The sequence below is a fragment of the Electrophorus electricus genome, chromosome 24 (assembly GCF_013358815.1).
Source record: "Electrophorus electricus isolate fEleEle1 chromosome 24, fEleEle1.pri, whole genome shotgun sequence".
Lineage (NCBI taxonomy): Eukaryota > Metazoa > Chordata > Actinopteri > Gymnotiformes > Gymnotidae > Electrophorus > Electrophorus electricus.
Genome location: NC_049558.1, coordinates 9,606,782 through 9,678,870, shown reverse-complemented (window position 1 = coordinate 9,678,870; position 72,089 = coordinate 9,606,782). Strand labels below are relative to the sequence as shown.

General features: G+C 43.3%; 2 protein-coding genes across 2 annotated transcripts; both read left to right on the top strand.

Annotated features, from left to right (window-relative positions):
* Nucleotides 1-38,038: 38,038 nt before the first annotated feature.
* LOC113587809 (potassium voltage-gated channel subfamily A member 3) lies at nt 38,039-43,802 on the top strand. The gene is made up of 2 exons (XM_027026683.2): nt 38,039-40,966; nt 43,538-43,802. Exon 1 carries the CDS (start codon nt 38,117-38,119, stop codon nt 39,671-39,673), a length of 1,557 nt encoding a protein of 518 aa, XP_026882484.2. The 5' UTR covers nt 38,039-38,116; the 3' UTR covers nt 39,674-40,966; nt 43,538-43,802.
* Nucleotides 43,803-50,452: 6,650 nt separating this feature from the next.
* On the top strand, nt 50,453-55,785 carry kcna2b (potassium voltage-gated channel, shaker-related subfamily, member 2b). Its single transcript, XM_027026679.2, has 3 exons — nt 50,453-50,612; nt 51,295-51,732; nt 52,557-55,785. The coding sequence occupies exon 3, from the start codon at nt 52,674-52,676 to the stop codon at nt 54,159-54,161; it is 1,488 nt and encodes a 495-aa protein (XP_026882480.1). The 5' UTR covers nt 50,453-50,612; nt 51,295-51,732; nt 52,557-52,673; the 3' UTR covers nt 54,162-55,785.
* The last annotated feature ends 16,304 nt before the right edge of the window (nt 55,786-72,089 follow it).

Below are 72,089 nucleotides of genomic sequence, written 5' to 3'. Positions count from 1 at the left end.
AGCTGAATATATTACAAACTCAGAAAAGATCTTGTCCATTTGTACATAATGGCATTCCCCCCCACTTTCCGAGTTCAGCATCCATGTTCAGCATGAACGTTTTCATCTGCTGCCCCCTTCTGGTGATTCTGCGCAACAAGTTCAGTGAGTGCACCTCTTTGGACTCTGTTTCCACTCACCTGTCCTTGCTGGCTGTGCGTGTAGCGACAGCGGCCGCATGTTGGCCAGTTTCCTACCAGCTCGACCCCCAATAATGAAACCCAGAGCCCCCTCTCTTGAACTCTGAAAGCAGAGTCTCACACTATAATCGAAGACACGCCGCCGCTCCGTCTGCCTTTCCTCCCTCCCTCACATTTAGCCGCTAATATCACTCTGTCTCCTTCGGGAGCCGTGATCAGGCAGGGCTGCTATGGATCAGTCCCACACCCCCAGCGTGGTGCAGGTCAAAAGCCCAGTCAGAGTGCAGCGAGACAGGCTGGTGATCTGGCTAATGGGCCGCAGGTAGGGAAATCTGAGCCGGCATTAGCGCCGAGCAACAATGCCGTGTCTGTTCCTCTCGACCCTGCGTATCGGCCCCCAGCTCACAGATAGCTGGATAGAATGTCCCTGATGCTTTGTTGCACCTTTTGTGTGTCCAGACAATGAATTGCTTTTCTGTTTTTTTTTTCTTTTTGCGGGGGGGGGTCTTTTTCTTTGTGCATTGGGATGGAGAAAAAAAATGGCGGCGTCTTTATATCTAGAACTTTGAAAAATCAAGGTGCTTTTTTCATCGCACCGAGGATGGGGATAGACGTGTGTTTCAGATGTGTGTGTGCGTGTGTGTTTGTCTCCAATAGAGGGCAGTAAATGAACTTTGATATGAAACTATCATACACATGAAAACTACACCGAGGTCCCCTTTACTCAGTCTGTCAGGGATTAAGCAATATAGGTACAGCATTATGTAAACATGGAGAATCATTCAGAGTAAACAGCATTGATGTTGTCTGTATTGGTCCATTGTATTTATAGCCCAAGAATAGCTCATTTATTGTACAAGCCTCACCAAATTAGCATTACATTTGGCTGGAGCCTTCATTCTTCCCAGAAGGAACATGCAGACTGTACTACTGTAATGGGGATTTTCTCAGTAGTGAACATGATGACTGCTTAAATGTGATATATGAACTCTACAGTGTTTAAACTATTAAGTCACACCTGAACAGCATTTTATAGGCTTCGAATAGTCCTGTTTCTGGATGAAAATCCAAATGCTTGTCCTCAGAAACACTGATAAAACAGTAATGTTTAATGGTTCACAGTTAATCACAATGTTAGCATGAGCATGGTCATTATTGTAGTTTAAAATATATCCAGCCAAGTGTATCTTAAAGTATATTTAGTAAGCAGCAGCGTCACATTAAAAGGCACTGTTGATAGTGCATAGATAATAAACTTAAATGTTAAATGCCCTGTTTGAAGCAAAAGGTTTAAGTGGATAAGTACTGATGTCTTTATGTCTACTGGTACAACAGTTCTTTTTCACATATTTTGCACCTGGCATTTTTCTTAAAATGTTTTTTTTAAACTAAGATTAATTAATCCCACATGTGCTTCAAGTGGAAGCAACCTTGACACGTGGCATGAATTTATGACCCATTAATATAACCCAGCTATTGTTTTTTCCACTTTTTAAATTTTCTACATATTAACAATAATAGATCTGAATGCCTTCAAAAATATTTAATCCCCTAAACTATATTTTGTATGTGTGTGTGTGTGTGTGTGTGTGTGTGTGTGTGTGTGTGGGGGGGGGGGGGTTCCGTTTGAGTACTAAGCCGAGACATCAACACTAACCAACATTTTTCCCAGATATTCACATTTTTTAAGGTCAGTACTAGAAACTGTAGACAAAGTAAGAAGAAATGTGGAGAAGAAAGAGGAAGAGGAGTAAACGTGGGTTTAAGTGATGTAAGCTTTCTTTGAGGATACTGCTTCTGCATATTGAAGCTTGTTATATACACGCATGTACATGCACATGTGCGCACACACATACACACGTGCACACAGAGACATGTACATGTTCGCACACACATGCATGCGTGCACATGCAAACACACTGAGGATACTGCTTCTGCATATTGAAGCTTGTTATATACACGCATGTACATGCACATGTGCGCACACACATACACACGTGCACACAGAGACATGTACATGTTCGCACACACATGCATGCGTGCACATGCAAACACACTGAGGATACTGCTTCTGCATATTGAAGCTTGTTATATACACGCATGTACATGCACATGTGCGCACACACATACACACGTGCACACAGAGACATGTACATGTTCGCACACACATGCATGCGTGCACATGCACACACACTGCGGATACAAAGATAACCAGTGTCACAGGTCGTCTTTTTACAGTGCTCCAAACATGCTGTTAAAAAAAAAAAAAAATATATATATATATATATATATATATATATTTTTTTTTTTTGTGAATTAGACTTGCTTTCATTAAATCAATTTAGATTTGCACTATGTGTCAAAAGCAGAATTTCTGGAATTTGAATCAATAACAATAAAGCTATAGAATATAATAATATTGTGCCTAGAAAAAACATTATAGGTTGTGAGTGCTCTTTCACACATATGATGGAATACCGTATGATTTCCATACAGAACAGAAACTAATAACCCTTCATTGAGCCACATTACATTTAAAACTGATTACAATCACATGATAAACTAGTGTATGTCTCTCCAATACACACACACACACACACACACACACACACACACACACACACACACACACACACACACACACACCTGCATGCACTCTAAATGCAGCACAGAAGCAGCCGTTATTTAATAACTTTCTTTATGTTAACTTACAGGGTAATAATTACTCAGTGGTTTCCAGCTCTGGATTCTGCGGTCTTTCATTCGAATAGCTCTGAGGTGATCATAAAATCTATTTTTATACGGCCTCCACACATAAACGACTGTAATTACTTCCTAATTATTGCAGTTTTACCAGGAAATGCATCTTAAAAATGAAATTAATAGGAGAGAGGGGTAAGGTGAGTAGCGAAGATCAGAGGAGAGTAGAGGAGAGAGGAAATGAGAGGTGAGGAGAGCAGAGATGAGACGAGGGGAGAAGAGGAGAGGAGAGGTGAGCAGAGCAGAGGGGAGGAGAGGAGAGGAGAGAAGAAGAGAGATGAGGAGAGACAAACAGAGATAAAGTATAATCTGGAGAAGAGGAGAAAGAAGAGTTTAAGTAAACGTTTAAGTGAAGTAAGTAAAAAGCTTTCTTTGAGATTGATACTTCTGTGGACTGAAGTGTCGGTTGTACCTCTGTGTTTTACCCTGTGTTGTCTTAGTTGAGTCCTGATGGAAGTGTGTGTGTTATCTGCTGAAATTAGCCCACCCCACCACTGCACACACATCTCCAATAGGCCACCATCACAGGTACACCCAGGGCACAATTGTTGCCATGTTTAAAATGCTGGCATGTTAAAATCAGGGTGCACAACCTTTGACCTCCTACTCCTGCTGATCCCTTGCTGGTTATGAGAAAGATGATAAGATGATGCTACCAGCTAGTTAAAGCTATGCCTCATGGCATCACCCTGGAATGGAATGGATGCAATAATGCAAAGAAGAAGGTGGACAGATGACCCTGCTGGTGCTCTACTGCCCCCTGCTGGTTCTCAGGCAGTGATCAGGAAGCAGCACTGACAGCTCTGCCTCTGTCAGCTGCGTCTGAATAACTCAAATGTGTTAAACGTCAGGCACGTTTCACGATCTTCTCCCCCACGAATCCTCCTTTAAGCTTCCTGTAACCAATTCGTACCTGTAAACCTCCACAAAAGCGCATATCTAAATGTAAATCTAAGCGTAAATCTAATATGAATTTCCCCTCTGTAACCAGTCCCCTCAATAGCCTGATTGGCTTTTCTGTTCAATGTGGGGTACATACGTGGTTCCAGCCACCCACTATAATGAGAAACATACAGACATGCAAATGACATATAGTATTTGCAAACTGTCCTCAGAAGCCACACAGCAATAGTACATTTTAAACTATTTCAATTTAGTAAGGGATGCAGATGACTTGTTTCGACTGTTAAACTGTTCCAAAGTTTGTTGTTTGTTTGCGATTGAAAAAGCGAAATCCTATCTGAAGTTTCTATCTGAGACAGGATCGGGCATCAGGAGGTCAAGATGGAACAGTTAGGTGATTAAGGTGGGACAGTTTAAATAACAAAAGAAATAACGTGTAAGGGTCTGTGTAAACAGATACTGTTGTCTTGGCAATATTTGAAGTTTTACTGAAGCTTTATCTAATCCTTGTCTGCAGGTGATGGTGAGAGGTTTTGGGGTCCCAGTGGACACATCCGTGCATTATTAAGGTCCACGGTGTTGATAAGTTAGTGCAAACATCAAGCTTGTGTTTACCACATTGTTATGAATCACCTACATCTGTTTTCCAACATGAGTGGAGTGGCAGTGAGTCACACGTCCTGTTGTGTGAATCCTAGCTCCATGTGCAGTTCTTCACTGCACACTCCTTTCCTAATCTCTTCACCTGCACCCTATTTATTTTAGTCTAGGAATCAGACGATCGGCTAATGGCTTCACAAGGCCTCTACAATAATGATCCCTCCCTCACAGAGACAGTGTTATATAAAAAAGCCAGGCATTGTACACTCTCCCTCCCTCCCTCTCTCCGTCTCTCTCCCTCTCTCTCTCTCTCTCCCTCTCTCTTTCCTTTTCTCCCATGTTGGTCAGGTTTAATCAGAGCGGGGAGTAAATTATTCAGACCTGCTTGTGGAATAAAGGCCCCTGATTGTCACTTTTATTCTCCCCCTCGTTGAATTATTTAAGGTCAGCCATAAGTCTTTGTCAGCATGGCAGTGCGATGCACATGCCAGAAATATATGAAGGATACTCTACTTTCTTCTCCTCCTTCATCCCCTGCTTTCCCTCTCTCTCTCCCTCCCCTACATTAATGGGTCCTCTGCAGGTGACTCTAATGAAAGTCATCTGTTGACTGCGGACTTGAAGATTTTCTTTTCATTTCATTCTCTCCTTTTTTTTTACTGTGAGTCCTGCGTGTCCAAGCCACCATCTCCTCTCCTCTCTCAGCTGCCTACAGACCTTCAACACATTTGTATGTATCACAAATCTTAATAGCTATTCCACGACACTATAGACAAATCCAGAAATTTCTCTCACGTGAGCGGACACGTGTTCAGAACGCTCTGTGCTGAGATGAATCATTTCTGATGTAGGTGCGCACGTGCCGTGCTGGGAAGCAGATGTATGGAGCAGTCTAAAGAATGTGGATGATGAGGGGTGGAGCATCAGAAACCTGTATCAGAGACCTCCTCCCCCTCGAAGACGGCCAGGGGAATCGAGGCGAACCAGATACCTAGGACTCTTAGATGTGCAAGGTTGGAGGACAAGTCTTTCTTGCTCTCTCTTCATCCCTTTCTCTTCCCATCCCTGTTCCTCTTTTCTCTCTCTGTGCCCTCTCTACTTCTCTTTCTCTCTCCCTCTGCCCCTCTTTCTTCTTCTTTTCTCCATTATACCATTGCAGTATGATTGTTTTACAGATGACCTTCGCTAAGTAAAGGAGAGGGAATGAAAATTCTGTTCATTTCTCTTTACATCTAGTACCACAGTCTGTGTCCCAGAAAGCAAAATAAGGGTCCTCTTTAAGTGACTGTTATCTGAATGTCCAATAAAGCATGTTGACAATCCTCTTTAAGTGACGTACAATGTTTTGTCACATTCTAAAATCTGTTTCCAGTGTACCAGTCATAAGCATGTTAATGTCTGGCTCATAGCGAAGTAAGTACACTATTGTGATACAGTTGCTAGGTTAGTGGGCTTGTCTTAAATATGTCATTAGTTTAAAATGAAAGGAAATGCTTGTTCCACAATGTCTTCACATAACATCTGTAGCACACACAACATCTGACCAAAATCAGTACTCTGCCCTAAACTAAATACATAGTGTTAGGAGCTATAACAGGGCCTCCATTGTAGTGCTGATTGATTCAGGTTGGGACATGAGACAGGTTGGATTCCTGTGCTTACACTAAAGACATAAACCACCTGTACTTGGTGAGCAGGACTTGGGGGAAAGTGACCAAAGCTTCTTCCAGACACACAGAGGACATTCTTCAGACATAGGGAAGCTATGGGCACATGCAGTCATACACAGCAGTGGATGATGTATTCCACATCTTACGACTGTGCCTTCAGGAAGGAGAACTGAATAGTAACAGTTAGTCTAAACAGCCTGGGCGCACAAGCCGCAAGAAGGATGCGTGAGTGGCAAGGATACTCCATCTCCACAGCAGAGCGGTGACGGCCAAGCTCGGCACACGGATGCAGGAACACGAGTCTTAAGAGGAGGTGCGAATGAAGGCGGTTGGAGGATGAGGTGCGCACCACTTCACAGTGCTTCCGTCTTAACTCGTGATCGTGATTATCCGGTCGTAGGAATGACACAGTTCCGCGGGACCCAGCAGCAGTGAAATGTCAGCACAGACTTCGTGTTTCAGTCATTCAACCCCCACAGCGCATTACAAAAAGCCCTCCGCTTTCGGGGGGTTTGGATCGGGCTTGAGTTGGCGTTCGAGGCCGGTCTCCTCACCTCCTCCTACGCATGCTTTCGAGTCACGCCCCTCAGCAAATGCTCCGTTCTGCACTCATGGGGCACTGCTGCCCACAGGCCTGCACCTGGCTCGCGCATGGTGCTGTCGGAGAGAGACTCCCCTGCCGGCAGACCAGCTTGGTGTGAAGCTCTAGGCTGATTTATAATGCACTTCTACATCCTTATTTCACCGTTTCACCTGTTATTACAGCCTGTTGTTGTTATTGCCTGGCTATCCTGAATTCCCCTGTGTTCTCTCTGTGTGCTCTGTGTTCTCTGCTTTTTCAGTTTTTTTTGGGGGGGGGGGGGTGTTGTGGTTATAGGTTTGTCCGTGATGCCTGTGATGTGCTGTTGTGGATTCCCTGAAAAGCAACAGTACAAGTCGTGTGCACAGGCCTTCTTCCAGCTAAGGTTTGTGTCCTTTGGGCAAAAGCCTGAAACAAAGATCCAGTTTGTGAGTATACAAATGATAAGCCATGTATATGATTCATGTATTGCTGTAATTCACTGTGTGCAAAACACAAGGTTCACTTCCTTGTATTTCCTCTATAAATAGCAAAATCTCTCTTAAAGTACGAAAACTGAGGAGCCTTATCGGCAAATATCTACTACCCTCCTTTATTCTCTTCTGTCAAGACAACCCTCAAACCACAGAGCAATAACAGCCCCAAAACACAGAGTGGCATGCCTTCAGCATGTGACCAGCATGTGCCCAGCAGGTGAGATTCACATGTTCTTTTATGATGCTGCAGTCCCAGTGTGCCTCAGGAGTGACTGCATATCAGTTCAGATCAAAATCAGCACTCAGGTTATCAACCACTTCACAAGGTCCTGAAGATACACCTTCATATCATCTCATATTCATATTATAATCCTAGATATGTTCCCATCCAAGTTGTCCTATATGAAACCATTATATTTAAACCAAAAAAAAAAAAAAAAAAAGATGAAAATGGCAAATTTCAAATTACACTCACTGAACCCCCCTCCAAATAAAACTATTTTCACTTGAGGATATTTTTTTCTAATGGAAATGGAAAATGTCAGATTAACATAATTACACCACACAAGCTTGAGGTGTACTTGGTCAGTTTGAGGACAAGTATATACATCCAATAGTATTCCAATACCACCATTATTCCTCAGTCGACAAGTTGACAAGTGCTCCGTGTGTGTGTGTGTTTGTGCGTTTGTGTGTTTGTATGTGTGTGTGCGCGAGAGAGACAGAGACAGAGGGAGAGACATAGAGAGAGAGAGAGAGAGAGAGAGAGAGAGGGAGAGAGGAGTGAGAGAGCACAATTAACACTCTTCCTGGAAAGTGGTTGGCATCTACCTGAGGAACTGAGACTGAGAGTGAGATCATCTGTAGCATAAGGCTCTTTAGAACTGGATTATAACATTATCAACTCTGACTAGATCACAGAACAGTTCTGTCATTTCCCAGCCGCCCGAAACAGACCCACTCCTGTGTCCTGTATCCTGTGCCCTGTGTCCTGTGTCCTGTGTTTGTGTTGTTATCAAAAGTGGCACTGTTGTACACATGATTTCCAGAGAAACAGAACATTTCAGAGGTTATATATATATATATAGCACTTGTGAAATGTTCAGAGATAGTCCTTGAAGGAATGCAAAGAGTGGTGGTAATGATTAGAGGAGATGAGAGACAGGTGATGGTATTGATTGGAGGAGATGAGAGGCAGGTGATGGTATTGATTGGAGGAGATGAGAGGCAGGTGATGGTATTGATTGGAGGAGATGAGAGGCAGGTGATGGTATTGATTGGAGGAGATGAGAGGCAGGTGATGGTATTGATTGGACGAGATGAGAGGCAGGTGATGGTATTGATTGGAGGAGATGAGAGGCAGGTGATGGTATTGATTGGACGAGATGAGAGGCAGGTGATGGTATTGATTGGACGAGATGAGAGGCAGGTGATGGTATTGATTGGACGAGATGAGAGACGGATGCTGGGGGTGAATCAATAATTGGGTGATTTGGAATGAGGGATTGGTCTATAGGCCAATATAGGACCCTCCTGTAGGAGGGTGTATAGTATGAATAGGTGGCTGTGTGCGTCTTCCTGGACAGGTGCTGGCTGAGGTGTGATATAGTTTTGCAATGGGGCTACATGCAATGGTGTGTAATGTATCTCTGCTTGTAGCTGAAGGATAATGACTGAATAAAAGATAATGAAGAATAATATACTGCATAGTGAAGCTTTACACACAAAAACACTCCCCCCGCACACACCGAGACATTACACACACACATGCTCCCCTTGTATACACTGAAACTTTACACAAACAAACATTTCCCCTGCACACACAGAAACTTTACACACACAAATACTCTCGTCGCATACACTGAAACTTTATAAACACCCCGCCCCGCACACACTGAAGTTTTACACAAACACACTGAGAATCATTGCACGCCCTCACACTGAAAAGTTTTATGCACACACATTGAGAGGTTTAACACACGCACTGCGAAGCTTTACACAAACACATTGTGAAGCTATACACAAACACACAGAATCTTTACACAAACACTATTCGCATCTCCATCTGTTTCTTATTGAAACACAGAAGCACTTTTGCACATCACCATTAGCTCTGACTACTTTCCCAAGAGACTGTTCAACAACCGAAACAAAACCCTTCCCAGGCAAATGGAGGATTTTAATGAGCATGTTGTCTTTTGATCATAGTACCTTACGATCACTGTTTGTTTTTTATTTTTACCCATTTTGTTTTTGCTGAATGTATGGGGTTAAGTTTATTGTTTGTAAAAGGGAAGGTGCAGAAAATCAGAATGGTCTAGGAACACACTGATGTGGAGCCTGCCTCAGCTCAATAGGACCACTTCTCAGCAGGACCTCAGCTCAGCGGGACTTCAGCTCAGCAGGAGATGCTGGACAGAGGTGCACATGTTGGTGCGACAATTATTTCTGTCACCTTCCCCTCTATTGCACATATGAGCTCATAATCAGCTCTGCTCCCTCCACTCAACACAAGCTGTTGAAACTCTCTGCTGTGCACATTCAGGAACGCTGCCAAAACGCTGAGAAAAGCAGGATGTTTGCACTGGACACTACACTTCATCCAGACACTTTCTGAGGTAAGGACAGCTCAACATGGACTTGTGTTTGAAAATATTTACGATCAAGAAAAAACTGGAACAGTGATACATTTATTTACATGTATTTACAACATATCTATTCTCAGTATGATGAATCCCCAGATTTAAAATGTTCAACTCATCAAACTGCTGAGGCAATAAATAATTTGTGTATGTGGAACACAGTTCTGTTAAAATCAAACTCCTCAGTTCCTTCATGTAAGCACAAAACAAACAGAATAATTTAATCAGGGTCATTTCTCAGATGACTTAGGTTAATTGAGTTTAGCGCAGCAGAAGTGAATCAACCACAGGATCATTACGGACCTCTGCGGCTGGAAGACTAATTCTGTTCATTTGATCATGAAGATGAAAGCCAGCAGAAAGCAGGGCACCATGAGCCTTATCCATCCCCCAGTTACCACAGACCAAAAGGACCTTTGACAAGGGAGGGAGGGAGTTCAGCAGTAATCCAGAGATCACCACGTGGATCCTCAGAGTGCAAAAGCCTAGAACATTCCAGGTTAGAATGGCAGGGACAATATGAGTGGACCACGCAATTAAAAGTTTGTTTCGAGACATTTGTGACATATTTGGTTGTAAACAAACTGTAAATGCAATGGATTTACTCCAAGATCTGTCTTATATGTCATTCATGAATAAGGGCTCTATGTCAAAAGCAATTTCTTAGCTGGAGCAACACGTCCATGTGCATCCCCGTACTTCAGGGGATCTACAGAGCATTTCAGGGATTTTAGCAAATGGAAAAAGTGACATAGTAGTGATCTCTCTAACCCAGGTCCTCATCTGCCTTCTCCAGATTCTCATGTGCCTAATGAGGACTAATTAAGGTCATGGCTCAGGATGCTGTCATGTTTCTCTGTCAGTAACACCATGTTTAAGTAATGACACTAGCAGAAGGGTTAGCCAGTGCTTTCCACTTTGCCTGGCTATAACTCCAGTACCAAGCCACAGTACAATACACAAAATGGAAAGAAATCTTGTTTTATGTTGATTAATGTTGTGACCGCTGATATGTGCAAGTTTAGCTGAGCATATTTGAAGCTAAACACAACTACATGCAGAATCACGTTAGGAACAGGAACGTGAATCTCCCTTTGGTGGCATTCGTCATTGCCTCACTTTCATAAGAGAGTGTTTGAGTTGAGCTTGGAGTTTTCACAGCCCTTTATTTTAAACATTTATTTTGAACACAAACAACATGCACTAAATTATAAATATTTTATTTTTGTATTGATATCTGTTCTTAAGCATTACATCCTGCCTTTAGCCTGCTAGTCTAATCCATTTTGGCCCTAAAATAAAATTGATCAGTTTATAGAAAGTCTGCCACAGATTTTTAAAACTGTATACAAATAGAACAGCTATGCATGTGGTCTGACAGATTTAAACCAAACCACTGTTTGCTAAACATCAGCACTGGCTTCCAAGATGTACACACCTGACCCTTTCATTGTGGTTAGTCTAAAACTAAGACTTTAACCCTGTTTACAGTGATTTAACGCCTGTCAAAACCATAAAGCAGCCATACGAGAGATGGCTAGAAGGAGGACGAGAGAGAGGGAGCGAGAGGTGGTGTGTGCTAATTTGGTATCCCTGCAGTGCTGGTATTTGGAATAGCTCCAGGTATTAATAAGCAAATCCCACATGAATTTTAATCTGTCCTGCTCAACTGTGTGGATGGCTAAAACTGTACTGACAGAATGAACAAGCAAGTATCATAGGGCATTCCTGCCTCACATGTTAAATGTGTCCTCACGCCATTATTAAAGGGCTGGAAACACGGCAAAAACCACCTCTTACATCCTGTGCTGTTTTAGCAGTGTTAAAAGCAATGCCAAGATAGCAATAATAACCATTACAATTATTCATTTATGCAGTCCAGGTAAAGGAACTGCATAATAACATAAGTACTTCCAGAAGACCTATTTTCTCTCCTCCTTTTCTGTTCTCGTCTCCGTGTTACATTGTGTACATATAGTCACGAAGAACATGGCGGAAACACCACTATCTTTCCGATCTGCCCTTGAGGCAGTTTCCTTCACTTCCTCTCTGTGGCAGCAGATACAGAGCAGGAAATGTGCAGCGGTAACACAAAGGAAGGAGGTCAGAACAGGGGCTTGGGGAGGCAGTGAGAAACTGTGCGCCAATCTGGAAGAAACTTCTTCAGTACTCTTAGTATCAGTAGTCTCAGTACTCATTAGAGCTGTGCTTCTCTGTCTCAGTACTCACAGACTCAGTAGTCTCATAACTCCCAGCCCTACATACTCTGTGTAGGCCACTATGAAGCTATGTAATGTAAACACCACAGAAGAAATGTTAGATTTCAACAGAAATTCTGGTTCTGTAACATTGGAGGCTTTAGGCAGGATGCGGTGACGAGCAGCGTGAAACAGAAATGTGTTTATTTGACACTTAGACACGCATGCTAACAGAGTCAAAAACACAAATGCGTAAAGGACAGACCTTTATACATATGATGACACAGTAAGGAGCAGGTGTGAGACACAAGGAGGGCGTGGCACACACACGCACGGAGACGTTTGGGGCGGGGGGCATACCGTGATAGAGTATGACTCCCGGCGCGCCAGTTTATCGGGCTGCGGCCCCGAAACCGACGCCAAACGGCAAGGCCAGTGGACCGAGCGACCAGACACGGGCCAGCATGAGCAGGACAGCGGGGGGAAGGATGGGGATCAGGACAACGACAGACACAGGGACGGACACACTGACAGGCACAGGCACAGACACAGAGGGGGCCAAGGCGACAGGCACAGACAACATGATGAGGACAGACACAGTGACAGGGACGTGTACAAAATTACATAAAGGACTCGCGAAGAGTCCGCTGGGGCCAGCAGGAACTCTCATGCACTAATCTCGTGACTCCAGGTGCCAGGCATCTCAACCATCCTTGAACATTCTTTCCTGCTAAAAACAAGTTGTTACTCCCTGCTGCTGCACCCCTGCCCAGCAACAGTTAAGCGATAACTGTCATACTCCATCACTTCTCTATTCGCCTTTCTTGCAGACTGGTCAAGACAAGGGCAAAGGTCACCTATTTCTTACTTCCTCTTTTAAGCAAGCATTAAGTATTTTCCCTCACATTTCCCCCCTTTGATAATATCACACATTCTCACACCCTAACGTGTCATGGTTGGTCGGTCATCCGTCCTACACCCCTACCTTGTTCCCAATCACCGGAAACCTACAGGTCCTTCAAGAAGACGCTGTACATTAGCGGACTAAGCCAGACGGGAGACTCTTCCTGTGCAACACTTTCTCAGGAGCCTTATGTTAAGGAAACTTATTTTGTGTGCATTTCATGAGTGTTTTGTTCATATTATCATGGAGAATAAAGAGCTCTTTAGCTTGACCTTGCCTCTCGCGTCGCTACCGTCACAGAATGGGCACACCTGCTTGGGATACAGATGGCGGCTCTGGATCAGCAGTGGCAGGAGATCTGAGAGATTTGGTCGCTAGTGCAGACTCTCAGTCCGTGCGTGAATCACCAGACTACGAGTTCCGATCAGCAAGCGAGCTCTTCTGTCACTTCCCTATTCAGGAGGGAGTGCGGTGTATGGTTGTGACTCCCGAGACTTATGGGGGAGACCCCGAAGGCTGTGAGGGCTTTGTCCTTTTTTTTTTTTTGGTTATCAGCTCCAATTACCCAATCACGCTCGAGTGGCCTTTATGATTTCCTGGATCATGGGTAAGGCCCATGTTTGGGGAGTGGCTTTAGTGGTTAACTCCTCTCCCCTGATGAACAATTACCACAGATTCATACGGGAGCTAAAAGCGGTTTTTTACCACCCACGGCAGGGAAGACTATGCGGACAAGTGTTACTTTGTTTGAAGCAGGGAATGAGGTCCGCTGCAGAATACGTGATGGAGTTCCGGACACTATCTGCGGGAATGCACTGAAATGAACCAGTTCAAGTGGATGTGTACCTTGGCGGTTTGAGGGCAGAACTGCAGGCAGAGTTGGCCTGCAAGCAGGAGGCTATATAGGAATACCGGTTAAGGTTACCCACAGGGGAGGTGTGCTTTCGACTCTTGCCCTGCTCGACTCTGGAGCCGCTGGTGACATTATGGACTAGGGTTTCGCAAAAAGACTAGGAATAAAAGCCCTAGCCTTACCTGCTCCCCTTTGTGTTCAGGCACTGGATGGAGGACCGGTAGGGTCGGGATACATAACCCACATCACTCCTCGGGTGAGCCTCGAGACAAGTGAGGGGCACGTTGATCAAACGGCATTCTACCTCATATCCTCCCCCGCTCATGCTATTACACTGGGTTTACCATGGTTGTGTCTCCATAACCCACACCTATTGTGGAACGAGAACTGCGTCCTCCAGTGGGCATCGTCTTGCAAGGGGAACTGCTTTCCACATCGGAGGGTGTGTCTCCAGGCTACTTCCATATAAAGGCCGGAGGCTGACAGGCAGGTCATGATTCCCCGAGAGCATGAGGATCTGGCGTAGGTGTTCAGCACCACCAGGGCCACACAGCTCCCCTCCATCACAACTGGGATTGTCCCATTCCACTGAAGGAAGGAGCAGTACCTTCCAGGAGCCGAGTCTATCCTCTCTCCCTGGAGGAGGAATGAGCAATGGGACAGTATGTAAAGGAGGCCCTAGAACAGCGATATATCTGTCCCTCTATGTCTTCGGCATCCGCCAGCATTTTCTTCGTAAAAAAGAAAGACGGGGATCTAAGACCCCTTGTAGACTAAAGCCTTACAGCATTATCTGGGGTTTGCTAATTTCTACAGATGCTTTGTTAAGTCTTTCAGTAACCTAGCTCAGCCCCTCATGGATCTACTCTGGAGTCAGAACAAACGACTTAACTGGAATCCCAAGGCGGAAAGGTCCTTTCAGGGGCTAAAAGATGCCTTCTCTTCTGCACTGGTGCTAAGACAACCCGATCCAAGAAAACCTTTCGTGGTGGAGGAGACCGTGAATGACTAGCCATGAAACTCGCGTTTGAGCAGTGGAGGCACTGGCTAGAGGGAGCCCGCCACCTCTTTACGGTGATCACTGATCACAAAAACCTCGAATACCTCCAGAAAACACCAAAAGGATGAATTCCAGACAGGCCTGGTGGTCGCTCTTCTATTCACGTTTCAATTTCCGAGTTACCTATAGACCAGGGGAGAGGAACAAGAGAGCGGACATGCTCTCGCACCTGTACAATGCTGAGGCGCAAGTGACCTGTTTAGAGCCTGTTCTTCCCCCCTCTTGCTTCCTGGCATCACTAAGCTGGGAGATCGACAAGCGGATTGACGCAGCTAACCTGCATCCACAGTGTCTGCCCAATTGCCTATACGTGCCACCCAGTGGGAGCTGGCCATCTGGGGTCCACACGTACCGACCAATTACTAGGTGCATGGTACTGGTGGCCAGCCCTGAACAAGGACGTGGTGAGGTTCGTGGCTTCGTGCGCGGATTGCGCACGCAGCAAGATGCCACATGCTCCTGCTGCAGGTAAGCTGCTCCCTATGTCCACCCCCTGTGCCCATGGTCCCATATTGCGGTGGACCTTGTTATGGATTTGCCTGTATCCGAGGGTAATACCATAGTACTCACAATAGTGGATTGCTTTTCGAAGATGCTCTGGTTTGTTCCCTTGGCAGGTCTACCCACGGCTTGGGCAGCGGATTTACTCTTTCGCCATGTCTTCAGACAGTTTGGCCTGCCTGAGGACATCATTTCCGACAGGGGACCACAGTTTACGTCACGGGTATGGAAGGAACTACTGGGAAAGCTGAATACAATGGTCAGCCTGACATCTGGCTATCATCCCCAAGCCAACGGTCAAGCAGAGAGGGCTAACCAGGAATTTGGTAAGTTCCTCCGACTGTATAGCCAACAACACCCGGAAACGTGGAGCATTTACAACGCCTGGGCAGAATATGCACAGAATTCACTGCGGGAACGGGATTAACCCGCTTTAAGTGTGTGTTAGGGTATCAACCGCCACTCTACCCTTGGAACCCCCCTATCTCAGATCAGCCGGAGGTGGAACAGTGGTGCCAATGCAGGTGAATGAGTATGGGCAGAGACGCACCAGCATCTGCGCAAGGCGGTTGCCGCTTACACACGAAAGGCCCATAGCGGACTCCCCAGTATGTGGTCGGACAAAGGTGTGGGTAGCCACGAAGGACAGCAGGGCAGGCTCTACCGGAAAGCTGGCTGCGAAGTATGAGGGTCCCTATGCCATCACGGGAAAGGTTAAGGATGTCACGTACAAGATCGGTCTTCCAGGAAGCAGTTGGGCATCCCGGGCGTTTCATGTGTCAGTCCTGAAGCCTGTGGGTCCCCTCATGGTGGGAAGTGATTGCTCAGGGCTCCCGCCACTACCTCTGGAGGTTGGGGGTGGCCCGGTGTACAAGGTAAGGACCCTGCTCGACTTGCGTAGGAGAGGCAGGCAGTTGCAATACCTCATGGACTGGGAGGGGTATGGCCCGCGGTGGCCGGGTTGGGGGGCCGGCTGGGGGCCTGGTGGGGTCTTTGGGGGGGCTCTGTCATGGTTGGCCAGTCATCCGGCAGAGAGGACAAGCCTACTTTAAAAAGGGGCCATCCTACACCCCTACCTCATTCCCGATCACCGGTATTTAATCGATTACACCTGTGAATAAGTGTCTGTGCTATTTAATCCTACAGGTCCTTGGAGAAGACACTGCACATTAGCGGACTAAGCCAGACGGGAGACTCTTCCTGTGCAATGCTTTCTCAGGAGCCTTACGTTAAGGAAACTTATTTTGTGTGCATTTCATAAGTGTTTTCTTCATATTATCATGGAGAATAAAGAGCTCTTTAGCTCAACCTTGCCTCTTGCATCCTCTGTGCCATCGCTACTATCACAACATGATTTCGCAAAAAAGCTTATTCAACTCATTTGAAGCTAGTCCTCAAATGAGTAACATGCATAATAATAAAGTTCACGAATGCGTTTCTAAACATCGGGATCCATCATCCAGTCGGGAAGAGGGTTTAAGTCTGGTTCCTCGTCGGGGTCAAAGTCATTCTGCAGCTCCAGGGCATCTACCTTCTTGTTATTGTAGGGAAATTACAACAGTTGTTGAGCGACTAATCGGGCTATAACCCTGTAACAGGACACACACGAAGCAACACACAAGAGTAATAATACCACACAGATAACGGGGAGGAAAATTTGGAATAACAGCTGGCCCCATGGGCCCCACTGCTGGAGGGGGAGGTATACCGTCCCTCATGGCCGTAATTAAATTGCTTAAGTTGTGGTGAGCTGGAATGTAAAAACAACAGTCAGTGCCCAACACCTTGCACACTCCCCCTTCCTTTGCTAAAATTGTGTCGAGAACAAGCCTGTGTTGAAGGACAGCAGTGTGAATGGGGGACAACTCCCTGTCTATTGTTCATAAAGCCACTTCAGTTTCATTTGCTAAAAGTTGTGTCTGCCATGCCAGCCCATTTATTTTTTGCAAGGTAGCAGCAATGCTGCCATTAGGTAGTAGGGCCAAACCCATTGTTGCCCCCGGGGTTGTCCAGGGGGTCGCACAGATGATATCCACACTACCAGTGAAGCATGGTTGCTTTTCATTTTGTCCTACTTGAGCTTTTGTCCTGAACTGTCTCTGATGGAATAAGGACTCTGACTGGGGGAGCCACTAGTCTCTGGGCCCATCAGGGCCAATAGCAGAAGGATCAGCATCCTGTCAAGGGAGGTGAGGGTCAACTGGTCTTGATACCTTAGGAACAAGAGTGTGGCACGTGGCCTTTTTCTCCCTACTCCCCCCTTAGGTCAGTCACCTTATCACCTCTCTGGATCAGGAGCTCTCTTACAATGCGACGTGTGCGTCCAAGTTCTCCTTCCTTGGACCTTAATGGCGGCGTGAGTGGTCAGGAGAACCTGTTCTGGTCCCAGCCACCGTGATTTGTTCCACTGGCTTCTTCTAAGGTCCTGAATCACCACCCAATGCAAAGGCTTCAGGTCATGGAGTGGTCCGTCTGCTTCTGCGGGAAGATTCTCCCTGACCTGGAGCCACACCTGAGAAAGAGATTCATGCAGTCTAGCACAATAAGGAAGCATGACAACAGATATGGCTCCTTCCAGCTGGTTGGTTGCTCCCATTCCTCTGAATCCTGTATTTGGTAGGTGTCCAAACAGAATCTCATACAGGCTAAGACCGTGTTTTGCCTTTGGCACCATCCTCATGCTCATGAGCACCAGTGGGAGGACCTTAGTCCAGGCCCATCTCCTGACGTGTTTTTGCCAATTTGGATTTGAGTGTGCCATTTTCCCTTTCCACTGCTCAGCCACTAGCGGGGTGGTAGGCACAATGGTGGTGCATGTCTATGCAATAATATTTCCTTAGCATGTCTAATGCATGATTTATGAAATGGGGTACTGTTATCGCTGGAGAATCTGTTGGGAATTCTCCACCTGGGGATAATTTTGGTCAATAAAGCTTTTGCCACCATCTCAGCATCCTGCTTCCCTGTAGTGGGAGTGGTTCTCCCTTAACAGTACTGTTTGCAGTGACTACTGCATACCCGACCTGCAGCTTCCTTGTCTCTGGATCTCTGGATGCACTCCCATTTACCTACAGCACTAAATCAGGATTCTCAAGCGGCTCGTCCTTGAGGTCAATTTGTTAGTGTCACACAATCATGCAGCTCCCCATCCTCTGGTGTAGGCAGGAGGGATGCCGGGTTCAGCATTGTACATCGCTGAACCATTACATTAGGCATTTCCAGCAATGCAGTTTGATATTTTAGCCATCGCTGTGCAGTGAGGTGTGATGTCTTGTGGTTGTTAAGAAGTGCATCTACAGCATGTGGAACCAACAGGGTTAATGGGGTGTACCCCACGATGTCTCGTGACACGGCCAAGGCCTTTTTCATCCACCGCTACTGCCCTTAGGCCTGGTGGCAGGCCTGCGGCCACCAGGTCTAGTTTGTAGGAATAGTAAGCAACTGGCCTATTTCTGTCTCCATGCTTCTGCAGGAGAACTGACGGCATACACCCATTTCGTTCGTCAACTGTCAGGGTGAATGGCTTGTCTGGATTTGGTATAACTAAGGTGGATGTGGCTTGCATAACTTTCTCATCCTAACAGATTTACTGGACACACTGTGGTCATTAAGAATGCATTCGTGAAATTTTGACCCCCTTCACTTTGGCAAGGGAGAGGGTGTGAGTAATGTTCTAGGGTACTGTGTCCAGTGGCTCCTACCATAGTCAATGTTTTCCCAGATAACGGAACGTCTAATTCCCTAGCTTGGATTACAGATTTTGCAGTGCTGGAATCCACCAGGAATGACATACTTATACCCTGCACTGTTAGGGACAGTTGTGGCAAGCAAGAGTAAAGAGGTGCGGTAAACTTCGGATATGAGGGAGAGAGAATGTGGTGCGTGTGTGCTGGGAGTGTGCGGTGTGCATGATGCGTGTGTGCTCTTATCTATAGCTGCGGTTGACCCTTCCCCGACTCTGCCCGTCAGTCTGCTTCCTCGTCATAGCCCCTCTCCTTCTGTGTTTTACAGTCTCTTGCGAAGTGTCCTTTCTTTTCACACGTGTAGCATCGGTCATCTCTTGCTGTCGTCCTGCTTGTACCCCCCTCTTCCTCTTTCATGGCCTTGTCCTCGACCACGGCCTCTGCCTCTTTGTTCTACGATAGCTTGATACATTGTAAGAGCTGTTTGATGTGCCTCATTCTCTTTCCTCGTTCATTTTTTTTCTCTGATATGATTCTCAGCTGCTTCTCAGAATGGATGGTGTACTGCTCGATAGTACTCATGGGGGCTATTGCCCACTCGAGGCATAGCTTACATACTTCTTTCCTGATTTCGTCTCATAGACCATTCATGAAGCTATTGCGGAGGTGGGCTTCCCATGCCGAGACCTCATCCGGTCCCGCTGCCAACCTATCCGGTCTTTCTATTCCACAGTGGGTAGTGTGGACTTCTATGTGTCTGCCACAGTATTTTGCCACATTTTCCTCTGGCCCTTGTCTGCAGCCAGCTACGATGGCAGTGTTAACTCATATTGGGAATGCCATGATTGCATGTCCATGGCTGACTATCAAGAGCTACGTGTGCATGGCTGTGATGGTGTCATCATAAGGGCCGGCTCGTCCTGGGTAGGCTGGGGGAAAAGACTTTGGAATAGTCTTGCACCACCATTGCAAGAGTGTCTTGCTTTTGCTTCGGCCTGAGTTGCCTCGGCTCTTGGCTCGGTCCCAGTGCTGTAGCTCCTGTCACAGCCTCTTGTTCCTCTTCGGCTGGTGGTTGGACTGGTGAGGCGGGCACTACAGGGTCCACTGCTACTGGTGGAGCACGAGGCATTAGTGGGCAGGAGTCGGTATCGGGGTCAACCTTGGAAACCTGCAAACAGACTGAAGCATCTGAAACATGTAATTAACATTCCCCTCCCTCTTTTTCCTTTCTCTCTCTTCTGCCTCCCCCATCCAACTTTCCCATGCTTCCCAATTGTCTTTTTTTTCTGCCTCCCTCAAATTATACTGTATACGGCGTAGTTTATTTATTCCCATACAACCTCCCGGTGGAAACCCGCATTTACTCCATAATGTTATTTGAGCTGTTACGTCTGGCCCATATTTATTCTCCATATCTGTACATAACTGCAACTTCCATTTTTGAGGCTGACACCCTGATGGTACAGCTGTTTCAGCTTTTTGTTTCTTACTTTTACTGTTACCCATCGCTGCATTAATAATAAAATCAAAATCAAAGAGAACAATAAAATATTTTATTAACCCATTGCTGTTACAGAATAATAATATTATTCTCTCACTTTTTTTTCTTTTTCTACACAATCAGAGGCATCAAACAATCAATTTCATACCAATACTGGAAAGTTGTTTACCACTTACTCTAAGTCAGCTGGCTTTAGCCATCTGCACAATGCTGACACTGTTGTCCTCCGTACTAAAAACAAACTTTCCAGAGTGGCCCTGATCTGCGGCTCGTCGGAGTCGATGCTTTACCACTTGCGTCCGTCGACGGGAAGGGACTCCGGTGCGACTGTTTCCTTAGTCCACCTTTTGGAGTCTACACTTTTTGCCCCAGTGTCGTCATACTGCACCGGGTCCCAGACCCTCGAGGTCCCAGACATCCCTTCAACAGCCACTGGTTCCGCCTTACCCACGGTTCACTCTATCGTCGATTGCAGCAGTCCGGATCCTGCCTCTGGAACTCCTTTCTCCATTCAAATATGGGGTTTAGGAGATGAGGATATTCATCTTTTCCTCGCGGACGTCTCCCTCTCAGTTGCGGGGTACGGAGCTGTGCAATCCTGCCGACTATGCCAAATTGTAGAGGAAAAATCAATTGGACTTGAACCACATGTGCAGATGAGCAAGCTTTATTGGTTCTGTCCCTTATGCCCTGAGAAAGAGCAGCCTCAAACTTCTCATATACCACCACCATTCCCTGTTGTTCTCTCATGTGCTAATCTCGTAACTCCAGGTGCCAGGCATCTCAACCATCCTTGAACATTCTTTCCTGCTAAAAACAAGTTGTTACTCCCTGCTGCTGCATCCCTGCCCAGCAATAGCTAAGCGATAGCTGTCATACTCCATCAATCCTCTATTCGCCTTTCTTGCAGACTGGTCAAGACAAGGGCAAAGGTCACCTATTTCTTACTTCCTCTTTCAAACAAGCATTAAGCATTTTCCCTCACCGACAGTCTTTACTGTTCCTTAGAGGGTGTACATATGTCAGCCACTGCCTTCTAATGAGAGGCCTTAAGAAGTAAAGTCTACTTCTGCCTTTTCGTGTGTCTTTGCATTAACCCTTTACATTTCATGCTGTGACAATCAGTAGGAATCTCATGTGGCATGTCATGGAATGAGGAACATTTGGGTCTCCTGGGAAAAGTTGTGTGATTTATTTGCAGAGCAGTTATTCTGGGGCTTTGTAGATTTGACCTTGATTTGCTAAGCTGTTGAGCCCTATTCTTCCCATTTCTGTATTTTTTCAGTAGTTGATGAGTGGTGTCATCTATCTGTGTGCTGTGCTTTTTATAAGGTAAGTGTGGTTAAATTTTTATCTGAAAATACTTCAGTATTAAAATTCATGGAAAGATCTGAGTAATGAAGAGCCTTTGGCAAAAACAAAGATTTGTTTGCCTTTCACCAGGTCTCTCCTAGATATATCACTGCTAAGCTCACTGGCTGAAGACCAGGAGAGTTCTCCTCTGTTTACAGTCAGCTGGCACATGTAGGAGAACTATTAGCCCTGCAGCGTCCACACGCACCTGGTCACAGGTAAGCAGTCAACTCTGTTCTGCAGCCATGTGGGAGGAGACTTCTCTGCTCTCATCTTTCAGTTTTCACTGTGCTACGCTGGGTGGCCCTTACATCAACATCAGTGTTGTATATGAGTTTCCTATGGGTTTGTCTGTTCTCCAATGGTGAGGGTTCCCCTGTATTCCATATCGAATGGTGTTATGCGTGTAATGTGCAGACCAAGTGGCTGCTGGCCTCTTGTGTGAAAAGCAGGTTGCATTGGAAATGATGCCTTGTTTTATCAAATCTGTTCTCTGTTAGGACTAATGTTGAACCCTTAACACAGGCTCATAGTTAAAATAAGTACCTCTATACCAGTTAGTATGCAATTAACTGTGTTCATTACAATTTAGGTCAAAAATTAAAATGTTCACTTAGTTCAAGTAACACAGTTCATAGATTTAACTTTGTTAACATGCATCCCCCATCATTTAAAATATTGGTCATCATCACTTTAAGAAACATATTACCTGTAAGCTGCCTCTGAGAAGCTGAGCTGCCTCTGAGAGCATGTCAGAGGTCATTATGGGGGTGCAACACTAAAAATGTTATGATTAGTGAACCATTCCCACAACATTGTCCATTCCAATGACAATTTAATGGTAGCAAGTTTCAATATATAAACAAGCGAAATATAGCAAGTTTTTTTGAACTGTTTACTGTGAGAATCTGATGTTACTCTGATGTTACTAATAAGTAATGCTCCAATGATATTCTGATGAATGTTTAAGTTAAACAACTAAATCGCACGCCATGGATCCAGGCCACCTTGTACAGTTGATGAAGCATGGCTGAGACAGTGTCCAGTGTCTCAGGCCAGTGGTGATGGCGAATGACCTGGAACAAAGCTGCTTTTATCAACCCTAATAAACCAGGCTGAGCAGAGTGTATGTTGAGATGGGATGTATGTTCAGAGGATTGTTATGTGATGAAGGGCTGCTTCTACTGTGATTATGACTCTTTATGGACTATTTATTACCCTTCTACTGAGATTTTGACTCTTTCTGAAGTCATTTCATACAGGTAGTGCTCTTGAACCATAGCAAACAAAGCTACATTAATCAATGACCTGATAATTTATAAAAATGCTGCTGCTGCTGGCTGAAATCCGGCACCAGTTGGAGAGAAATTCCAAGGAAACCTGCTAACCCATCCAGATACCACTGTCTAGCAGAGCCTTCTTTGAAGGAGAAGGGAGCCAGTCTGTGTTGTTTGTCATGTCTGCCTGAAGGTGAATGAAGTGGTCTTCCATGATTCCACATCTTTTGAGTACTTGGCATCACCTGTTTCCTGTTCCCTCCCCGTGTTATTGTTATTAGTGTATCGGCCACCCAAAACTGCTCAGAATATTTTTTTGGTCAGTGATTAATGTTCTGCTTACACTGAACTCTTCTCTGCTATAATTTTATTTAGTCATTTGGACGTTAACACACATATTTACACTAGCTAATCCATTTCCACTGAATTCTGCTCTGGATAGTTTAAATCTCCAGGCACCAGCCTGAGACACACACATGTACACGTGTACACACGCACACACACACACACACTCACACATACACACACACACATGCACACACGCACACGCGCGCGCACATGCACACACACACACGCGCACACACACGCACACACACACATGCACATTGCCATTACCTGTCCCTTGGTTGCCCTTTTCTTTCTACTTTATTTAAGTCCACAGGAACTGTCATCCTGTGCTGTGCATTGTTCCCCGCTGCTGCATGTACAATACGCCCTGAGTGTTACACTATGCTGCGTTCACAACACACCCCACGTTATACCACTCTGTTGTGTTCAGACAACAGTCCGAGGGTTACATTACTCTGCTGTGTTCAGAAGACACCCAGAATGTTACACTACTCTGCTGCGTTCAGTCGACACCCTGAGAGTTACTGCTGCTCTGCTGCATCTTACACGGCCCGATTTCTACTGCCAGCACTCTTTGGTTTGTTCTGGCCAGCTTGCTGTTATGCTCCTTTGTTTAATTCGCCAGTGGAGAATAAAGCCACCCCAAACATATGCTCGCGTCTCGCACCCTCCCCGCACCCATTACAATTAGAAAAAAGGGCTGTCACTTATCATGATATTAAGACTATCAATTCTCTTTTTCTGTCTCTCTGCCCTGAGCTCACAACACAATGAGGCCATTTCCAGACATTTTAATAACTATGCCTCCTGTAAAAACTAGACTCATTTCAGCAAGGCACGCTTCCCCATGGTACAATCCTGAGCTGGGAGCAATGAAAACCACGAGCATCTCAAATGCCCACACAGGACAACCATCCTCACACGTGTACACTCATCACACACTCCAGTATAGGGATGCCCTCCATGCTGTTCCTGCTGCCTACTTCTGCTCTGTTATTAAAGGCGTTTTAATAGGCCCAGGGCTTTATTTAGGACCATTGACAAACTCATCACAACTCCTTTGCTACACATCCCTGGTAAAACTGAGAAATGTCTAGCTTCCTGGTCCCATCCATTTCATTATTTACATGTTGCCCATTGGACAAATTATCCGTCACCATGGTGTCAGTTTCCATTGTTCTACAGATGACATTCAATTATATCTAAGTGCCAGTTCCACTGTCATCCCCAATAAAATGTCTATTAGCACATCCATTATCTCCCTGATACATGTAGAGACAGCCAGTATCTCTGATCTCAAACTCTGGATGAATGAGAACTGTCTTAAACAGATGAAACTGAAAATATGCCAGTAGTCCCCAAGCCCCAAGTCACCAAATCATCAAGTGTTGCTCTGGCCATGGACGGTGTGTTTTCAACACACCTGAGGGGCTAGAAACCTCCTTCTTTTAAGTGTCATGTTTTACCTCTTATTAAATCTGATTTCTTTCAACTGTCATATTGCCTGTCTTCATCCTTATCTGAATATTAATTATACTAAACCTCCAGTCCATGCCTTTATCAGCTCCCATACTGACTATTGCTATTCCCTCTTTACAGGTCTTCCTGCTTAATAACTAAACAGACTTCCATATATTCCAAAACTCTGCTGCTGGAGTACTAACACAAGCTCATATTCCCCCTGTTCATCATCATCCATACTGGTTACTTGTCTTTACCCGGATTAAACATAAAATCCTCTTTCTCACGTTCTGCACGGTCTGGCCCCTTCTTATCTATCTGAACTCATTCCTCTTTATAACGCATCTCACACTCTTCGTTCTTCCAGCAGTAATCGCCTACCTGTGCTTCATGCCAGGCTGTGGGAGGCAGGGCATTTAATGGCATTGCGCTGAGACTGTGGTACACCTTCTCCCGATCTCTCCACGTCTGTCCTTCAGTTACATCTTTACAAAAAGTTTGCCTTTTCACTCCACACTATTCTTTTTTCCCTCCCTGATTTATTTTCCTCGCTTCCTCCTGAGCTCTTTGTAAAGTGACCTTGGGTATGACAAAGACGCTATATAAATGTAACAAATAAATAAGCTTAACCCCTGTTTTGCTTTATGGCTGCAGTTATATATTTTGTTGGATGTCATCCAACATAATTGTACTTATAGGGCTAAAATGCGATGTTTACATTCTGTAGGAGTCTGCTAAGGCCAATGTAGGGTCCGGAAAAAAACAAAGAAATGTATTTACTGAAATATCAACATGAAATATATTTACTGCAATATTTACTGTATTTAATGAAATATTTACTGAAATATCATCATGATGACAAGGTTTGTTTGGTAGAGGGCACATTAACATTGGTGTGTTCTATTTTTCTTTAAATGACCTAGATTTCTCACTCTCTCTCTTTTATTTTTTTTAATCCAGCATGTTAATATAGGTTCTATATATGGCAGATTGTAGGCAGTCTCACATGCAGCTTCTAAGCCTGGTTAAAAGCTCATGGGTTACTCGCCAGATGAACACACCATAGCGAGAAAGGATCTGTGGGCTGGATTGAGACACAGACGGGATTAATTGGAATGAACCGAACAGGATTGTGATGTGTCAGTGTCACTGTGTGTGTGGGTGTGTGTGGGGGTAGAACATCCCATTCAAACGGCTGATACCACGACTGACAGTTAGGCTCACACTGGTGGTTCAGATCACAGTGCAGCTGCAGGTCTCAGACACAAACGCATTTCAAACGCATCCTTCCAAATTTCCAGTGCCCTCTTGTTGGCCTGTAATCTGACGCACCTTCCTCTGAGAATAAAGAACAATAATAGCATTTGGCAGTGTATGCATGGCTCTTACCACTCTGAGATTGTCTCAGAGGGGAGACAGAGCCAAAGTGGGCTGATCAGAAGGTTGCTCCTGGCAAAGGCAACATGACCCAGTTACTAAACATGGCCAACCCAAGACGGCATGGAGGAAGGACAGGCAGGCCACACAAGACGTGTGCCCACACCAATATACATGACTTATTACCTCAGAGTGGCAGACAGAAAGACAAAGCGAGAGATTGCCAGAAAGAATGTAAACGTCTCAAAAAGACGAGCATTAGTTTGCTCCCCTCAGCATATCAAAAAGGGATGAAAGGGTAATTCTGCAAGGGAGCGGACAGATGGGTGACGTGTTTACACGTGGTGGACCTGTGTCTTTACAAAGGCGACAAGATTTGTCGTTCAACTTTAATCTGATTCTGATTCGGAAGTAGAACGCCAAGCCAGCTTCTGCACTGCCTCTCAGGTCCTTCAGAGTCTGTCTTTCTTCTAAAAGGACTAGAGAATAATAATTTAGGTCTCTTAGAGTTTATACCAAGTAGGAGGCTTCTATTTGGTATCTGCTTCCTCAATTATGTTTTTCCTCACTCTGATTTTTTCATGAGTTGTGGAGTGATGTTGCTCACTCTTTATTTGCTGTGAAGAGCCCGTGTTGTGATGGTTACTGCAGTTATTAAACAGACCTCACCGCTGTGTTTCACAGGAGCCCTCCTGCCAGGACACGTGGTGTATACACAGGGCGTGCGCCAGAAGACTTTGGCGTTAGCATATGGAAGTCATTCCAGATGTTTTTGGCCTCTCCTGCAGTGTTTAGGAGCATCCTACACATTTAACTCAACCTCTTTGGAGTCAGCTGCAAGTGATAAAAAAATATATTCCTCTAGGTATCTGAGGATACCTGAACATCAGTCAGCCCTTACATGTGCATGCAAATCAGGTCAGATGAACGGCTGTTCAGTACAAAGCACTCTTGTGGCTGTTCGCAGGGCTGAGTATATGGTTAAGACATTCAAAAGCAAAGCCTGAGGTTTCCATTGTTTAGCTACAATAACAGTGCACTCCAAAGCTCTTGGCTCATGCCGCAGATGACGCAGCTGGTGCCAGCTGCAGCAGACAGACTGATTGTGTGCTATCTTCCTTAGGACAAGTGTGCATCCTTCAGAAAAGCTCACAGAGAGCAGAGAGCACACCGATTCTCAAAACAGGAAGCGTTGGCAGAATTCTGTTCAATGAGAAACAGGAAAGCCTTTTTTAATTTATAAAAATCATCTGTGTTGACGTAGCTTTGGAACAAGACATGAAAGAGAGAGAGAGAGAGAGAGAGAGAAAGAGAGAGAGAGAAAGAGAGGGAGGGAGGGAGAGAGTGAAAGTATAGCACATGTAACATAATTAATGGAATCTTTTGAGGTCACAATGTCTTTACGAGTGTGAGTATGGTTAGCTTAGGTTCAAAGCACAAAATGGATAATTAAACAATATTAGGATCACATTAACCTCAACAGGAAAATGGATGCTTGGAGTGGATACTTTATTTAGACTTAATTAGTTCAGAAATATTTTGTTACTGTTTTTGGATAATTGTTTCAATATAAGTGACCATAACTCTAAGTGGCATATTACAGGAAATTAATTACAGTCCTTCTTATGGTTTTACTGATTGGATCCCATAAAAGGAAAATTAAGATGAAGATATTTATAAAGCATACCAACATATGGCACATAAATAATGACACAACATCTAACAATGTACTACAGATGAAAAAAAATCATTATTATCAATTGTTAGCAATAATAAGCACCTGCTTATTATTGCTGTACATTGTGTAAATACATATACATATATACATATCCATATATACATTGTACATTGTGTATATAAACATAATATACATATATTGTACATACATTGTTAATATATTTTGTATATATATAGATATGTATTTCTCTATGCACCCCTGTTTTTTTTCCTCAGTTTGGACAGAGCACTCTAAAACCATTTCACTGCGAGTTATACTGTGTATGACTATGTATGTGACAAATAAACCAAAGTTGAACTTGAACTTGAACTTGCTTTTAACTGTCTGGGTTTGGAGCATGTCCCTGAATAAAAGATGGCGATATGTATGAGAGTTGCGGGGAGATTATTGTTTCAAGGTCCTAATATTGGTCATAAAGAGGAAAGTGTACCATTCAGCTCTAAGGTCAACCCCATAGACGTACATGGCAGATTCACACCCAGTTTATCCATCACAGAAAGGTAATAGGCACCTCCTGGCTGGTATACAATGAACTGCGTAGCTGGGTGTCTGAATTACACCACAGAGTATTTATTATTTGGGTGAAAAAATAAGCTCTATCTATTTGTCAATGCTTCTCACATCCTTGTGGTGTATATGGAAGAAAGGCCAAGGCCCCATGCGAGTAGCTTTTGTTTGATTTGGAGATGATGAAGAGACTTTAGTCTGGATTTTGGAGGAGCTTCTGTGGGAATCCTGTGTGATTCACAGTTTCTTGTATCTTAATTACCAGCCCTGCAGCACTGGGGAAAGGAGTAGTCATGGTTTGGCTGTTTTACATGCTGAAACCATTTTCTTCCATTTTCTCACTCATGAAACTAAGGTTACGGTTTAGGCCAGAGTTCTGGATGCAGCAGTCTCTATAAATCAGAGCACATCCCAGCTGGCCTGCACCAAACATTACCTTGCAAAGGCTGGTATAAACATGTATATCCATTTATAACCCTCATTTACGCTGACATAAATGTAAGTGGAATTTCACAAATGACCGTCATATCATGAAACAATGCATATAATAATTTGTCTTTTAAGACATTTTTGAAAAGTGCTTCATTGATGTTTAGATTGGATCTGAGTAAACATGGGTAATTACAGGTGTTTGCAGTTTTGTTGGTTGCAACCTAATTTAAACTGAGGAGTATATAACATAAGTGAGGAGCACATCAGGACATAAATACAGTACCAGCAGCAGACAAGCTGGCAGCCATTTAAAATATTTCAAATATGTTATCATATGGCAAGCAGCTGAGATAATGAGGAGGAGATTATGTGTGTATGTGTGTTCATGTATGTGTTCATGTGTGTGTGTGTTTATGAAATGAAAAATGGACATATACCTCAAGTGCAATGTGTTTCCCAATAAAACAAATTAATCACAAAAAAGCTACCATTAGGTTTGTTTTGAAAATGCAAGTAATATTTACAGATAATGTCATGTGTTCTCATATCACATTTAATATCTGTCTGACATATAATGTCAAGTGGAGTCAAAACATCTTTTGAGTTTAAATGTTGCTATAAACATTAAGCTAAGGAAATACCTCTTGGCTTTCTGAGCAAAATCCCTTTTGTTTGAGACTGTTGTCCCACAGACGTGAACTCATTTTAGACGTTGCAGTGCTGTTTGTGAGCTAGCCCCATTTAAGAGGTTAATAAGGGACCTTGGACTCCGCTATATTTAGTGGAGCCAATAGAAAGTGCTGTTAAATCCCACAATGTCTACCAGACCCACAGCTCGTCTCCCAGTAGGCTGCCATTGGCACTTTTATAACTACATGTCCTGAATACGGAAGATGGATTTAATAAATGCATACACTACCTTTACTCTGATATTACTCATGTTTGCCCTGTTCAAACTAAATGAAAAATAAATAAATATGTCCGCTGCTGAATAAAATTTTATGGACGGGTAATTCCAATGTGCCGCATGAGTTGTCAGAAATTGGTTCATATGAATGGTGTGTGTGTCTGTGCATAGCCTGTAGAAATGGGCTATATTATCAACAACTCTTATCAACCTCAGTGAAACAATAATTGTTGTGTGCTCTAAAGGGCTTTTAATTAACAGCCACATCTCTCTCTGAGCACATTAACCTTTGAAAGGAGATGGGATGGGACCCTGCTGCACAAGGCAACAGGAGTCCTACTGCTGCCCTCATGTCAATCAAATCAATGTGGACAACATCAAAGGCTTTCCTACAAATTATTCATAAATATTCATAATTATTCACCTCTGAGGTAATCAGAGTTTGTGGTGGCATATCTACCCTTCAAAATGGCTGATATGGACAGATCCTACCAATAGCTGGAAAAGGCTGGACAGAAACGCAGCACAGAGGCACTAATCATGGCAGCACAGGAACAAGCCCTGAATACGAGAGCAATAGAAGTTGGACCCCAGATGCAGGCTGCGCAAAGATGCCCCTGAGACAATCCAGCACATAACAGCAGGATGCAAGATGCCAGCAGGCAGAGAGTACATGCAACGCCATAACCAAGTGCACAGAAACATCTGTGCTGAGTACGGGCTGGAAGTTCCAATGTCAAAGTGGGAATCAACCTAAAGGTGGTGGAGAATGACGAAATTAGGATCCTGTGGTTCTTCCAAATACAGACTGACAAAATGATAATGCCTAACCAACCGGACATAATAGTGATGGACAAACAGCAGAAGAGGGCCGTAGTAATAGAGCTGACAACCCCTAGTGATAGCAACATTGAGAACAAGGAACACGAAAAGCTCTAGAAATACCAAGGGCTGAGAGAAGAGCTGGAAAAGATGTGAAAGATGAGGGCAACAGTGATTCTGGTGGTAATCTGAGCACTAGGAGCTGTGGCCCTCAAACTGGGAGAGTGGATCCAGCACTCATGTGTCAAACACAAGGTCCACATGCCAAATCAGACACACAGCAAAATCTAATTTGCCCTTTTTAAAAAAAATGTTCTATTAATGTTAGCTTGTTTCACAATGCACTACAATCTCCAGTATGCACTTCAACATAATGTGTGCTCAGACTCCCCAGCCTTCAACAAAAAATCTATGGGACAGTGGTTACACCATAACTGCACCACACCAGTCATACCACCAAACACGTTAGCTGCATTTCAGCAGCAGTCTGACCAATATAAATACTTAGATACCTACAAAAATGACCAAGAGAAAAGTGGACAGTGGATGCAGGGGTTTTCAAGGCATGTTGGAGCCCAGATACCTTTTTACTTCTAATAAAGATATTTGCCTATTTGTCTCATTTGTGGAGATAATGTAGCGGTAATGAAAGAATATGATAATAGCTGCCATGGCAAGACAAAACACCATAACAAATGTGGAGAGTTGGACAGACAGCAGAGGCAACTGAAAGTGGCCGAGATGAAGAAGGGCCTTGAAACACAGCAGGCAGTTTACGAAGGCAAAATCACAAAGTGATAATGTGGTAAAAGCCAGTTTCATCGTGGCAGAAGGAAGCTAAGTCAGGCTGACCTTTACCGAGGGTGCTTTTCTGAAAGCAGTGCATGCTAAACATTTGCGATGTCCAGAAAAAAAAAGGCATGCATTTGCAAATGTCAGCCTTAGCAAAAATGTAGTGGCTGATTGAGCGAACACACTAGCCACTGGTCTACAGGAGCAGCTCACTGAAAAAAGCAAATGACTTCTTAGCTTTTTCATTTGTTGTTGATGTGAGCACTGGCGCTACTGAAACAACTCAGTTGTCAGTTTTCATTTGTGGAGTGGACTCCAACTTCTCTGTAAAGAGCTTCTGGGTGTTAAATCAACACGTGGCACAACCACTGGAAAAGAGGTTTTTCAGGAAGTAAAGAAATGTTGGACTGACATGAAGGTGCCATTGCGCAAACTGGACTGACAGATGGAACGCCTGCGGTGGACAGCGATATGAGCGGACTGTTGTGAGTGGAGGAGAACCGCACATCTGAGCTGACAGCCTACCACTGTATTATACACCACGAAGCCCTCCTGTGGTAAATGGATCGTGTTAAGCAGTTCATTTCATCAGAGGGTTTAAATCACCATCAGTTTCTCTAATTTCCTGAACAGAATTCTGAATATGCTGATGTGCTCTATCATACAGCAGTGCATTGGATAAGTGGAGGGAAAGTGCTGAAGAGATCATTTTTCGAGCTTTGCAAGGAAATCTGTCATTTCATGGAAAACAAGGGTAAAATAGTCACAGAGCTAAAGGATGAAACATGGATGTGTGATTTGACTTTTTTTGTGTGTGACATAATGGACCATGCAAGCACGCTGATCACTGGCATGCTTGATGATGTGAAAGCCTTCCAAACCAAACTAAGCTTTTGCAGGAATCAAATGCATCAGCGCAACATGCGTCACTTTCCATCCTGCCAAGAAATCTCAGACGAGCTCAGCACCAGCTTTCGTCAGCGCGCATTTTTCCATCGAACTGAGCACACACTTTGCACAGAGTTTGCACAAAGATTTACAGATTTTGCAACCCAGAGGTTTAATTTTGAGGTTTTCCGCAATCCATTTACAGCTGATGCGGAGAGTGAGAATGCAAATGAACATGCAAATGGAGCTGGCGGAACTGCAGCGCAATGGCGCACTCGGCCAAATACGATTCGGTCATAGCAGCGAGGGTCCCTTTCTTTCATCCCAGAAACAACGGCCGAGCTCCGCTTACACGCCACCCGTAAGGTGCCCATGTTTGGTAGCACATACCTGTGTGAGCAGTTGTTCTCTGTGATGAACATAAACAAATTATCTCACAGAACTCGTCTCACTGGCACATACCTCCTTCCTGTCACGAGGGTTTGAGCAAGTATTAAGGTAATATTTCGAGGTCTGCTTCTGGTGAATATATTTTGCTATTGCAGTTTTGGCATATTTTGAATAAACAATGGACAGTTTAGGTTATATAGTAAAATTTGTGTGTGTCAATTCAATTACCCAGCATCTCAGGACCATTAATGGCATCTACTCAAAGCTACAGATCCTCACAAAGCTGTTTACATACCAGTGTTCCCTTCTTTCTGTTCAGTTTTTGTGCAGGTGTGTATGTGCGTGCAGGTGTGTGTGAGTGATGTGTATCCGTGTGCAGGTGTGTGAGAGTTGGAGGTGGGATAGAGGGATAGTTCTAATGACAAAAATTAAGCAAAGTAAAAAATGATTTAAAAAGACCATAGAGCTTTCTTAGTACAGAGGAGATGTGCCACAGAAGCATTCATTACTTTCCACTGGAACAAAAATGTCAAAGGTTCGATTTTAAGAGTGTGCTGTAGTTATTGGCTAAGTGTGTCATCTAGGTACTCTTGAAAAGCGGCAGTCCAACTCATTCTGGAAACTGTCTAAGCTCCTCTGTTTCAATGCCTCATAATTTGGATTTATGCATAATGACCTGTGGATATGATGACTTTGTCATGTATCTCAATTTTAATTTTTCACAATCAAACAAGACACAGCAAAGGGACACTTCATAAACATTTGATAAAGGTCCACATTATTTGATAAATAATTTAGAATGAAAACCTTTGGTTATGGAGCATACAATGTGTAATTACAGAGAAAGAAGTATATAAACAAGTATATATTAAGTCCAAGCAGAGTCCCTTGCAGTCTTCAAATGCAGACTGAAGACCCATCTATTTTCAGAATATTTAAAGGACTACCCCATATTGACTGACTAAATGAATACTTATTGTAGGGTATTGTTTATGTTGTTTAACAAACTCTAGCACTTATTGTTTATAGCACTTATCATTGTTTAGATCGACCTTATGTATTTTGCACTTCTAGGTATCAGCATTCATCCCTGTATTCTAGTTCATTGGTATGTTTGATTCTAACCCACTGTACTGTACTTGGATATATTCTATGAGTAAACGACAAAGCACTTTTGTAAGTCGCTCTGGATAAGAGTGTCTGCTAAATGCCGTAAATGTAAATGTAAATATATTATTTTAAAAAGAAAATAAATATGGCATTGAATTACATTTTTCATACTGAGACCTCCATACACACTGTTTAGGCCAGAAACCTCCAGAAACACATGAGGAAACTGTTTGTTTTTCTCTGGTCTCTATTCATCTTTTTCCCTTTCTCCTGTGCTATAAGGATAATAGTACATATTCTGACATGTTTATGATGGTTATTGGGGTAATACAGTAGATGCCCTGATTTATACTGTGCTGCCCCCTTGAAGACTAGGGTTTATTACCTCCACAAGGACAAAAGAACGTGTGTTCTGTATTTAAGGCATGCTTGCAGTGCAATGGCTGCACATTGTTATGTGTATTTGCATAATTTCTTAAGGCATGTTCCTGGCCATATTCCCAAAGGAACCACTTGGTAAGTATAGTAATGCTAGCAACAGAAAAGTAAATGAGAGTAACAAAATAACACACAAGTAACTTTAAGTTAAACAGTCATATCAGAGGTTCATCTGCCTTATTCCTAACATTGCCCAGCTAAGATAACACTCCACTGCACCAAAGCACTTGCACCTGAATAACATAAACAGCTCACAGCGTGTATTAGAATTAAAGCGTGCTAGAAGGAAAACAAATGACACCTGCGTCATGACATTGTTTATTTTGGTAATGATGGGATTACCGAATGTGACCAAGGTGGTAGGGTGCACTGGACCTTAGTAAAGCCCAGCATGGAAACAGATGTAGGAAACAACTTTTTAACATTCAGGCAAAAAATTTCAAAAACGATTATTATTATTATTATTGTTGTTATTGCTGTTGTTGTTGTTGACAGAGTGTGGATTTTATAGTGTTTTTGAACTATTGATTTTACATTTTTGGGGGGTGGAGGTCCAAGTCTTAAATAGTAGGGTCAGTCCCCCCCCACCCCCACCCCCCCAGTTTGCACCATGATTAATTGTTATTATTGTTATTACTGTGTGTGATGAACTACAGCAGAACCACAGCGTCCTGGTGAAGAATGGCAATCACTAAAACATTTCCACTGGGCTTTTGGCCCCTTTAAGCACTGGGAGCAAACAGACCAATGTTACTTTAATGTGATTGAATTAATAAGGTTTAAACAGACTAATGTTATTTTAATCTTATGTGACTTAATAAGTTTCAAAGGACTCATGTACTCTATTATCTTACTGAAGAAGTTAATGGGAAATTGCATATTGTGATGCACCATATCTACCTCACAGCATTACCGTGTAGATTAGAGGACTGAACAGAATGCTTTGTCATTATTATTTTTACAGAACAAGTTACTGTAATTTTTCAAAATGCTGACTTAGTGTGCAAGATAATGTTGATATATATTTGGCCTATTGTAGTAGAAACTTATCACAAGTCTTCTTCTAATGGAACATATGAAAAATGTCCTTTGGTCCCAGACACTTTTATTAAGCAATGTCTGAAAAGGGACTTTTCCATTATTCTCAAAAGACTGAAGGTCTCAAAAATATATCAAGGACAGTTCTCTGCTTTAGAAAAGCACTGAACTGTGCATGAACAGAGGGTGTTTCACATCAAAGAATAACTTGTTGTCCTAAGTTTGACTGTGCCCCATAGCTCCAAGGATTTCACCATAATATTACGGCAGTATAATAATGTAATTCATTCTCCACAAACCTAGCAGTCAGAAGATGATGACGTTTTTATTAGAACAAGCAGCTGGGAATGACCTGGGAAAAATGCAGGATTATTCAAACTAGACGACTGACAAGAGTCAAGGCCATGCTCTTGACATCTATGCTACCCTCTCCGTACACTGAATGCTGAATGTGTATGTACACTGCCTGGTCAAAAAAAAAAGCTCACCACCTGGATTTAGCTAAGCAATAAAGATCCTCCCATTGGATAATTATCGCATGAATGATTATGTTACAGCTGGCAACAAGTTATTTAACCCTAACTGATGCAGTGAGTAGCTTCTCATTTGTTAAACAACCATGTCGAAAGACACATCCTGTGGTCATGGAAAAGATGTTAATCTGTTTCAGAAGGGTCAAATTATTGGCATGCATCAAACAGAGAAAACATCTAAGGAGATTGCTAAAACTACTAAAATCAGGTTAAGAACTGTCCAACGCATTATTAAAAAGTGGAAGGACATTCCTTCTTCGAGGAAGGAATGTAGTTGGAAAAAAGATCTTGAATGATCGTAATCGACGAGCACTTAAACGTGGTGAAATCAAATCGTAGAAAAACAACAGTAGAACTCAGGGATATGTTTAATAGTGAAAGTAGGAACATTTCCACATGCACAAGGCAAAGGGAACTCAAGGGATTTGGACTAAACAGCTGTGTAGCCTTAAGAAAACCACTTGTCAGTGAGGCTAACTGGCAAAAATGGCTTCACTTTGCTAGGGAGCATAAAGATTGGATTCTGGAGCAATGGAAGAAGGTCATGTGATCTGATGAGTCCAGATTTACCCTGTTCCAGAGTGATGAGTGCATTAGGGTAAGAAGAGAGGCAGCTGAAGTGATGCACCTATCATGCCTAATTCCTACTGTACAAGCCTGTGGGGGCAGTGCTATGATCTGGCGTTGCTGCAGTTGGTGAGGTCTAGGTTCAGCAATGTTATGTGCCCAAAGAAAGGGGTCAGCTGACTACCTGAATATACTGAACGACCAGGTTATTCCATCAATGGATGTTTTCTTTCCTGATGGTACGGGCATATTCCAAGATGACAATGCTAGGATTCATCAGGCTCAAATTGTCAAAGGGTGGTTTAGGGAGAATGAGACATTTTCACACATGATTTGGCCACCACAGAGTCCAGACCTGAACCCCATTGAGAATCTTTGGGATGTGCTGGAGAAGACAGCAGTCCAAATCTCCCATCATCAATACAAGATTTTGGGGAAAACTTAATGCAACTCTGGACAGAAATAAATGTGACATTGCAGAAGCTTGTGGAAACGATGCCACAGCGAAGGCGTGCCGTAATCAAAGCTAAAGGCGGTCCAACGAAATATTAGAGTGTGTGACCTTTTTTTGGCCGGGCAGTGCACATTAGATTGCAAAGGGGCATTACTATAGTTGTTTTTGTCACACAATAGTTAAAGCACATCATTTACAGTCCCTGAAAAATCTGCGTACGCAGTCAGGTTGGTTGTTTGATTACCTTGACCTGAAGGAGTTCTCTGCCCTTTCCCTTTCTTATAAGCCTAACGTCAATATGTGTTATCACAAAAGCTCAGGTAGGGGTGAGGTCTCATTAACTTCAGGTCTTCATGTTTCAGGACAACGGACAGCTCCAGCAGCGACAGGTTCTCCCGCTCCGTGCTCATACACTCTACGGAGGCATTTCCAACCACATTCCAGCATTTGGTTCGTTTTATTCTGTTTCTCTTTGGTTTTTTCTTTCCCCCATCCCCATCTCTCTCTCTCTCTCTCTCTCTCTCTCTCTCTCTCTCTCTCACACACACACACACACACACACACACTTCAGATGGAAGTTATACATCCGAATCCATCTCAAGATTCAGCTGTCAATCTCCGTGTGAAGAATTAGTCTCTGCTGATAAACTAACTCGTGTGGGATTGCTGTGGCGTGAACCACCCGGAGATAGATAAAAATCGTCTTTTGCCTCGACTTATGCTATTCGTTGTATATTTCAAAGCAGCTCCCAATTTTCTTGACGACTTGTTTGCTTTTGACCACTTATTTATAACCTAGGAGCAAATTCATTTTGTTTGCTTTTGACTTGAACATTGACTGGAACATCATATTATTGTCGAAGTTAATGATCAAAAAAGGATAGCTGTGTCTATTTGAAGCCCTTTTATTCACAAATGGGCGTGTCTGAAAGATGGTATCTAAACTGAGCTTTGGTGACGCGCGTCTGGAGTCTGTTTATGTCCGTTCGCTTTCCGATTGGGCGAAACGCGGTCGTGCCGAGTGCCTGCGCGCCGTGGGCGGGAATAAGCAAGTTTATAAACCACAGAGTGCACGCCATGGGCGGGAAGACAAGACTGAGAAAGTGACGGCTTAGAGGAGGTGAGAGAGGACGTGCTGTGGCGGCTTCCCCTGCTCCTCCACCTCAGCAGCTGTATGGACGACCACCTCAGTCTCCTCCACTCTCCTCCGCCTTCCTCGACCAAGCTTCGGGGCACCAACCTTGTCAACCACGGCTACACCGACACCGAGCAAGACATCATGACAATTGTTGCCTGCGATAACACTCTGGAGGAGTCGGCGGCGCTGCCCGGACACCATTCACTGGAACGCTACGAGCCAGATCACGAGTGTTGCGAGAGAGTTGTTATTAACATATCGGGTTTACGTTTCGAAACGCAGCTTAAAACCCTCTCCCAGTTCCCAGAGACTTTACTCGGGGACCCAAAGAAGAGAATGCGTTACTTTGACCCCCTGAGAAACGAGTACTTTTTTGACAGAAATCGCCCCAGCTTCGACGCTATACTGTATTACTACCAGTCAGGGGGGCGTATTCGGAGACCTGTTAACGTTCCGATTGACATCTTTTCCGAGGAGATTCGCTTCTACGAACTCGGCGAGGAGGCGATGGAGAAATTCAGAGAAGATGAAGGATTTATAAAAGAGGAAGAGCGCCCTTTGCCCACCAATGAATTTCAGAGACAGGTGTGGCTGTTATTTGAGTATCCCGAGAGCTCGGGTCCGGCCAGGGGCATTGCCATCGTCTCCGTGTTGGTCATTTTAATTTCAATTGTCATTTTCTGTTTGGAAACATTGCCGGAGTTCCGGGACGATAAGGATTCCACCACGATAGCGCCCATTAGAAACGGAACTATGCCTTACCTCACGAGTCCTTTCTCTGACCCTTTCTTTGTGGTGGAGACACTTTGTATCATTTGGTTTTCCTTCGAACTGTTGATTAGGTTCTTTGCGTGTCCAAGTAAAGCCACGTTCTCCAAAAACATAATGAACATTATTGACATCGTGGCAATCATACCGTACTTTATAACTCTCGGGACCGAGCTCGCGGAGAGGCAGGGCAATGGGCAGCAGGCGATGTCCTTGGCCATTCTGCGCGTGATAAGACTAGTTCGAGTGTTTCGGATTTTCAAACTATCGCGACACTCCAAAGGGCTCCAGATTTTGGGGCAAACCCTGAAAGCGAGTATGAGGGAGCTTGGGTTACTGATATTCTTTCTCTTCATTGGGGTTATTTTGTTTTCAAGTGCTGTCTACTTTGCTGAGGCGGATGACCCAGACTCGGGCTTTAACAGCATCCCCGACGCGTTCTGGTGGGCCGTGGTAACCATGACGACGGTGGGATACGGGGACATGCATCCAGTCACTATTGGGGGCAAAATAGTTGGCTCGCTGTGCGCGATTGCCGGCGTGCTAACAATCGCGCTGCCAGTTCCAGTCATAGTCTCCAACTTCAACTATTTTTACCACAGAGAGACTGAAGGCGAGGAACAGGCGCAGTATTTGCACGTTGGCAGCTGCCAACCCCTGTCCTCCACCGAGGAGCTGAAAAAGACGCACAGCACGTCGTCACTCAGCAAGTCGGAATACATGGTGATCGAAGAGGGCATGAATAGCGCGTTTAAGCAGCCCAACTTCCCCGCGCAGAACAACCAGAACTGCGTGAACATAAAAAAAATGTTCACCGATGTTTAATCGCAGCGTAATCGGACAGTACACTCATTTGAGAACTACAGCTATTCAAAAACGCTCCTAATCGTGCTGTGTCCGTACAAATGTGTGGACCACGCCGTCGGTAAATGTCATGAGTGAGCCGCAGAGTTTAGACCTCCATTTGCGCCTGAGAGGATATGACAGATTTTAAAGCTAAAGATCCATACGCGTTCTACTTTTAGTGTTCACTTGTTAAGTTCAGCCATCTTACTGTGAGGACCATAGGCCTAAATACTGTGTTATTTCCTGTCATTAGGGGACGTTTATTTAAATATGCAAATGTAGCATATTACCAATAACGATTTAATTGCAAATGACCTTCGAACACAAGTCACTTATTAGTATTAAGGAGAAGTTGTATAGACTGTTATACTTGCGGTTTACTTGATGGCCTCTAATCTCAGTTTATCAGAGTCAAATGTGAACCGACATCAGAGAAAGCGGATGGGAGTCTGTTATAATATGACCATAAATTTTGTTAAATAATGGACATGCGTTGTCTGATCATGTAACTCGTCGGGTAAGATGTCAGCGAGTTGAACTGGCACATTGTGTGTGTTGTGCGTTGCTGTCCAATTCTTGTCAGTATTTCATATCAATGAAATATGTATCCTGCTGTGCAATTTTATTGCGAAGGCGTGAAAGCTTCATTCATGTAATATGCCTGTCTTTCTAAGAACATTGAACTCTGCTTCTAAAATTTTAAGCACAAATTTAAAGCCATTTGAACATTAATCTCACAAAAAGCCGAGAGACAAAAAAGACGGGAACGATCGGATAAAGACCGCGCATTCGACTGGATGCTCCTTATCACGCCTGGAGTGATGCAGTCTCCATAGCGACGATAGTTTCCTCGGTAACTAACTATTGTTGCCATGGCATCCTTTTCAGTTTCCACAGTAACCCTCCAGATGGCTTTGAAGTCTGGCCGAAGATTTGATACGTTAAATGATACAGCGCACAAGTTCTACCAGATGGGATGCTGTAAACTAGAGTTGGATTGTTTCACCAAAACAACGCCAACGCACCACAAATAACAAATGACTTTGGAGTAGCAAACAATATCTCCACACTCTGGGATACAATCGCAATAAACGTTTCTTGTTTTTCCTGACATGCGAAGGAACAATATTTCTAATGTTGTATAAACAAAGACACGGTTCAACACGCGAAGACAGAGCACAGAATTGTGAATGGGCGTGGACCAGAGCGCGTGCTGATGCACTGAGCGTTCACGAGGGGCTGATCTATCCACGCGGAATTCTGTTGCGCGAGGTGGGTCCCGGCTCGTATATTTACACGACGCTTGCAGCTCCCAGTGGACCTGCCTGGGTTTACTAATATCATTCATCGTATTTGGCAACTTGCGTGTAACCTAGTTAAAATATATAATTTGATTTCAATTAATTGAAATACATTATTTTGCCTCTTTATTCAAATCAGATTATTGGCATTAGGGAATTTGTTTTGAGCCTTTTATTTAGTTCCTATTTACTATGTTAATCTTAGCGTAACTTCTCGTGGATCAAACATATGACCACCAAAGACTTCGGGTAAGGCTTTGTAGGTGCACACGTGCGGTCATGTGTGTGGCAGTCCGCTTGGCTTTAAGTAATGACCAATAAGAAACGTACTGAATGAAATTTTTTTTACCTGCCCTCGACGTCTTTGGGGAGACATTTGAGTTGAATTTGCTGGAAGAGCTTTATTTTCTTTGAGAATTGCAGACCGCCCCACCCCTAATCACCTTGACGTGACATTGACATGTAACTGACTGCGACTGTCACGACTTGTTCAGTGGGGCCACCCTGTGGCTATTATTGTTATTGCACCTGGCAGAACCTGCGCTTTCTGGTTAATGTATAAGGTATTAAGACGTTGTCCAGTATGTGGTTGAAATAAGGGATATCCAGAGTGTAGATAAAAAAGTAAACTGTAAGGAGTCTAATGCATGGAGTGTTTAAGTGTTTGCAGTGATGCCATAAACTGCTTGGTTTCAGTCAGGGGGTGATTGGTTTCTGTGTTTTATGGGCTGGCCAGGCATGACTGAGACAAACATGCTCTCCACACCCTTTGTTGATATTAGGAAGCTTTCATGTAGCAAGGAAATCCCTGCTCACATTCCCCATCCATTAGCTAAGTAAGGAAATGTGCAAAATTCATACTGATACAGTACTGACTCCTTTTGAAGCTGTAAGTTGGCATGGGAGGATGCTACTATTAGTTAAGATCACACACTCTCACCTCCACACACTCACCTTCACACATGCTCTCATCTCCACAAACACTCGTACCTCCATATACACTCTCATCTTCACACACACTCTCACCTCCACACACACTGTCATCTCTACACACACTCTCATCTCCACACACACTGTGGTTCACAACCATACACTACAGATGCAATCAACAGAGATTATACTGAAGAAAGCTAGAATATCTCTTCAATCTAAAGTTGTTAGGTGTTACATTTCCTGTACACATTGGATGAATGCATGACTAGTAGTGTGATTAATGAGAGTGTCTAGCAAAGTGTACACATTACAAATGCACAGAGACCTTTATGCAAACAAAGATTCATTTCGTCCTCTGGTTGCTGCTGAGAATCTAGGCTGGCCACGCTGTCACTTGGGGAATGTTAGAGGCTATTTCTGCATGATTGCTTCCTCTGTGGTCTCTTACCCAGCAAGCACTGTGATAATGCTTTGACCCTCCCCACCCCTGTTTCCCTAGTGCTCCTTAAAACAGCACTCTGGCCCCAGAGACACAGCAACCTTCTCGACTTCTACTATACATTACTTACTAAATGACCCCTGGATCTACTTTTTTTGTGCATGAGAAGCAGGTCCCTGTTTTTCCAGGCCAGTAAAAATGACTTTGAGCAAGTAAAGTTTTACATGTTACCTCACTTGCTGTTGTTGGAAACACCTTTCAACAGATGATATAATAGAGAATATGAAAGATTTGTATATAAATTGTAATTGTAAGAAGGAAAAGGGGTCTTTTCAGTGGCAGTCAAGGTTGGCGGCGTTTCTCGGCTGCTACGTCTTAGTAGGCTGTTCAAACGTGAAGGACCCTTCGAATGCGGCCTAGAAATGCAGCCCACATTTGGAGCGATTTGAAGGATGCAACTCATGTATCCTTCCTGGCATTCAGTTACCCACAGTCCTCTGTGCACATATGATGTGAAGAAAAAAAAAACAACAACCACAAAAATGGAAGAATTTAAACATTCACATCTATATATATATATATATATATATATATATATATATATATATATATATATATATATATATATATGTGTGTGTGTGTATATTTTTTTTCTTTTTTTTATACTAGCTAAATAAGATAGCGTACCATTGCAAATGGTATCCAAAGTCCAAAAACCAATCACATCAGACTTTATTGTCTCTCAAGTTTCACACCACAATTTCAAGAGGTGCTGATGTCACCATATGGACTCGTTAGACTGGCAGTGATGTCACCAAACCGCCTCGTTAGACTGATGGTGACTAGTGGTGATGTCACCACGCAGCCTCAGTAGACTGGTGGTGATGTCACCACGCAGCCTCTTTAGACTGTTCCATTTGTGTGACCTATAGTTTTCTAAAGAGGAGTCTTCACAGGACAGCCCTACCAAGGACCTGCCCAACCTCGGCTGCAGCCTGGGCTTGGGAACGCAGCTACTATGTGACTGACTGTAGTTTCACATGACGACCAGTCCTAGAGCACTATAAGAGTGCCACGCACCACTGCATTTATCAACATAAATGAAGGTTTACTGAAGCAGGCATTTGTTAAGACCTAACCCACTGCTTCTCTTCTTTCACTTTTTTACAGTCATAAGGAGGAGTTGGCAAAAGAAGCCAAATGAAGCCCAGCTAGCCAAATGGAGGCTACCCCTCTCTACTACTGCACCCTCTCAGACTCTCAACACCAACCTGCTCCACCTCAGCTGGACACCTGTCCCATCCTCCAAACCTGTCTCCCCATCCTTCTGCCTTGCCCCCCCAGGCTGTCTCCCAGTCTCAGCTCTGACCTTTATGCCATTGGGGGACTGAGTTCATGTGCTGCCCCACTGAAGTGCACCTTCACACCCTCCTCCCTGTACAGGCAGAAGCCGCGAGGTGGCGGGGGGGATGCTAGTTCTGCTACTTCCATCAGTTATCACACTGTCAGGATGTGATGTCATCTTTGATGTAGCCTCATAAAACCAATATATGTAAGAGTGGCTCTGTCCCTGTATGTTTGAGTCTCTGTACTGCTGATGGTGCAGACCTCTTCACGGATTGGTGGGGAAAATGATGGTCAAAAAGGTTTAAAGTTTGAATCCATTTGAAAATCAAATATAGACTTCAGATTCAATTTTTTTTCTGTCCTGGAATTTGTAATCACTGTAATCACACTAGTTCATGGAATGGACTGACCTCATTGTTCTCCCAGGTAGAGGAAGTCATGTGCTCGCACCTCAAGGACTTTAAATATTTCTGCTCTACAACTTAAATTATTTAATGGTTACAATGATTACAGTGATTACAAAACTGGATTTTGGATCTGAGGTCCAGAGTCAAAAACCTCTGATCACTAAATTAATTTGAGCTGGAAGTGTCTTATATCTGGAGTCTAAACTGACCCTAAGCCTTGGTCACGTTTGCAAGAAATACTAGCATTCTTGAAGTTGCAATGAAATTTGAAAATGTGATTAACATTTTCTTTTATATAAAACATTCCTCATATTATTATCATGAACAAAATTTCCATTATTTATGTCACCACTAACTGTATATGATTATGATTGATGATGTCTCACTAATACCAAAGGTGTCTTATGAAGGCTGGTGGTTTTCAAGTCTTCATGAAGAGAAGATTGATGTGTGTTACATAAAACATACCAGTCCATGCCACACCATGACAGGTAGCAGTAAAATTCACAATGACCATCTCAGCCCTTTTAAAATGTCCATGTGATCCACGTGTCAGTGGGTGACATGTCAGTACTGACCATAATGGCTATAAACTACAAAGATATGTAATACAAAAAAAAGTTGTTATACTTTATTATATCAGCAGTTAATATACTGCTAATGTGTAAGGTGACAGTTCTAACGAGTCCTCACTGTTTCTTTGGGAAGAATCTTAAAGAAAAGTTGGACTTGGTTTCAGTGACCCAGTTTTAAGGTGCACTGCAATGTGTTTCTTTAAAAAGAGAGTTACAAAAGCCAAGTGTGTCACAACCACAACTGGAGCTGCACAATCACACACCACATGCGCACGTGGTTTATATATATATGGTACACTCTCCAATGAGTTAAGAATAGCTCTCTCACACACATGAACACACACACATACATAGAACTGCATATACATAATTTCAGTATATATTTTCCACTTTCCTTCAGTAATGCTTTCTGCTGTTCTGCAGAATAAATACACCATGAATATCTAAAAAATGAAATACAAACATCTTTGTTGCAGAGGTCAAATAAAACTACAGCAATGTTGCTTAACTGTGAAAAATTTTCCCTGACATGCAGGCATTTCTCATGAACATGCACGGAAGAAGTGCTCGCTCTGCATCCCATGTTGCAGATGACTGTGATGACGTTTGCAGCCTTGGGCAGGAGTCTGAGCTCCGCCCACTGTTGCTCCGCCCACTGCTGTTCCACCCACAGCTACAGAGGCAAATATGTTAAAGCGTCCCTGATCGTGGGGTTTAAGCCCTCCGTCATGTTGTTAATACCCTAGTACCTAGGGTACTGCATGTACACTTTGCATATGTGTCACACATGCATTAAGACTACATGAGGACCCTGATCAACTTTACACATTTGATTCCATGGCAGTACAGATGGACACAAGCCTGATTCCTCAACATTTGGGACAATGGATCAACAAGAAGTGACCTCACACCACCCAACCAGATGGAGTCTCTCTCTCTCACTCTCTTTAAAACAGTAAAGATAGCATCAGGCACTTGGCTGGTTGCACTAGAACAAGATGCCAGGATCACGAATGTTCATGATGTTTTTCAGATTCCTGATATTTCTCAGTAGACAGCGTGTTCTGCTAAAGAGCTGGGTTGAGGTATTGCTTAAAATCCTTTTTCACTCTAAAAGTCAAGTTACACTGCCACAATTGCTAACCAACAACTGAACTTCTGTTCACATGATCAGACTACTTAGCTTTTCATACAGGCTACAGGACTAATATTAGTAATCAATACATTAATCACCTAATTATAAAGTTTAAAAGGAGCAATCCATCGTTTAGTGGATCTGTCATCATGTGTGAGTTCTTTGATACTGTTTGTGTGCAATTGGGCTGTCAGTCAAAAAAATTATTCAAACTGATTGGATGGGATGGACTGCTGAGAGAATGGGATTTAGCATATTGAAAATTAAAGGACACAAACGGTTTCATATCCCATAGAGAGAACTGGACCAGCTTTGCTGGATTTACAATCAGCCATCAGGGTGAGCAGAACATAGTCATAGTGTGTATCGAGTGTATGAAATGCACACTCCAGATATGGAGGTTAACAGATCAACCTACTCTCAACAAACTTACTTTCAACGTTGTCTTTCTAATCTGTTCCTCCCACACACAACCAACACCCACACCTCTACCCATCACACAATCACTCCCACCTTTCCTTGCGCTTGTCTCCCACTGCTTGACTTGTGTGTGTGCGTGTGTGTGTGCGTGTGTGGGCCTCATGTCCACCTCGTCTGCCAGTAGGACAGCGTGAGTGCTGAGAAATCCAGAAGCCCACTGAGATGAGGTCTGCTGTGTAGGATCTCAGGACGGGTGACCAATCTCACGGGGTTTCCTCTTACCAGCAGGCCTGACTCAGACGCTGTTATAACTCATTAATTGCTCCACTGCACACAATGTCATGCTGTGTTTTCCACTGGCCTCTCCAGAAGGATTCTCCTGCTCACCATACTGCTGCTCTGCCTAATGGACCCCTTCCCAGAATACGTCAAGGAGAGATGTGGCAGTCCCCCCAGCCAGAGGGAGGACAGTGAGATGCAGGGAAGTGATGCCTGCTCAGGCACTCTAAGCTGGGGCTCCTGGCATTCAGCTAAATATCAGAATTTTGCTGTCAACACTAAGGATATTTTTATTTGTTCAGGTCTTGCAGTCTAGACTCTCCACGTGATATTCGTGCAGTAGAGAGGGTAGTGTGGGCCAGTGCGTGGGAGCACACACATTTAGTGTGTGGGAACACACAGGTTCCATGGACTGCAGGACTGCTGCCAAGTGCCAAGATGCTCGGGAAAACGTGGGTCGGGGATAATCAGGCTCACAGTGAGAAATGCTATGAATCTGACCATGACAGACGTGTGGACAGACAAACCAGGGCAGCATGAGCACAGACAGCAGGACCTCAACAAAGTCCTGTCACTCCCGTGACTCCGACCACTCCCAGGAACCCCTTTGACTCCAACCACTCCCACAATCCCTGTGTCTCCAACCTCTCCCAACATCCCCATCACTCCCACCACTCCCAACATTCCTCTTTCAGGCATAGAGGTCCCACAGCTTGGCTGCAAAGAGCTTCGAGTCTACATTAAACACACAGTAGCTCACTGAGACGCCCACTGTAGCTCCTGCAGTAGACGTGCGCGCACACACACACACACACACACACACACACACACTCTTGATGCTCTGTCCATGAGCCTGTGACTGTCTCCTCATGGCACCTAGTTCTTCAGAAGTATAGGTTGCTGCCTGAGCTAGACCCAGACTAAGCACATCTCTGCAGTCACCCACACGCCTGCCTTGTAGAGCTAATGGGGACATTTATGGGTTTTTCCATTGACAAGAGTAAGAAGGAGCTGAAATCTCATTCAAAATTAATGTGTAGTCCATTCAGAGTATAGAGAATATACCACACCATATAGGCACAGAGAGAGTGTGAGAGGGAAAGAAAGAGAGAGGGAGGGAGGGAGAGAGGAAAGGAGAGAGAGAGGGAAGGAGAAGGAGAGGGAGGGATGGAGGGAGGGAGGGAGAGAAAGGAAGGGAGAGAAAGGAAGGGAGAGAGAAAGACAGACAGAGCAGGAGATATTTTAGGGCTGAGCTCTTGGCTAGCTGAACAGTGCTGAGGATCCTTTAAGATTATTACTGTAAGGGAGACGGGATGGGAGAAGGTATGGGATAATGTATGGGATACTGGATGGGAAACTGGATGGGATACTGGATGGGATACTGGATAGGAGACTGGATGGGAGACAATCATACCACATCCAGTACCCAGCCAGGACTTGCACACCAATCATGTCCCCTTTCTACTTCCCTGCTCACTATCACAAGTTCACTGAGTATCAATCTTACCTGCTTCTCATTTCAAACCACCTATTTATAGCCCACAGGTGCCTGAGTTCAGCGCTTCTCATGGTGAGACCAGGAAGTCTTGACTCAGCTGCGCTGTCCTATCTCTTTCCATTGTGTTTGTAATTAAAGCTAGAATGTTTCCCTCACTCATGACTCACTCGTGCTTCTACACTATCACACAGACACAAAGAATGGAAAGGACAGGGCACTGTGCTGCTATTGATTTGGGTATGGTGTATCTCAGACAAAACAGTGAGAATAGCTTTGGCTGAACTTATTATGTCTGTCTGTGTTTCTCTTTGTTGTTATTTTGAAGATAATTTGGTGGGATAAGTACGGTTTTCCTAATGTATCAGACAGCAAGAACCTGCAATGATCCTGATTGTTTAGCAGTGTTCAAACATCCTTGCTTTTTGGCATTAAGACAAAACATAAACATAAAATCTCATTTACATTTACTCATTTACTGTGAGATTGTGTTTTTCATGTCTGCAGTGTGTGTGTGTGTGTGTGTGTGTTGATATATATATATATACATGTGTATGCATGTGGTTGTCGTTGTGTTTGTGTGTGTGTTGGTGCAAATGTGTGTGTATGTATGTATGTATGTATGTGTGTGTATGTGTTTAGCAGATTAGAGTTAGTCTGAGCCATGTTTTGCTGCAGTCTCCCACTAGTGCTGGTTGCTACGGAGAGGCATTAAGGTTTCCTGAGCAAATAAGTCCTAGCTCTCAGAGCTACACACACACACACACACACACACACACACACACACACACACACACACACACACACACACACACACACACACACACACACACCTCTCTACCTTAGCCCTTTCCTCATACAGTCACACATCTTAAAGGACCAATATGTATGAGTGGTGATGTGACAAATGTGATAATTCATCAACTGAAAGTATGAATTGAAACAGTGGACTCCGCTGATCTAGGAGTTTCTAGTGTCTGAAGCAGGCAGTGCAGATGCTGATGCGCTCATGTATTCTGACTACTGGACTTGCTCCTATCTACAAGAGGATCAGGTAAAGGAAAAAGCCCTGATCTCAGAACAGAGCTTAGCTGGCTTGTGTGTGTGTGTGTGTGTGTGTGTGTGCACATGTTAGAGTATGTGTCCATGTGCGTTTGAGTGTGTATGAGTATGTGTGCACCACTCATTGTAATGGATGTCTTTCCTCATGAATAAGTGTTGAAGCACCTTGGAAAAGCTTACCTCTGTGGTGCCTAGTTGTGTGAAACTGAGGGAAGGAGACACTGGAGGATAGCCTCTGTCCTTATGGAGCCATGCATCAGGCTTCTCCATCTTTATGGGCTGCAAATCCCTTAAAAACCCATAGTGAAGCCTACAGAGAAACATCCTGAGGTGGCCCGGCTTCTGCTGCTGTCACTGCATTATGTAAGATCGCAGTGCATCCAGTCACTGTGGTGTGGGCCTTAGCAAGAAGCCAACATCACATGCTTGTTACTGGAAGGCAGCAGACTGACGTGTTGCACTGCTCACATTCACGAGCTGCAGAAGCTAAAGAGCTCCCATTCCAGTTCTATTTCTATTTTGGAGCTCAGGTCTGAGGAACTGCAGGACACACTCAGCTGTTGCTTACTGTCCTGTAGGTATCTAGTTAAACAAAACTTTACCCAGTGTAAAATTTTCCTTTGTTTAATAATAAACATTTCTCTTGAAAGTTAGATTCTTCTAGGGCTCTCTTTAAAAAAGCAACATTATATATAAAGCTTTATTTAAGGTGTTATTAACACTGTTCTTAAACCTTCACTTTAGGACACATCAACAGATCACGAACCCTCACCCACTTGAGCCACTGTAGTTTTGCACATGGAGTGTGCGTATGTATGTGTGTGTGTGTGTGTGTGTGTGTGTGTGTGTAAAGTAGTAAAGTATATTGTTAGTTGCTATATTTGCATTTAAATGGATTCATTTAGCATCACATTGGTAATGACAGTTTATTTATAGCATTGATTTGAATTATCAATACATTTACAAAGTCTAAAAACTATACCACCAATGACCCTTTTCACGCTATTTTTAATTATCATTTTAATATGTCCCTTGGACTTAGATGTTCTATATATTCCAAGTAAGCAAACAAGTAACCAAACAAACAAACATAAACTGTAAAACAAACAAACAAACAAACAAAACAACCAACCAAGCAAACAAAAGACAAACAAACAAACAAACAAACAGGAAACAACACCCTTGATCTCACTTTTCACAGTCAGTGGTCTGAAAATTGCCCTGGTTTTGTGTCTGGGTCCAGGACCTGCGCGCCCTAGGAGAAAGTGATGCGCGTTCCCCTTTAATTTGCCCACGCTGTACAACTGCAAGGAGTGGTAGGCTACGGCGCAGAGCGAGCGGCGGCGCGCGCTGGGGCTCGCCGAGGTCCTTTTTGCATGCGCGGCAGCGCCCAACTGCAGCGTAGACCATAAGCTATACGGGCCGGTGATATGGCGGAATTATGAATAAAAGGAGAAAAGTTGGGAGTGTGACATGTAACTAGCGCGAGCCGCACCGCTCCTCAAAATGAACGAGGGGGATGCAAGTAAGAGCATGGACAATCTGTATTCGTATTGGCAGAGACCGGGAGATAAATGCATCTTGAGTGAAGATTGATTTTTTTTTTTCATTTTCAGTGCATGTGTCGGTGTATTGCTTGCATAAATAAGAATAATAAACACACATGAACGCGCCTAGTGCTCGTGGCTAATGCATGGTTTTGTTAGATTCAGACAGATATGAAGAATAGTGTGCTACAAATGATCCAGCATGCCACTGCAGGGACCTCGCGCCTTTCATCAGCACTTTCTGCGCCTGCTTGTAGGAAAATCTAAACACCGAACACTGCTCGTGTGATGTATTTATTCACGAGTGCATGAACGTGGTATCTGAATAAATACAATTTCTTCGTATATAAGGTTTTGTGGCGATTAGGGAAAATACATTATAAGACACCTTTGCGCTATATCACAGCCGGGAACTTGTTATTTGACGTGATGTAGGCTATTGCGTATTTTACCTTCACCGTTGTTTAAGCACTAAAAAAGGAGTAATATTTTTTTAAACTGCGTGTTTTCATTCATACCCTGTCGAAAGGATAACTGGGGAAAGATTGAAAAATGTAACCCTGTATTCATACAACTTATTTTTACGATTTGCGTTTAGGTATAACTATGTTGTATGATGTTGACATGCCTAGCGAAAACACCTTACCCTTTTCTTTGCAGATCTCTAAAATCAGTCAGGACAATCCTTACTGCTGTTGCAGCCAACGTCATATCGTCTAAGGACACTGGGGCATCACATTTTGCTGATCTTAGCATCTTTGGGACGGTCTGAACGAGGCTCCGTGAAATTAAACCTTAAGCAACTCAGTCTTGCTTTATACGTGCGAATGTCTTCAAGATAGCCGATTACGTTTCAAGGGATGGAGACTTAAACCGAGGATAGCTGAAAGCTCGCGTATGTTTCCTAGTGCATCACCTTTTGCGCGGTGCTTGGGTGGAGAACAGGATCACTGCAGTACTAATACATACCTACTCTTTGAGATAGCGTATGGTCGTAAAAAACAAGGGATCTTACCTCTTGCGTACCTGTGAGAAGAAACTGCCACCAGTGTTTGCAAATGATTACCCTGCCTCTCTGGAAACGACTGGAGCTTACAGGTAAGTTCTTATACATAAGAGCCTATTTGATTTATTCTCATTAATTATTCGCAAAGAACTGAATGTTGAGTAAGTTGTAATGTGTTTGTTTTTTTGTTTTTTTTTTACGAGCCTCAAAGCGTATTTTTATTAATAACTATGGTATGCTTTATCATTTGCTTGGGCTGCAAAATTGCCTTGAAGACAAATTGTGTGAAGTTCAATAACACCACTAAGTTGAAAACTATTTTTAGTTTGTGACTGAAGTCGGTCTCAGACAGTGGTGGACTATAGTGTGATGTGAGTATCTGCTTCTGATCAGAGAAAAGATGGACTTCGAGTTCAGCTATACATACTGCACTGCATCAGCTTCACTGCCTTGACCAGAATAGAAAAAAGCCCATATTCAGTGATATTCAAGCCTCTGGTGATAATGCATGCTGGGAAGGTTTCAATCCAATTCGATTGTTGTGCACTCAGAGTACGTTTAGGTTTACAGTGCATAATTGCACCCTGAAAGGAATGATGCACTTTTACCAAGAAGAGTATTGATCTTCCAGATAGATAAAAGCAAACACAGGGTGTCCCAGCAGAGTTATGCCTTTGATTGCTCTGATAGCTTCGCACTTTGGAGGCCTAATAAGAATACACTCAGCTCGGACAGTACTGTGGAGCCAAAGGTGCCAATGAATAAATAAATATATACCATATAATATAAACAAACACCACAATCAACGCTAGTCTAAAAATAAACACAGACTTAGCAAACACAAAGGATCCTGAGGACTTGTCTGTAAATCGTAACCATTTTAAACATGTTCTTTTTCCTTTTCTGGTTGGTCCAGAGGTGAGCCTGGATGCCTACCTGAAGTGTGAGACACTGTGAGACAGAGTCTGATCTCTTGCCTTCCCATTGCACACTCATCTCAATCACCACACCAGTGGACCAAGCTCCACCCAGCATGACCGTCGCCACGGGCGATCCAGTCGACGAAGCAGCAGCTCAACCGGGTCAACCGCAGGACACATACGACCCGGAAGCAGACCATGAGTGCTGCGAGAGAGTGGTCATCAACATCTCTGGCCTGCGCTTTGAGACACAGCTCAAAACACTGTCTCAGTTCCCCGACACCTTGCTGGGGGATCCCAAGAAGAGAATGCGCTACTTTGACCCACTGAGGAACGAGTATTTCTTTGACAGGAACCGGCCTAGCTTTGACGCCATCCTCTACTACTACCAGTCTGGAGGGAGATTACGCCGGCCGGTTAATGTTACTCTGGATATTTTCTCTGAGGAGATCCGCTTCTATGAGCTTGGCGAGGAAGCCATTGAGATATTCAGGGAGGATGAAGGCTTCATTAAGGAGGAAGAGAAGCCTCTGCCAGAGAATGAATTTCAGCGGCAGGTATGGCTGCTGTTTGAGTATCCGGAGAGCTCTGGTCCTGCCCGGATAATCGCAATCATCTCTGTTATGGTCATTCTCATATCCATTGTCAGTTTCTGTCTAGAGACACTGCCTATTTTCCGCAATGAGGAAATGGATATGCGCAAAGCCTACATGACTAACTCCAACTCCACGACCAGCTATACATCCACCTACTTCACAGATCCCTTTTTCATCCTGGAGACCCTCTGCATCATTTGGTTTTCCTTTGAGTTCCTGGTGCGATTCTTTGCCTGTCCCAGTAAAGCGGGCTTCTTTGTGAACATAATGAACATCATTGACATTGTAGCCATCATCCCCTACTTCATCACCCTGGGCACTGAACTAGCTGAAAGCCCAGAAGATGGTCAGCAGGGCCAGCAGGCAATGTCCCTGGCCATCCTCAGAGTCATCCGCTTAGTGCGAGTCTTCAGGATCTTCAAGCTCTCGCGACACTCAAAAGGGCTGCAGATCCTGGGCCAGACACTCAAGGCCAGCATGAGGGAGCTGGGCCTGCTCATCTTCTTCCTCTTTATTGGAGTCATCCTCTTCTCCAGCGCCGTGTACTTTGCCGAGGCCGATGAAGCTGACTCGCAGTTTGTTAGTATCCCTGACGCCTTCTGGTGGGCTGTAGTCTCCATGACAACTGTGGGATATGGCGACATGGTTCCTACAACAATCGGAGGCAAGATTGTGGGGTCCCTGTGTGCCATCGCCGGTGTGCTGACCATCGCACTGCCTGTGCCTGTCATCGTCTCCAACTTCAACTACTTCTACCACAGAGAGACGGAGGGTGAGGAGCAGGCGCAGTATCTCAATGTGACCAGTGTCCCCAAAATGGACTCGGCAGAGGATCTGAAAAAGAGCCACAGTGGCTCCACCATGAGCAAGTCCGACTACATGGAGATTCAGGAGGCAGTGAACAACAGTAACGAGGACTTCAGAGAAGAGAACCTCAAAACTGGCAACTGCACCCTTGCCAACACCAACTACGTTAACATCACCAAGATGCTCACTGATGTATAGCTGCCCGGTTTTGCCCTGGTAAGGGAGGGAAAATAAAGGACCTATCTGCCCCCCTTGTTTTAAAGGCATTAGCCTAAATGCCAGAATATCTGGAGAAGAGGTAAAAGAAAGGTCTGCTGGAGGCAGAGGATCGATAGAGGGAACCTCTCCATTACTCGCCACCCTCACCAATCCACCATGACCTTGGGGGAGTGTTCTGCATCCCTGTTTCTAAGTGTCTGCATGGAGTTAGTCTTTGCCGTGTGACTGTTCCAATAGTCTTTCTGCTTGTAACAGTAGCCAAAACGTAGCCAAGCCACTAGAAACAAAGCTTAGAAAAAACATTCCTAGCCATCCCCCAACTGTCAACTTAAAGAGGACTTTCCTCTTCGATGAAAACAAAAGAGTCCACCAAAATTACAAATTGTCACTCATATTTTGCCTGTGGCAAAAACAGCATGGATGGATACTGTGTGGAAAAAGTGTAGAGGAGTTTCCCGTGAAGGCACAATAGCTTACTGCCAGTCCCTATAGCCTTCCACGTGTGACACCTTAAAAATGGTACATTCCGTTGTGTGTATGATTATAGTGCATGGTGAATGGTACATTCCACTGTGTGCATTTGTCTGTATGGTGGGGTGCGGTGGTGGTGAGGAGACCCATACCCCACACATCTTGGACCCAGTGGAACAGAAGGTTCTAGTCCAGCATACAGTGATTGTTGGCCCTGTACAAGCCATCTTTCTCTTTCGTGACCATGTGTCTTCAAGTGTGAGAAGGGGGTAAATGTAGCCACTTCACAACTCAGCCATCACCTGCTTTAAGATCACAGTAGGCAGAGGGAAGAGAATTGCAGCATTTCTTCATGACTGCTGTTTTATTCTTTTATTTTTCGACTGAGACCCCCCAGCAATGCACTACTGGCTTGCATGATGGGACTTGTTTTTCATCTCTCTCTCACTCTTTTTCTCACATGCACCCTCTCTCTGCTTATGCCAAGGTTTTATCCACATTACATAGGACAGACACCTAAGGGCCAAACAGAATGGAGCTAGATCATGGCGCGTGACAGTAGAGAACTGCCACCCTGTACCTCTCCACATGCTCTTCCCTACACATGTCGCTGCATGCATTGTCTTCCTACCTTCCATTCAGTCTTAGTGTGCAATTGTCTTTCTAGCATCTGTGAACTTCATAGCATAGCAGAGCATTCCATGTTTATATGATACATTACCACTGCTGTTTTGTCAATGTTAATGCTACAGAGTTGTGAGCGGTAGCATGACGTGTGTGTGATAGAAGGTGGGGGCTGTTAAAAAAATTGACTGTGCAAAAAGAAAGCTCACTGACACAGGTCACCAAAGAGACAACCCACTGCCACTATACATTACTTGCATTTTTAAAAAATTATTTATCAGACTGACTTGTTTTTAGGTGATTTACAGGGTGCATTCTGCTCATAGTCTGATGCTGGAGAATTGGTGAGCCCTGTATGAAAAAAATGCTTCCTTAGAACAGCTTTTATATGAGATAGGTGATATTCTACTGCCATATTAGTGCATGCATGGTAAACATTCCTTGTAGCATGCATGAGGTAAAAAAGTAATAAGTATTCATATCTCTCTCTCTCTCTCTCTCTCTCTCTCTCTCTCTCTATATATATATATATATATATATATATATATATATATATATATATTCTCTGTGAGATTAACCGTATGTGCAATATATAAATAGTGTTGTTTTTAAAGTTTTGAGATTTTGATTTTTATGCTAGTATGACATATGGAGTATGTGTGTACCAGGGTCTAACTGCAGAAGGAAGGAAGGTTTCTTTGTTAGCTTCATCTAATAGGGGGCAGCAAATGTAGTTTTAAAATGAGATGTTTAAAGCACCAAAATATATATGGAAGGGAATACCAAAAGCCAGCCATGTACTTTGAGATTTTGACCCAACCTATATGAGTATCCAAGTTCTGGATGAACTCGGAGGAGATTTTATAATTGAAGTGAAATACTGGATTTTGTGACTCCAGTGATGTCATGGGAGCAGGTGAGGATGAGGATGGAGGTACTAGCTTCATCACCGGCACACTGATTGTTTTGTAATAGATGAACAAGATACCCTGAAAACAAGGTTGTATCGTCATAGCGAATAAGATCTCTGATGGGATCAGGCAGTAAAATCCCTGATGCAATCACGAGATGAGAATCCTGATGTGAATATGTGGGAGGGACCTGGGACTCATGCTTAAGAGTGGAATCCCTGAGCTCGATCGTGCAGTGGAGCAGAACAAGCCAGCACTGGGGAAATCCTGTAATGTGAGCAGCTTCTCAGTGTGAAGTATCACACAATGTCTTCATCTCTCATGAACTGGATTACAGGGAATTCTACTGTTTATTCTGAATAATTAATATACTTGTATAATATTAGTAACTCTTTCAAGATGCAATATTTGCTAGAAAACTGCCCTAGTTGTTAATATTACACATTATGGACTGTCATCATGATATTACTGCATTGTTACAGGACGTTTTAAATAGAAAACAAAATAGTTCTTTAGAACTAAACTTAAATAACTTTATTATACACAAAGCACATCCTAATATGACATCATTTGGATAAAATAATATAATCCAAACAATCCAGTATCAGGATTTTTGATTGACCATGTATGATCTCAGAAAATTCATCTCTGCACTAGAAGTCTTTGGTATATTGCCATAGAAGCACAAGTGAACTAAGCTGTAAAAATCCCCATGGTCCTGGCAGCACACCTCCCTGTCCCTGTGTTTGTCTTGTGTGTTCCCTATGGGTACCCTGTGTGTGTGCCCTGCATGTGTGCCCTGTGTGTGTGCCATGTGTGTGTTCCCTTGAGTGTTGTCCTGTGTGTGTGCCCTGTGTGTGTGCCCTGTGTGTGTTCCCTACATGTGCCCTGTGTATGTGCCCTGTGTGTGTTCCATACGTGTGCCCTGTGTGTGCGCCCTGTTCTTGTTGGCACATGGTAAACCATTGTGTAGGGCCTCAATGTGCGTCACACACAGGGAATTTTTCCTCTGGCCCTGTTGATGCAGGAGATTCTGGAATTCCCCCCCTCTGATAAACAGTACTGCCATATCCAGAACATGGTGCTGCCCGCTCCAGCCTGGCCAAACATAGGACTAACTCCCCACACACTGGCGAGCTTGCTAGCAAGCCCTTTGTGGCTTGGGAAATAGCATCACTATTGGCCCAGGATCAGTTAAGGAGGCACATGACACAGTGCATCTGTACTCACGTTTAGTTCACGTGAGCTGTTTCTCTGTAACAAAAAATGAGCACCGTCAGACCGTCACCGTCTGTTTATCCCAATACAGTTCGGTACGTGTTGCTGTGTGCTATGCACTTCTCAAAATGCCGGATTAAATGTACACAGGTATCTTACCATCAAAGAACTCCACAACAGGATTAGAAGGCCTGCATGAACTTGTGCTGTAAAATGACAACACAACAGCCTTCTTATTAAATATGCTCACAGCAAATTGTTTTATAGCTCATTATTATAAGTGGGTTTTTTGGTGGAGGGGGGTTGTGGGGAACTGAGAAGCTATCAGCCTGAGAACTTCCCCATGGACCCCATGGTCTCTCTCTCCATGACATCTGTTCCTCTGCCCTGTCATTACACCTAGCCTGTCTGAAGCTCTTCTGCCTTGAGCGTGTTTGAACGCAGCTCCGGGGAAACCGCTTTCCATTACCTTATTGGTTCACTTTTGGCAATCGTAGAAAGCTTCAGATTGTTAGGCCAGTCCAGTGTGGTAGGGGCAAAGGATCAAGCTGTGAAATCTTATGGAGGGAGTTTGTAGTGATCTAGTTCTTAACAGCCCTCTCTCCACATGTATAAATAGAAACTCCTCTCTGGACGCGCGGAGTATTACAGTTTGTGGTCAGACATAATAGCTGCCTGCCTATATTGGAACTAGTGGATATTTTTAGAGTATATTCATACTATATGACAGTGGATCCACACAGTTATAATACCCAATTAATTTAGAATATAAGCCATGTGACAATACTGTCAAAAAAAAAAACACCTGCTTTTATCATTGTCTTAAATGCAAGCTTCAGCTTAATAAATTGCCTTTGCTATGTTACAGTTTATTAATAGTCAGGAATTCACTGTTGCAATTATATCCTTTTAAGCTTATCCAAATCAAAATGCATTGTAGTCTTACTGTGATATATAATTACATATGCCAAGTGGAAACCTTGGAGAAAAACTTAATATTTATAATAGAAGCTTTGCCTCTTACTAAAATGTACAGTACATGTATGAGTGATCAGATCAAGTTTTTCTTTCTTATCCAGTTAATATCCTGCCTAATGGCACAGCAGAACTTAAGTGTGTAAAATCTAGAGTAAAAAAACATCTTGTGCAGTAATAGAGTAGTCCACACTTAAACATGCAAAAGCACATGTTAACATAAGGATGGGTGGGTGTATGAAAGAGCGAATGAGAAATGGACAGAGCTAGAAGGTGATATATGTCTGTATGGTGTACTGGCAAACCAACGCCGGTGTGTGTGTATGTGTGTGTGTGTGTTCAGCTGTGCTGCTGTGTAGTGTTGTAACTGAGGCGTGTAACCGTGTAGACAGAAGGAGACGGTATTGATCTGCGATCAGCAGGTGAACTGCTGCTCTAACACTCTTTCTTTCTCTCTCTCCATCTTTTCTCTCTATACTCTTCTTTTTCTCTTTGTATCTCTATCTGTGGCTCACACGCTGTTGTTTATTAACAACAGGTTAATGGTGCCAGCTTCAACATTTGGGACTTGAGGTGATCTTTGTGTGTGTGTGTGTGTGTGTGTGTGTGTGTGTGTGTGTGTGTGTGTGTCATTGACCCTCTCCTGCCAACGTGGGTGGGGGTTTATGTAAAAAGCCTTTTTTTCTAGGATAATGAAAAAACAAAAAAGAACACGAAGAGTTGGAGGACTCTAGACCTTCTCCGGATACTGTCATAAATTCATGCACTTTAGAAAGACCACTGGATGATATACTGGACTTAACAGACTGGACTTAACCTATAGAGGAAAAAAAAAAGATTTCACCTGAAATGCATCTTATCCTTTCAAACGATTATTAATATAAGGAGTAATATTGAGGATGATGGTGTCAGTAATGATCATGATAATAATGACTATGATATAAACCATGATAAGATTATTCAAATTTTCTGCTCTTGTCTGTTGTTTGGATGTTGAGTTGTGGTTTGATACTGTGCCAAGAGCACAGCACTCTTCAATGACAGAATCTTTATTTGCCTTTCATTTTTTTCTGTTTATTATTCACACTTGATTTTACAAGAGGGAGAGTCTGAAGAGGAAGGTGTTGTCACACCATGCATGCACATGCACATGCACACACACACACACACACACACACACACACACACACACACACACACACACACCCAGACGCTCACAAAAGCACACACATGCAGATGCCAGTTTTGCATTCCTATGCTCTGTGTTCCTCTCTGCAGTGAGATCTATTTATAAGGCATAGGTCAGCGGCATGTTAAGAGGAGATTAGCAAACTGGAGAGAAAATAAACATATTCAGCATCCTGGTGAGGGCCAGCATCTGCTCCATCTGTGTTGGTCCTCTACAGCTTTCCCTAAGCTGCCACAGTTCCTGGGTCACTTTACTATTAAGGTGATGTGCATCAATTTCAACTTCGATCACTCAAACGTGCTTGAGGGAACCCTGTTTGTGGTTAAGAGCAAGCATAGACACACCCGCGAGGAGGCGGTAGTGCTGGGATTGTTGGGATTCCTGTTAGCTGATGGGTATAGATCCAACGTGTGCCATCTCCAAAGACCAGCCTGGGAGATCAGGAAGATTTACAGGGTCCTCTGGGGAACATCTCATCGGTTCAGCAGCTAACAGCCAGCCTCTTAGCTCCAGTGGGAACATTGGTTTGACACTATAAATATATAAGTGCTATGATCTGAGTACATTAAAGATTTTGTTAGAATCCTATGAGCTTCAGGCTGCAGGTGGTAGATTATTGTACCCTGTAACTGCTGTGCTCTCTCACCTCCTCTCTTATTCACTTGGATTTCTTCTGAGATCCACGAGCCCTCTTGAGTGTGTGATTTTACTTACATTTAAAAGACAAGTGATATAAAAAGTTAGCTGTTAGCTGTGGTCAAGTTCTTCATTAAGTTGATATAGGCTCGATTTTATTCCACGCCACTTTATTCGCCACTCAGACTTTACTCAGTGTTTCAACATTTATAGGTGGTTTTTTTTTTTTTTTTATATCTGAGCTGAACTGAGTGATCAGAAATTATCACAGTATAAAAGAGCCAGGCTTACATCACCAAGGCCGCACTCTCTTAAAGGTTCTCCTGTTCCACTAGGACACGAGCCTGAACTATAGAGTTCCTGTTCTGAACTAGAGAACACCAGGATCATTTTTAAAAAAGTCAATAAACTTAAACAGACTTTACACATAAATCTGGATTAACAGAATATTTTAACTATTCATGAAGTTAATCCATTCACCATTCCCAGTCTGGTACCAGCTGTTCTTAATAACAAATGTAAGCCCGGTACATCCTAAAGCCCAACAAGGTGCGCTCTCTGCCTGCCTGACATCACTGTTCTGTAACCACTCCTGCTCCGGCAGGAAACTAGGGCAGGGAAAGCGCTAGGAAGCTCCACAGGGACCTGGATCCTCTCCATGTGATGCATGTGCAGATGTACAGAGGGATCCAGAGCCGGGCCTTCATCTGCACACTGCGCCTCCCAGCACAACCCTTCAGGGCCTTCGTCTGCACATCGCACCTTCTGGCACAGCGCTGATGGTTTCTGCTGCCTCATCTTAGAAGATTCCAGGATGGAAACAGAATCCACAGACGTTATCAGTGATTTGCTGAAGCTTTTTATGTCTGTGAAATGTAAGAGAAATCCAATCTACTTGTCCATTTTAGCAGCTTTAAATTATTTCCCTTGTGGAAATAAAATTATCCCTCAGTCTGCTAACCAGGCAGCATATTTCAAATTATTAACTTCCATATTTATTTCTTTTAATACTGGAATAAGGTTACAACTGAATTACAATGTTCTGAGTTACGGGCATGCAGCATAGGATTCAGATGAAATTACTAAATTGGTTACTAAATCCCTCATCTTGCCATGGTTTTACAAAGACCTGTGGAGGTTGTCTCAGAGTTGATGACTCCAGGAGGTTGTCTAGGGGCTTAAGATTCCAGGAAGTTGTCTAGGAGCTGAAGATCCTCTGATGCATGGACACATGGTCCCAAACTAAACACTGCCTGCGTTCTTCTCTTTGTGACCCAAATTTGTAAACGGCATGAAAGAATGTCCCATGTTATGGGACCTTAGTGTGGAAATTCAGTCTAAATCCGTTTGTTTGTTTCTTCCTTTTTTGGTTTTGAATCACAGTGGAGGTCTTGAGGTAGTCTCAATGATCTGATCACATTGAAGGTCCTGAGGTAGTCTCAATGATCTAATCACATTGAAGGTCCTGAGGTAGTCTCAGTGACTTGTGTACACACCCATGGATCAAGCTGGTTTTGATGAGTTGATATTTGGACTTTGGGAAGCATACGTACAAAGTAATTACAGAAACATTAGAAACAGATGAATTACCACCATACTATTATGTATGAAAAATTGCAACACCCACAGACTCTATCTTTTATCATGTCAGGACTTCTGTATAACTATTTCATAAACATGGAAACAAAGTAAAATCATTGTTTGCATGTGCAGTAATATATGTTTTACAAATGTCTAAGATTATAGAAGAAACAAGACATGCATTTCTCTTGTCAATCATTAATTATGATTACATCTTTGGATTCAGCTAAGCCTGGATTTATTTTTATGTCTTGGATTTAGAATGGCTAGGTTCTAATGTTGGCTATGATCTGAAATGGGCGCACACTGTTACCCATTCTGAAGTAGAAAGAGCACCAACTTGAGTGGAATTTTCTAGATCGAAGTGTCATTTACTGCTAATGTTCACTCAAACAGAGCATGGTCCAGTCCAGTGCTAATAGGCGTTTAAGAGCTGAGTGAAGAGGAACTGAATAAAAGCTAGAGTAGTTCTCCCAAAGCATATTGAATTAGCAATGACTAACTCACTCTCACCCCATTGAAATGTGAGAGCTGTACAGGATTGCGCTGGGGAATTATAGTCTTATCAGGTTTGGGAAATACATCTTTGTAAATAGCAGAGCTGGAAACCATTGCTGAAGTCACTGAAAGGAACAAGCCTGGCCTCGCTGGTGGATATGGAATATTGCCACCCTTGGGTCCCTGCCCTAGAGAGGGCTTAACGTCTTCCCCCTACCGGGCACTGCAGGCTGGATGTACCAGAGCGCCACGGCAGAAGACTGAGCAGCCACCAGTGAAATATTAAGGCAGGGAGATATTTAAAGTTATCTGTATCTGTCTGTGGGAAAGAACTGAGAGTACATGCAATAGTTCCTCTTCCTTCTTCATCACACACACATACACATACACCCACACAAACACCCACATGCATACACACCCACGAAAACACACACACAAACGCATACACAAACATCCACTTAAACACACACAAGCATACACATACACCCATGCAAACACACACACATACACACACACACATACACCCACACAAACACCCACATGCATACACACACATACACAACCACGAAAACACACACACACAAACGCATACACAAACACCCACTTAAACACACACAAGCATACACATACACACATGCAAACACACACACATACACACACATACACATACACCCACGCAAACACCCACATGCATACACACACACATACACACCCACGAAAACACACACACACAAACGCATACACAAACACCCACTTAAACACACACAAGCATACACATACACCCATGCAAACACACACACATACACACACATACACATACACCCACGCAAACACCCACATGCATACACACACACATACACACCCACGAAAACACACACACACAAACGCATACACAAACATCCACTTAAACACACACAAGCATACACATACACCCATGCAAACACACACACATACACACACATACACATACACCCACACAAACACCCACATGCATACACACACATACACAACCACGAAAACACACACACACAAACGCATACACAAACACCCACTTAAACACACACAAGCATACACATACACACATGCAAACACACACACATACACACACATACACATACACCCACGCAAACACCCACATGCATACACACACACATACACACCCACGAAAACACACACACACAAACGCATACACAAACACCCACTTAAACACACACAAGCATACACATACACCCATGCAAACACACACACATACACACACATACACATACACCCACGCAAACACCCACATGCATACACACACACATACACACCCACGAAAACACACACACACAAACGCATACACAAACACCCACTTAAACACACACAAGCATACACATACACCCATGCAAACACACACACATACACACACATACACATACACCCACGCAAACACCCACATGCATACACACACACATACACACCCACGAAAACACACACACACAAACGCATACACAAACACCCACTTAAACACACACAAGCATACACATACACCCATGCAAACACACACACATACACACACATACACATACACCCACGCAAACACAAATACACACGTATGCACAAACACCAACATACATATTCACACACACACACACATACACAAACACCTACACCCACGTAAACACACACACATACATAAACACCCTCACAACACACACACATACACAAACACCCTCACAACACATGCATACAAAACACCAATGCAAACACACATGTGCATCTTTTTTTTCCTCTCTTACATTAATTAGCACCCATTCACCCTGCAGTAGTCTGCCTTTCTGTGTGTACTGTAGCCTCCTCAGAACAGCAGTAACTATAGCAGAAAAGCCTGTCCTCCTTACATCTGCTGATGCACTGACACCAAGGCACATCCACCCTGAATGGCAAAATGTTCGTGTTATCAATCGATTCTCTTACAAAGCTATCCAAACAGGAAAAGCTGCTGCTCTCTATGTTTTATTGAAAAGTCAGTCACTCTCTCTCTCTCTCTCTCTCTCTCTCTCTCTCTCTCTCTCTCTCTCTCTCTCGTTTTCTCTCTGTCTCTCTCACACTCTCTCTCATTCTTTCACTCTGACTCTCGTTCCTTCACTCTCTCACTTTCGCCTTTTTCTATTATGTTCGGATTTCTTTGAAATTAAGTTATATAATAAGAACTTATCCTCTTATCCTAATGCTGTCTGAATTACCAAAACATGATCAATAAGTGATTTTGTAATATTTTACAGAAATGTTTGTCATTAAATATTAATAAACATTCCAAAGGATAGTAACGTAATATCGAGTCTGAAATGTAGCTGAACGCTGATAAAGTTATTTTAGCTAATTATATTTGTAGTCTACTGTAATAATCAAAAGTTAATATTTTGGAAGGTACAATATGCAGCTTGGGTGCATTTGGAACTGAAAATCCATAGGGGCAAACAGAAAGTGTCAACCTTTTCATCTTTCTGGCCTGAGTATTCCACAGTCTCTTATCTTCTCTTTCAGCTCTCCAGTGCTTCTGGGAGCTGCAAAAAGTTGGTTTTTTTGTAAATTTTTTTTATTTATTTATTTATTTTTGATAGCACAAAGAGCCTCATAACATTTGCTCATTTTATTATGTGTTATCCAGTAAAACGGTAGAATATTGGACTCCGTTCAAACAGGCGCCCAACATAAAGAGAACGGAGACGCCTTTAGGCGGCACATGATCCAGAGGGCGTCACTCGAAATAAAACGTAATCACTGTCATTCACTGATGCTGATGTCAGACAAAGAAAGAGAAGAGAACCTAAAAGATTTGCCAAACAACTGTATTTTATGCTTCACATATGTAACATTTACAGTAATGAATAGCGACATAATATTTTGTGTCGCACAGAAAAGGCTATAAAATTAATTGTGATAAATTGCATACTTTTACTTTTTTTTTTTTTTTTTTTTTGAAAACGGAGACCTGATCTGCGTAAACTAATGATCTGTTATGTCATGCGGCTTCATCTGCCCAGTTGTTGATTTGTTCAGCCAGTCCTGTCCCTGCGCACACAAGCCTCGGGGCACAACATGGATGGAAGACAAACTTAACACATCAAGGAACCATGTAAGGAGCTCCGCCGGCATTTTCCTCTTCGCTGCTAGATCTCTAAGGTACGGGCACGCTTTGGTTAGAATCTGATTTAAATAGGTTTTACTATTACAGCTACCACAATATGGAGGGACCTTTATTGTCTGGACTCAAATCCTGGTTGGGGATGCGCGTCACTTTCCTGAACCAGCTGTTGCACAGTCTCACGCTTAGATAGCGTTGGAGCGACGTCGCTTCCGCTTGGAGAACACGTCTGATTAAACCTGGGCGTTCAAAGAATTCTTCTTTGCTTGTTTTGTTGTTCTCATTACTTTAATTTGGGCGCATTTGCCGTATGAATTCGAGTGTCACATTAGATTCTTTTTTTGGTTTGGCATTGCGTGGCTGATTGATAAAGTATTTATTTAATATGCCGGAACTATATTTAGCATGGTATTTGCATTTAAAATGTACTGAAGGCTGATTCATTTGTATTTGTTTACCTTCACTGCTTTACACAGCAGGGAGGCTCATGCCACATGATTCCTCTCATTCATCCAGACACTTTTAAGTTGGTGAAAACGACAGATGTCTCCCTTTGAGATTCAACATGAACATATTAAACCAAACAAAACCAAACAAACAACAACAACATCAACAACGCAAACCTCTGTAATTTCCCATACACACCTGTGATTTCTGGATTCAATACGATCAGATCTACATGATAAAAAGACTGTGATAACACTCTCAGTAACACAGTGTTACATTTTCCCAAATTTACAGAGTGAGATAAAACTGTTAAATGCTAGCTTATATGACAGTATTTGAGACACTTTAACTATATCTTAAGCATGGTGTTTGTGACAATTTAGTATTGTCATGACCACTTAAAGTGCATTATAGTATTTTTATGTTTTAGGTCAGGGAATAATTCCCTTTACAAGCATCCATGGCACAGAATGGATACGACTGTCACCATTTAAAGATCAAGCAATCTCTATAATAGCTCAACATTTCATTACAATGGAGGCCTGTATGGAATGAGTCTTAGTTCGTGTAACTTTTCTCTGCAGAACACGAGGAGAAGGTTAGGGAGGTGTAAACATCACGGTACTCAGAGCCAATGTTCCATAGTGTTTCAAGGGCTGCATTACTGTAAATAACATAAGACACAGAAATGCTATCTAAAGTGTCTTGCACTGCGTTGCACACTCTTTGTTTCCTGGTGAATATATCATCTCCACCTAATAGGTTGTGGTTTCATCGGGGTATTGGAATACATTATTGCCGTTCCAGATATTTGTTCTGTGTATCAGCCGTTACTGCCTGATAGTTGGAGTCTAGGCATTGTGATTAGTGTAGCTGTGTGATATGTATGGCGGAGAACATACTAACCCATCCACTTACTACACCTCCCTCACTTTACTCCCCTTCACCCACACCCTTTACCTCACCCTGGGTGGTGGGTGGTGGTGGGACATCCCAGGCCTGCACTTTGGCCACTGAAACATGTCCTTCTTGAGCGCCAGCACAGATGCATGCCCACCGGGGTTCTGGTTCTTGATAGTGGTTTTCCTACAATAGGCATAGCTAATTAATATATCAACTCTTCAGAGTGTGTTGTAGTAATTTCAGACAGAAGTAAGATTAGGTTATATTTCTGTAATACTGTCCAAAGCCACTGAAGCTGAAAGTGTTAGGCTATGCATTAGCTATGTGTTAACAGTCAGATTGTGTTGTGCTTGCCTGTTCATGTGTGGATCTGTGTGTGTGTGTGTGTGTGTGTGTGTGTGTGTGTGTGTGTGTGTCTTTATCATCATGCTGTGTCAGTTGGCTCTGGCACTGTCTTCACTCTCACTCTCTTCCTCCTGCCTGCACAGTAAGCCCCTCATTATGACACAGAAAAGAGGAAACTATGCTAAAAACGCCAGCAGCAGCTGAGAGTCCCCGCAAGCTTCTTCGGCTGCTGCCAGATACAATGTGCTGTAATACTGCAGGCATATCCATCTGTCCACCTTCTACCTCCAGGGTTATGCGAGGGTCTAATGGGGCTTTTCTGCGTTTTGCTCTCAAATACTCTGCACTTCTGCTGTTTAATTTTGGGGATATTTCCAAGCTTGGTCAACTTGAAGTAATCGAGGAGATCTTAATTAGCAGCCAGCTTGTTGTTGTAGGGAGCATGGCAATTACTTGATCTCTTTAGGCTGTAAGCATAGAGTAGGAATTAGGGATCAAGATGAAGGCAGTAGGGAGTAGGGAATAGGGAGCAGGAACTATGGAGTAGGGAGGAGAGAACCTATATTAAGGAACAGAGTGCAGGATGTAAGGCAAGAGTCATGCAGTGTTGATTAATGCTTAGTAATGCCCATAATGCATCAAGTTGGCTTCATATGAGCAGATATGACAGATTTAGGCACGACTGGCAGCAGGTAATTATGTTCTTATATGCCAGTTTCACCAGAATCTTGCATTTAAAAAAGGCAGTAAGATATTTTCTGTAGTAAAACTTAACAAAATGTTTGATATGACATTGCAGGATTCCTTAGGTCCCTGTATAGTGAGGAATATTGATTGTTTTGTAGCAAACTAAACTGTGCAGTTATGCTTGAGCAAACACTGGTAGCTGGTTTGTCAGTCAGTGGTCCAGTTGGCTGTACATTCCTGGGGGTTGTATTTTGTGCTCACCTCTGGGGCCTGCACTCTGTGGTTAGAAAGACTTCCGTATGCGCTCATCGGGCATGTCCTCAGGATGTACTCTACTGATCATGGATGTTGGGTGTTTCTGTATTGGTTTGTGTGTAGTATCTGTGTATCTGTTGTATCTGTGTATTGGTGTGTGTGTATGTGTGTCCAGGGAGCCTGCCACTCTGTGATCAAGTATTCTTCTCCTCAGGGTTAAAACACACAGACATACACACACAGACACATGTGCGCACACACAAACATAGACACAAACACACACACACACACACACACACACACACACACACACACACATACACATACACACACACAGCTAATTCATCTTCTTCCCTAGGGAACTCTGTTACTTTGTTTATCTCTGTAATGACATATTGACAGGTTCAATAACCAGGAGTGATCTGGATGGATCTGAACAGACCACCAGCCAGAGAGAAAGCTAAATCATCCAAACCTTGGATTCAGGGCTACAATAAATGCACTTAAACTCCCCTTATGTGCTTTCCAGTGAGCTATTCTGAGCCCAATCAATTCACAAGTTCACAAGAACAGAATGATAGACTTTGGAAAGGTATTTAACTACAGCAATAAACATGAAGAATCCGTGCTAGCCAAGCCACTGGTCTGTGCAAAACTATAAATGGCCTTCGCTCCTACAGGAACAGACTAGCATGCAGCAGAGCTAGAGACAGAGATAGAAAAAGAGTGAGGGTGTGTGTGTGTGTGTGTGTGTGTGTGTATGCGTGTGTATGTAATGTGTGTGTCGTTTCAGCTTCCCTTTACGTCAGATCCTTTTGTGAAGGATGGTAGGATGTGTGAGGGATGGAATGATGTGCATATATATATATATAGTAAAAGAGAAATAAAAGGCAATAGTAATAAACAGTGAATGAAGACCATCAGTAAACTGGTGTGATCTAGTGTAAAGGAAGTGTAGTGAAATATCACACTTGCACGTCTTTAACTACTTGACCTCATTATATAATTTCTAACATTTGTCCACAGGATATTGCGGACAGCACAGACTAAGCTCTGAGGATATATGAAGAGATTATTTTGTCTTGGAGTGACCTTCCACTCACTAATTACAGACTTTATGGTGGAGGGAACAGAATGTGTGTATACTGCCATCAAGGAGGTGAGTATACTGGTTGTGTGCATGTGTCAGACACTGTTTGCAAAACCTGTAACAGGTTTTTTTTTCTACCGTCTCTTTCTGACCTTTATCTTGCTGAATCGCCACATCCACATCTTTCCTCCTGTCTTCCTTTCCTGGTACGGGAAAGCTCAGCCGTGTCCTGGGTGGAGGATGAGCAGCACACGCACTGGTGCAGCACTGAGTCACACTTTCACATCAGAGATCCACACAGAATATCCACGCTAGAGAGAGGGATACACCTAATGTATCATTTGCAGTGTAATGTAATGTAATATAATCTAGCCTATTCCAGTCTAATGTAGTCTAGTCTAGTCTAATATAACTGGGTTTTAATATGAAGATAAAGAAAAACATGGTGCCACATTAAAAAATAATAATAGAAAACTACCAAACAACTTTAAATACACACATACATAATTACAAAAAGAGGGAAAGAGAAAATTTCTCATTAAAACCTGGATCTTGCAGCCTTGAGAATGTAAATAGAAAACATTTCCATCTGCAAACCTGTTGTTATTGTGTCTATTCTGGGCTTTATATATGCTCTATTTCAGCTACATTCTATGATGCTTCACATCAGTGATTTACTTCTTTCATATAATGCATTGCCTTGGGATATTGGGCCATTCACAACAAGAGTAGACGAGATTGACAGATGAGAAGCCAAACACAGGCCTTGAGGAATAACTCAGATGTTTTACTGGAAAGCAGGTCATGCTTTTGTGTCTGAAGTTGTATATTTGTGTGTGCGAAGCTGTACTTCTGTGTGAAGTTTTACTGTGTTCTGCAGACACTAAGGGAGCACCCCACACCATGCAAAAAATGCTCTGCCCATCCCCAGAAACCACCCATACAAAATTTAATGATCAGCCACTTACACAGTGAGTTCTTTTCAGAAACACATCCTAGAAATGCAAAACTGCCAGCTAGCAGACCAGCAGACTACATCTTTATGCGCTGAAGGCAGTAGAACAGAGTCGGCACATGTTGTAGACGGATAACGTACTTAGCGTTGACGCTAATGTTAGCACAGTTATTGAGTCAGCTTTTACTCCCCTGCTAAAGCACAAACACCACCTTGAATCCAGATCTGAAAGACCCATTAGGCCTGGAAAAATAGCCTTTATAAGGGATGACGGAACCTTTCTGCACCATGTGACCCTAAGCGTTGCTGCACCATTGCCTGCGTAAACTGCTTGCCAGCAGCGTCCGGTGATGCTAGAAGTCAAGTTTAAGAAATGTTCAGTTCTACTTCCAGGGCTAAAGGAGCTCGAGAAAGAGTATCACATACATCTTAGCTGGGGATAGTACCATTCTCCACTACAAAAGCCAAATGCATTCTTTACTCAGATATGGGGACAGTCATAGCTAAAATCACATGACTAGAAACACTTGGAGTCATTGCAAAGGTACAAATCCTGCACTAGAAGTTTCCCAGAGATAAGCACTTACAAAGTTTCTTTCCAAGACACCTGTGCATGTCTGTTAGTTCTAATGACCCATAGACCCTATCACTCTTATATTGTGATGACATTATTATAATACAATAGTCAGGTAGTGGTATTATTTCTTGTTATGCTCCCAAGCAAGCTATACGCATAAACTCTTTATGACCGTTTTAACACTGTGAGTACATTGCTAAGTGAAATCAAAATTTAAGAAATCGATTAAATTAAAGATCACCCCAACCCCCAAACACATTTCAGCCATAATACACAATACACAATGCTGGATTAAAATCCACAGGAGACACCACTACCAGAGAAATCCTTGGGCAGGCATAGGAGGAATTTAACTTTTATATTATGCCTGAAAGTATCTTTAGATACTATCTGAGAAAGATAGCCAAGGTCAGTGCCTCTAAACAGATAACCGTGAAACACTTGTACATGCTTTTGAGTCACATCATGTGGATTACTGCAGTCTTTTGTCCTACCAAAGAAGTACGACAGAATCTTACACAGAGTGCGAGTCTTGACACATGAGAATGAGTGAGCATATTTCACCTATTCTCAGACAGCTGCACTGGCTACCTCTGGCTTTTAGAATTGATTTTAAGATAATCTTAATGAGCTTCAAATGCCTATATGGTCTCACCCCATTGTACCTCAATGAATCTTTTATCAGAATGGTGATGCAGTCTTTCTTATTATTGCCTTAAATTTTGAGATTCCCTTCCTAGTGAGAGAACCCTTGATAATCTAGGCATTAGTTACCAAAACCCTTGACTCAACAGCAGGAGTCCTTAACATAAAGAGTCATTAATTATGATTAATATGCATTTTCTATTTTATCATCTTCTGTAAACGAACACACCTGATTTGGAAAGTAACACTGTTAGTTGGAAAGCCACGTGTTAAAACATTTGCTGTGACACAATGGACCAGATAAAACCTGAAAACTTCCAGTTGATAAAAATGTAATCCATTCATAACTTTCACCATGATGGTAAGTACAAAGTTGCTCCGAATTCTTCTTGTACATCATAGCAGAGCAGTCTGGATCTGTTTATAGTTTCTTTCTCTGTAACACCTCAGTGCATTTCTTATGGCAAATAAAAGTTTGTGGCATTCTGAGATCCCATTCTATGTACTCATACTATTGGAGTTCAAAGTTTGCACTCATGCTCATCCCAAACAGACCAACGTAGCTCTTAGGCTAACATAAGGTCAAACACAGACTTACACACACACACACACACACACACACACACACACACACACACACACACACACACACACACACACACACACACACACACACACACACACTCAAGTGGTGATGGAAGTTTTCAGTGGTCAGTAGCTATTTGTTCTGTTTTACTGTCAAATACTAGCTTGTTTCATTCATGTTTTAGTTG

Coding starts and splice junctions, on each gene's coding strand:
- LOC113587809 (XM_027026683.2), top strand. CDS start 38,117: ATGGACGACCACCTCAGTCTCCTCCACTCTCCTCCGCCTTCCTCGACC.
- kcna2b (XM_027026679.2), top strand. CDS start 52,674: ATGACCGTCGCCACGGGCGATCCAGTCGACGAAGCAGCAGCTCAACCG.